Genomic DNA, 72,089 nt, shown 5'->3' with positions numbered 1-72,089 from the left:
GATGATTGATAAATATAAATAGAGCCCTAAACCAAAAGAGAACAAAAGGGAAAGATTGCACCAGGAATTTATTTAACAATGAGATGTCCCTATGTTAGAGTTCATATATGGGGTTGCAATACATCTCTAATTATATCTAATCATGGGTGTGACTCTAAGACACATACTGTACGTAGACATAAAGAACCAAAAAGGAGTATCTAAGTAGAGTAAAAACAAAATAGATAAAGAACGAAATAATTAAAATAGGGTTGTGCCTGTACGCAAATTCCAGTGTGGACCCTAATAAATAGACTCAATATCTTAATTCGGTAATATATCCTGTATCTCAAGAGTCAATAGTTTGTGATGGGCAGACAGAAAGCTTAGGCCTTAGAATAGCATAGTGATCTTATTCTCATGTGTATGAATGTCCTTTAAACCGCCTTTAAAATAGCGTGCTAGTTATATTTCAGCCTTATTACATAATACATTTCAGAGAACTATGGTTAGGCTGTTTTTTACTGATTTTATATGGTAAAAATGTTCCTTCTGGATCTCTTGTGTATTCACTACATAGAGGTAATGTTATCTATTTAGGTAGATAGAGACTCTTTTAAAAGTTATAATAGAAACATCACATCAATTAATGTCTCATATTTTTGGGGGGATTTACAACTCAAGAATAAGCAATGTAAATGTAGTATTCCCGCTAGACCATGGGCAAGGCAGGGCAGAGTGATGAGGGTGTGGGCAGGGAGTCTCCTATAAAGGGGACGTGGCTGGTCGGGGTGGGGATATGTCCTTGTGACACACACCCAATTTATAACACTTGGGGGCATGCCCAACTCTTATGGAGGTACTGGGCTTCCCTCAAGCTCTTCACTCATGGTGAATAGATGCTGTGTTCATGTGCATGCCATCTATACACCCAGCAGAGATGGTCACTGCAACTGTTTCTACCCACAGGACACTGCGGCCCCTGGGTGGTTAAGGCACAGGGGAGGCTGTTTAACCGGGACACCACAAAAGTGCAGGGCGCATTTTGCCCCCTTAAAATCGGGCAAAGTGCTGCGCCCCACTGAAACAGCCTAGCAGGAACACTAGAAATGTTTACAAAATTTATGGGGTTATTTCCTATAAATTGCATATTTGTTTTTAAATATTGCCTATATTCACTACAGTATATAAACATTTTATTACAGTAAAAAAGTTTTATTAGCTTAATGTCCAGGTAATTAGTGGAGGACATTACACCTCCATTAATAGTCCATGATTATTGTCTCTCAAAAATCATATCTCAAATTACCATCAATATTTACCAAAATTGCTGCATATTCTATTATGTACTTATGTTGTGGGATAATTATTCTACTAATAATAAAGTGATCATCTGTAAATAATGTAAATATATGATATGTAGTTTGCAATTACTGTATAAGGGTCTGATTATAATTAGTGCTTAATCAGCACTGATATCAGTGTTGACAGCTGAGTCTAGTATAACAACATTCATAACAATATACTGTTTTATTTATGACAGTTTCCTTCTGCATTAATCAATTTAATGATTGTGTTGATACTGCGTTCATTCTAATTAAATTTGGAGAAGTGGATATTTTGTCCACATAAATAAGCTCAAGTACATAATACATAATGCAGCTAGCCCATTAATTATAATGATCAACAATACATGATTAATAAAAATTGCCAGCATTTTGTAAAATAAATAAAAAAAATTGCATAGTGTGTTTTCCAGTGGCAGCTACTGTGTGCGGTGATATCCCCCCATCATATGCACTCCAAAACAATTCTTGCAAAGGAGACCTGTTTTGTTCCTGATGAGTAGAAAAAATGGCAGTTAAAAAATTCAAATAGTGTGTTTTTCAGCAGCAGCTACTGTGTGCAGTGGTATCCTCATCATCTGCACCCCAAAAATCATAAGTGGAAAAAAAAATTTTTGCTGGTGCCCCAAAAAATCTTGAAAAGGTAAAAACCCTCCTTTCCCTATCTCATTGTATGTTCACCCGGTGTGGTGGCAATTAAGCTTTACTCCTGTCCTGGTGTAAAGTATAAAACCAATCATGGTTCAGGTGACAGAAGAGCAGGAGCAATGCAGTACTAGTGCTGTGGCTGCTGCCAGTCATAGTACTTCTTCAACATTTACTAAAAGAAGTAAAGGGGAAAGAAGGTGTAAAGGGCACCTCAAGTCTAAATAGTATTTTATAATTGTGAAGGAAACATTACCTCTAACTATGAAAGGAAAATTTACTGCCAAAAAATGTAAACTTGCAAACATCCCATACACCACATGCAGTGGCAAGGAAAAGCTTAGACCATAGCCTTCTTTGCAAGTTGTGGTCCTACTACTGCTGTTTTATGCACTGAAAGACCTATTGCAAAACCGGGGTCAAACACAATCAGGCATTTTCTGTAACTTTGCATGCAACACCTTCTTGTCTAGATGTGTCACCTTTAAAACAGACAAATCAGTGCAGAAAAAGAGCAATAAGGCTAAAGAAGAAACTGTGTTTTAAGAAATGGATCCCTGAGGAGAGTCTAAGGGTGTCCACAAGTGCTTTGTGTGAGTCTGACATTTCTGTCACGGTAATCCTAGAGAAGCGTAATCATGATGATTTAAAAATTGAGGATGATACTGTGGAAGTGCACCAGGATGAGAGGAATATTTGTGTATTTGAAGCTATTGAAGATTTTGATGATGAACATGTCATACAAGAATTTGATGATAAAATTCAGGAGGAGGAAATAGTTTTTATCAAAGTAGGTCAGCCACCAATGGTAGCAGTTCTTGCCAGTGATAAGAAGAAGGATATTGTTATTTAAGTAATTAGGCCCAGAAGTAATCATCAGAAATTATATTTCATGAACTTTGTATGTATAAAGCAACTGTATTCTATTGAACTATGTGTGTCCTTTGAAGCCAGCCTGGACCAGGAAGGGGGCAGATAACCATCTATGTCCAGATTGACAGAGATTGTGTTTTGCTTGAAGAGTGTTGTGCAGGGGATCAGATGGGAGATAACCTTTTTATGAGGATTATATCTAAGTGTGTATACAGCCAGAGCATGACTGGATATTTGCAAAAATTGGTGATATTTTGATACAACTGCACCATATCTCCTGTGCAGACAGCTCTAGGGTGCTTCAAGCAGACCCTCTGCAAAAATGTGAAAAACTTGCCTGTATAAAGTCTGACCAAAGAATATGTGTGAGTCACAGAGGATTGACTAACATTTTCACTGGGATAGTTAGCCAAAAAGGTGGGGCTAGGAGGGCTCCTGTGCAGCATAAGAATCCAACTCTTTCTATGCCTGTTCAATCTTTTGGAGAAGTCTGTGCAAACTAGATTAGTCCATTCCTCTTAAGTGGTCTGCATATGGCAGAACTTGCATATTTCTTATAAGTGAGCTGTCCTGTTTTTATTCCTTTTCATTTCTTTAAATTATTTTGCATATTATATTTGTGACCCTTATGTAATTTTTTTTGTATTTGACTCATTGGAGTAATTTTGTACTCTGAATAAAATCCTTAATATTAGCATGCTTTCTGATGTTCTTTCCAGGTACTTATATGCCAGTAGGGTTGTTAAGGTCTATCCATATACATATGTGTAATATTATCATTTGAAAACTAATAATTGTGTGAAAGCAGAATCTAAAGCCTACTCCCAATTAATCCTTGATGGTTGTAGCAGAATCGTGTTATTCACCTTAAGTGCTGACATAACCATTAATCAATGACAGTGGTTTCAGATTGAGGTATCTTGGGACCACTTGATCGTGACAGTCATTCCTGGGCATAAGACCAAAAAAGCTCTCTTTCATCTGGAATTATTTTCTCAAAAATCCTGATAACTTTTGTCAAGCCATCTGTACCATTTGTGAGGACAAAATAAGTAAAAGTTAGAACGTTAGCTAGTTCATGTAAATAATTAATTTAAATCTAAAAAACACTGTTAAATAATAACAAGCAGTCCAGCATCAGCTAAGAGCAGCATGTATAGATACCAGCATATGCAATCTCCACCACCAACACCTTCATCATCAACTTTCTCATTAATGATCAGAAGTAATCCTAATGCATCAAATTTGCAAAGACTAACTGACTCCTCCCCTGTCCAGGATTCCCCAGAAAAATCTTTGCATGCTAGGGATGCTGCTCAAGGTGACTCTTCATCAAAGAAAGGGACCAAGAAGTATATTTACCAAAGTGAGAGTTTTTAGAAGTGGAGATGTTGCCCATAGCAACCAACCAGATTCTAGCTATTATCTTCTAGAAGGTGCTAGTTAAATGTTAAGTAGAATCTGATTGGTTGCTATGTTCACATCTCCACTTCTAAAAACTCTCGCTTTCATAAATATACCCATAGTAGTTTAAAACAACAATTCACTGTGAAATAATAATTTACAAAAGGAATAAAGTATGACAGCCACCATCCTGTTGCACAGCAGATCATTGAAGCCATGATGGCTATGTTAGCAATAGATCTGTGTCCAATATCCACCATCAATTCATTTGGTTTTAGACAGTTGAGGTCATGTGCCACACTACCAAATTCCATCATGATTACATTTTACCAGAACAGCAATTCTTCACATGTACTAGGATGTTAAAAAAAATATGCTATATACCTATGCTGGCTTCTGATCTAGTTCTTGATTAATGAAAACATTCTATAGGATCGTATAGCTTATTAAATTTCGATCCTCTCTGCCACTGCAGTGTCACTGTGTTTTATAGATGTTGCAGCCTTTGCCGATATGCATGAAAACAACATTATGAGCTGTGTGGTATTCTAAAATGACTGGAAATTAATGGTATTGATGTTAATAATACCGTATGAACAAAAAAAATTCTAAATTACATGATTGTCACTGTTTATATCCATTTTAAAGAAAACCAAAATCAAAACAGAATGACAACATCGAGTAGTTTTGACAAAACCAAAACATTTGAAGCTGGTCTTGCCAAAACCAAAACACAGGGGTCCGCACACATCTCTAAAAGAGTCTCTACATACATAAATAGATAACATTAACGCCATGTAGTAAACACACAAGAGATCCAGAAGGAAAACTATTAACCATATAAAATCAGTAATTAATAGCCTAAACATACTGTAGTTCTCCCAAATTTATTGAGCAAAAAGGCTGAAATATAACTAGAACACTACATTATGGGAAAGTTTACAGTATATTCACTATACTATCAGATCACTATACTATTCTAAGGCCTAAGCTATCTGACTGCCCGTTACAAAATATTGACTCTTGAGAAAAGGTATATATTACCGATTTAAGATATTGTGGAGAATTTACGAAGCCGCTGCTTCCCGGCAGGTTGCAGGTACATATTTAAAATGGCACCTGGAGACAGAATAAAGCCCGGCGTGCTTTACACTGACTCCGGCTGCCATTTTAAATATGTACCTATAACCCGCCGGGAAGCAGCGGCTTACAGAAGCCTCTGCTTTGTAAATTCTCCCCATTGAGTCTATTTTTAGGGACTGCACTGATAGGAATTTACGTCAATGCACAGCTTTATATTACTGATTTTTTTTTTCACTTTTTATTTTGCTGAATTTTGAACACAGACCACTAAAGCAGTTATGATTTAAATACTATTATAAAAGTTATGTTTACTTATAAATTTATGAGACTACTGTGCACTCTACTAGATGGAAATAGGTTGCGAAGTATGGATTGCGTCATGCCATGTATGTTATAAGCATATATAGGGGTGTGCACCGGCCACTTTTCGTGTTTTGTGATTTGGTTTTGGATCTGGATCTTTCCTCGTGTTTTGGATCTGGATTGGTTTTGCCAAAACCACCCTTTGGTGTTTTGGGTTCTGGGTTTTGTGTTTTGGATCTGTATTTTTTTTTTTTAAAAAAGCATAAAAACAGCTAAAATCACAGAATGTGTTGATTTTTCTGCTCCTATTCTATTATTAACCTCAAAAACCTTAATTTCCACTCATTTCCAGTCTATTCTGAACACCTCACACCGCACAATAGTGTTTTTATGTCCAAAAGGTTGCACCGAGGTAGATGGATGACTATGCTAAGCGACACGAGTTGGCGGCACAAACACATGGCCCATCTAGGAGTGACACTGCAGTGGCAGACAGGATGGCAGATTGAAAAACTAGGCCCCAAACAGTACATAATGCAAAGAAAAAAAAGAGGTGCAAGATGGAATTGTCCTTGGACCCTCCCACCCACCCTTATGTTGTATAAACAGGACATGCACACTTTAACAAACCAATCATTTCAGCGCCAGGGTCTGCCACATGACTGTGGCTGAAATGATTGGTTCGTTTGGGCCCCCACAAAACAAGTTGGCAATTAATCTGGCCCTGCACAAACTTGCTCTACGGAGGCAAGATGTCGTCCTCATCCTCCTCATTCACCGATTCCTCACCCTCTTCAGTGTTGTGTACATCCTCATCCTCACAGAGTATTAATTCGTCCCCACTGGAATCCACCACCACAGGTCCCTCTGTACGTTCTGGAGGCTGGTCTCCCTGGAAGAGTTGACAAATCATTTTTATGAACATCATCTTCTCCACATTTTGTGGAAGCAACCTCCTACGCCTTTTGCTGACAAGGTTCCTGGCTGCACTAAACACTCTTTCGGAGTGCACACTGGAGGGGGGGCAACTCAGGTAAAATAGAGCCAGTTTGTAAAGGGGCCTCCAAATTGCCTCTTTTTCCTGCCAGTACATGTACGGACTGTCTGACATGCCTACTTGGATGCTGTCACCGATGTAATCCTTTAACAGACAGACGCACGCTTGTCGCTGCTGCTTTGAGGATGCAGGTGTGGCTACAGCCCACACAATTCACAAAGACAGGAAAAAAAAGAATTTGAAATTTTTTGTGGAGCGCACTTTGAGGGTTACACCACCCTTTAACAGACAGACGCACGCTTGTCGCTGCTGCTTTGAGGATGCAGGTGCGGCTACTGCCCACACAATTCACAAAGACAGAAAAAAAAGAAGAATTTTTTTATTGTTTGTGGAGCGCACTTTGAGGGTTACACCACCCTTTAACAGACAGACGCACGCTTGTCGCTGCTGCTATTAGGATGCAGGTGCGGCTACAGCCCACACATTTGACAAAGACAGAAAAAAAAAGAATTTTTTTATTGTTTGTGGAGCGCACTTTGAGGGTTACACCACCCTTTAACAGACAGATGCACGCTTGTCGCTGCTGCTTTGAGGACAGTATCATATGCAGTGACAGTAGACTTGTCAGAAATTGTTGGCACATCCTTCAGTCCGGACCAGATGTCCAAACCGGCCCTTGACTTATGACACAGGCGCACACTTGGCGCTGCTATAGTGTTGATGCACGTACGGCTACATCGCACACAAGTCACAGAAAAAAAGAACATTATTTTATTTTGTTTGGAGCGCACTTTGAGGGTTACACCACCCTTTAACAGACAGACGCACGCTTGTCGCTGCTGCTTTGAGGATGCAGGTGCTGCTACAGCCCACACAATTCACAAAGACAGAAAAAAAAGAAGAATTTTTTTATTGTTTGTGGAGCGCACTTTGAGGGTTACACCATTCTTTAACAGACAGACGCACGCTTGTTGCTGCTGCTTTAAGGATGCAGGTGCGGCTACAGCCCACACATTTGACAAAGACAGAAAAAAAAACAATTTTTTTATTGTTTGTGGAGCGCACTTTGAGGGTTACACCACCCTTTAACAGACAGATGCACGCTTGTTGCTGCTGCTTTGAGGACAGTATCATATGCAGTGACAGTAGACTTGTCAGAAATTGTTGGCACATCCTTCAGTCCGGACCAGATGTCCAAACCGGCCCTTGACTTATGACACAGGCGCACACTTGGCGCTGCTATAGTGTTGATGCATGTGCGGCTACATCGCACACAAGTCACAAACACATGAAAAAAATAGTTTTTTATTTTTTGGAGCACTTTGAGGGTTACACCACCATTTAACAGACAGACGCACGCTTGTCGCTGCTGCTTTGAGGATGCAGGTGCTGCTACAGCCCACACAATTCACAAAGACAGAAAAAAAAGAAGAATTTTTTTATTGTTTGTGGAGCGCACTTTGAGGGTTACACCACCCTTTAACAGACAGACGCACGCTTGTCGCTGCTGCTTTGAGGATGCAGGTGCTGCTACAGCCCACACAATTCACAAAGACAGAAAAAAAAGAAGAATTTTTTTATTGTTTGTGGAGCGCACTTTGAGGGTTACACCACCCTTTAACAGACAGACGCACTCTTGTCGCTGCTGCATTGAGGATGCAGGTGCGGCTACTGTGCATACATTTCACACACAAACACAGAAAAAAAGAAGATTATTTTATTTTGGTTGGAGCGCACTTTGGGGGTTACACCACCCTTTAACAGACAGACGCATGCTTGTCACTGCTGCTTTGAGGATGCAGGTGTGGCTACAGCCCAAACATTTCACAAATGCAGAAAAAAAAGAATTTTTTTTTTGTTTGTGGAGCACACTTTGAGGGTTACACCACCCTTTAACAGACAGACGCACGCTTGTCGCTGATGCTTTGAGGATGCAGGTGGAATCTAGACGGGATTTGGAACCGGGGACACACTACCTTCATAAATTGTCTAAATCCCACTGCACTAATGGCGGATACCGGACGCACGTCTAACACCAACATAGCAGTCAAGGCCTCAGTTATACGTTTTGCTTCAGGATGACTGCTGTCGTACTTCATCCTCCTCGCTAGAGACTGTTGGAGGGTCAATTGTTTAGTAAAAGTATTGGTGTTCCTACTTCCTCTCTGGGATGATGAACAACTCCCAGTAGCAGCAACAGCACTAGGAGGAAGTGGTTCTTGATCTTTCCCTATTTTATTTTCATCGGAGAAAGTTTGGTCCTCCATTTATGTTATATTGATATATACGTGCGACTAAGGCGCATATAAACACAGAAAATATTTTTTTATTTTTGCTGGAGAGTAGTGCACTTTGTGGATTACACCACCCTTTAAGAAATGAGCCAGTCGGCCCTTTACTTATGGGACACAGGTGCACGCTTGGCGCTGCTCCTTTGTTGATGCACGTGCAGCTACAGCCCACACAATTCACAAATGCAGAAAATATTTTTTTATTTTGTTTGGAGTGCCCTTTGGGGGTTACAACACCCTTTAGCGGTCAATCCAGCCAGCCCTTTATTTATGGGACACAGGCGCACGCTTGGCACTACTTTGTTGATGCACGTGCGGCTACTGGGCACACAATTCACAAACACAAAAAAATATATATTTTTATTTTTTTTGTAGTGCACTTTGGGGGTTACAGCACCCTTTAACAGTCAATCCAGCTGGCCCTTTATTTATGGGACACAGGCGCACGCTTGGCACTACTTTGTTGATGCACGTGCGGCTACTGCGCACACAATTCACAAACACAAAAAAATATATTTTTTTATTTTTTTTGGAGTGCCCTTTGGGGGTTACAGCACCCTTTAGCGGTCAATCCAGCTGGCCCTTTATTTATGGGCCACAGGCACACGCTTGGCACTACTTTGTTGATGCACGTGCGGCTACTGCGCACACAATTCACAAACACAAAAAAATATTTTTTTATTTTGTTTGGAGTGCCCTTTGGGGGTTACAGCACCCTTTAGCGGTCAATCCAGCCGGCTCTTTATTTATGGGACACAGGCGCACACTTCTCACTACTTTGTTGATGCACGTGCAGCTACTGCGCACACAATTCACAAACACAAAAAAATATATTTTTTTATTTTGTTTGGAGTGCCCTTTGGTGGTTACAGCACCCTTTAGCGGTCAATCCAGTCGGCCCTTTACTTATGGGACACAGGCGCACGCTTAGCACTACTTTGTTGATGCACGTGCGGCTACTGCACACACAATTCACAAACACACAAAAAAATATTTTTTTATTTTGTTTGGAGTGCCCTTTGGGGGTTACAGCACCCTTTAGTGGTCAATCCAGCCGGCCCTTTATTTATGGGACACAGGCGCACGCTTGGCACTACTTTGTTGATGCACGTGCGGCTACTGCGCACACAATTCACAAACACAAAAAAATATATATTTTTATTTTGTTTGGAGTGCCCTTTGGGGGTTACAGCACCTTTTAGCGGTCAATCCAGCCGGCCCTTTATTTATGGGACACAGGCGCACGCTTGGCACTACTTTGTTGATGCACGTGCGGCTACTGCGCACACAATTCACAAACACAAAAAAATATATTTTTTTATTTTTTTTGGAGTGCCCTTTGGGGGTTACAGCACCCTTTAGCGGTCAATCCAGCTGGCCTTTTACTTATTGGACACAGGCGCACACTTGGCGCTGCTCCTTTGTTGATGCACGTGCAGCCACAGTGCACACAATTCACAAACACAGAAAAAATATTTATTTTTTTTGCACTTGGGGGGAGCACCCCTGACGGACAGAGCACCCCCTGGACAACACTACAGCACCCCTTTAGGACTGGGACACTGCACAGGACTTTGGAGTGGACACAGCCCCTATGGACAACTGACTGCACAACACAGTCCAGCCAGCCCCTATGGACTTTGAAGTCGTGGACACAGCCCCTATGGACAACAGCAGCACAGCGCAGCACAGCACAGCACAACACTATACTGCACTACACTACACTACACTACACAGCCCAGCTAGCCCTAACTCCCACCCTCCCTCTTCACTGTCCACAGCCGAGTGAGAAAATGGCGCCGACGCGGGTACCTTATATAGGATCCAAAACCCACGAGACCCGGAAGGCGGGATGATGACGTTTTGCCTCGATTTCAGATCCGAGTCAAGCGGGAAAAGTCGAGCCTGACTCGGATCGGCCTCGGATCGGGGGGGCTCGGGGGGGTTCGGATTTCAGAAATCACCCCTAAGCATATAGCAACAGTGCTGGTTTAGTATAATAAGCTAATAAGAGATAAGCACTGCTGTTTCTTATCAATATGGGTAAACTACTTATATAATGTGTATGAGGCGCTTAAGAGATATGACATGGGTATCCCAAAACTGTTATTATGCATAGGGGTTTACTAAATATTACTGGCTCTGGGATAACTCCAGAACTCCGTCCCTGTTAAGCCTTAACTGTTTTATTAAATCTTATAAGGACTGATATGATTAAGTTATACAGTGCACAATCATTCCTATACAGACCACCTAGGAAAAATATTATTTTTCAGTGTTCCAAAATAACTGGGAAATATTCCAGTGGCCAGAACAGGACAACCACTTGCTGGAGAATAATTGCACTTTACCTGTTCCAGAAATGAATATTGCATCTCATTCTAGATATAGTAACACCACATTTGTCATCTTGGCATGCCTCCCATGTAGCAGCATTCTTTAGAAAAATATGCCAAATTATTATACATCTACCCCTCTCTGCAAAAGAGGTATGTTTGGAAGAAATGCAGCCTCTCCCACACTGTTCCGTGCTCATCACTTATTGGACAATTGCTTTGGAATGATAGTTAGTATCTCACTGCAAAGGTCACGCTAAACACACATATACATACTTTTCTTCTTTAGATGGTCTTAAAACATATTGTTTTACACTCAGAGATGTGTTCTTTATCATAACCCAAATGTATTGAACTCTAAGCTTGTTTTAGACCGACACCTTTACAATACACCAGCAGAATTCTTCATTTGCGCAAAACAAAATGTGCAAACAGAGACTTGTTAGTACTGTTCTGGCAGAATTAGTTTGTTGCTTTAGCAGAGATTTTCATTCAGTTAGATCTGAGAAACATCTATGGTTAAGGGAAAGTGTTTACTTGCCTGTGTAACTATGGTGTCTTTAATTACAGTTCACCTATTCCAAGCATTCTACAGTAAAATCTACTTATCGGAATGTGGGCAAATTTTCTGTACGTCTTAATGAAGCCATAGGAAGGAGTTTAAAAAAAAACACCAGCAGGGGGCGTTTTTCCGCTTGTTAAGGTATCATATATGCAAATTTCCTTTAGCACGTCATCCCTCTTATCACTTTTTAAACAACAACCTCACAACCTTTTTCATTCTCATTTTGTCTTAAATCTCCTACTCTCTCCTCTGCAGCACTCATCTCCCCGCCCTTAATTGACTGCCAGTCCATGTGGCTCACGCCAAATTCAAAGTGTCACCTGGGACCCTAATAGAAAGGGAGAGCTGTGGTGAGGGGAGGCATGGCACGATGGGCGGGAAGGTGAGTGCTGTGGAGGGGAGAGGTAGGTGCTGCAGTGAGAACAGATGAGGTGAGGTGAGTGCTGCAGTGAGGTGAGTGCTGTGGTAAGGGGAGGAGATTTAGGCAAAATGAGAATGAAAAAGATAGTGAAGATTTTGTTTAAAAAGTGATAAGAGGGATGACATGCTAAAGGAAATTTGAATATCGGATACCAAGCGTAAAAATGCCCCCTGGTGGTGATTTTGTGAAAACGTTTTTCTTGCTGTGAATTTCCTTCCCATGGCCTCATTAAGATGTATTGAAGATTTGGTGACATTCTGATCAGTAGATTTTACTATAGACTGCTTGGAACAGGTGAATTTTCAGTATAGACACCCTGTATACGAATGTCAAATCAATTGATTAAGGCTTTGAATATTTTTGTGGGGGAATTTAGTCTTATTGATTCAATGTGGCCACCAAACAGCTCTCGCAAGACCTTCAAAAAGATGTGGATGTGAGTTTCCTCATATGGTACTCATTACCTTGTAGTGGCTGCTTGAACAGAAGTAAATGTCATTATCTTTTCACCCATGAAGGCACTGGAGAGTTAAGGCTACACAAAAAAATAAATATGGATGTCTTCAGGTAGTGTGCAATAAGGTCTATTGATTGGACAGATGCCATTGTGATTAATTAATAATACCCCTTTTACCCCTGCCTCAATAACCCGGATGTCACGGTTATGATATTCTGTAGATCTGGCCTGGGACCTTTGGGTATGGTGGATGTGCAGAGGAAACGTGGATGTTTAATGATACCTCGGTTCATGGGTACAAACAGGAGTATAGGCACACTAGTGACAATGTAACAACCACAGGCTAGCAATATGCATGGATACCGAACTGGAACTTGTGTGAACAGACCAGGTCTACTGGGCGACACCTCACCTAGTGACCTGTGAACGCCAGCAAGACCAAGGATATGCTCCAGAAACAACGGTGAACTGCAGGACTCAGAACAATATAGTACTGGTAGATAGGAACTCAGAACTAGGAATCAGAGTCTAATGTAGTCAGAGTACAGCTTGAAAAAGCTGCAACTTGGTACTGCTCTGATGTAAGACCTGGAACTGGAACCCAGTGAGGAACTCAGAAACTGAGAGTCAGGATAAGTAATACTGTTTACTGAACACCTTAGTGTACAGACTGTATATAGTGCACACTGAACCCTAGCCCTGGAACTAGCACCATTCTCTGAACCAGCCCAAGACAATAGCACAGAGCACAGGGAAACAAATACAAGTAACCAAGTAACCTGAATAACCATAGAGTATTATAATCTAGGTAACTTGCATGCTCTGTCCCAGCAGAACTGATATAGAGCGGAGTCCACAGAGATGTACTAGGAGCAGGTCTGTATGCAGCTTTGAAGCTGCAGTATAGGCAAATAGAATACAGGTAACAATAGCAAATGGATATGTCTGAATGCAGAGTGGAAGCTGCAACACTGGCAGAAATAGCTGAGGATGGTAACCAGCGAGTTGTCCACGAAATAGCAATGAAAGTCACAGAAGACACGATATCAGAACACCAGGAATCATTCCTGGGAAGGAAACATGTTGTTCAGTCAATGTGCTGACTCAAAGTGCAGATTTAAATTGCAGACAGCCCATTCCCATTGGAGCAGAGGATCAGGTGAGCACTGCTGAGCTGCTCAGGTACATCAGGTATTTGCAATGGAATGTTTCTGCATAGGCCTGGATACAACAATGAAGAAGTGTCTGAGCTTGTTAGAAAGGCTAAGACCCAGATTCGTGACACCGGGTTATTGGCGGGTCTACCTGGGTCGCGGGTGAGTGTAAAGGGGTCCCTGAAAAAAAAATGGGTTGAGTGGGCCAGGACTCCAACCCAGGTAGCTACTAGAGTTGGACCCGGGAAGGACCGGGGTAATGGTATAGTGTAAACCGCACAGCCCAGGTCATGCCTCAAACTAGTAGATTGGTTGGCTTCAGTAGCACTTGGAGATGTCATCATCTCCAAGCATCCACTGTAAAGTGGATGACCCGAAACTGGTGTGAACGGCTGAACCCAGGAAATAACCTGGGTCCAGCTGCCAGTGTGAAAGGGGTTAAACCTGGCTCCGACCCATGTTTTGTGGAAAAGGGGTATAAGTTTCTGCTTTCCAAGTTTCACCCCTATCACACAGATGGGTTGCTGTCACACAGCGTTTGAAGAAGTATTTTTCCAGTGCGTCGTAAAAATGCTTAGTTCAAAAGTAGAGCAACGTGTTTACTTAAAATTTTTAGCTAAAATGAACAAGACACCCACCAAATATTTCCGTAAGCTTACCAAAACTTACGGGACAAATAGTATGTCACTTACACATGTGTTTGAGTGGCACAAAAGATTTAGTGATGGTCGTGATAATGTCAAAGATGATAAATGTCCAGGAGGCCCTTGCACATCAAAAACAAATGAAAATGTGGAAAAAATTTAGAAACCTGTTTGAATTGACCGTCCACTTACCATTCGAATGATAGTAAAATGGTACACATCGGTAAAAAAACTGTTTGCCAAGTTTTGCGTCAAGATCTTAACATGGCAAAAGTTTGTGCTATGGCTGGGTACACACTGGAGCAACAGGCATTCGTTCCGACATCGGTACAAATGTCCATGAACAGTGATCATGCGTCCACACTGGACGACTTTAATGAACGAGGGAACGATCACTGTTATGTCATTCATTAACAATGTACTGGCCACTAGCAATATCGTTAGGGTTGATGCGAACGGTGGAGCGCACAATCATGCATACACACTGCGATGTAGGAGATATGTTGCTACAAAACGGCATATCCGCCCAACATTGCTCCATTGTGTACTCGGCATACGATGGCTCCAAGGCTTTTCACTGCTGAGCAGAAAGAAAATCAAAATAAAATTTCTACAGACATTTTGGAACAAATTCAAGCTGATTCACATTTATTAGATAAAGTTATTACCTGTGATGAAACATGAATCTTCTAGTACGATCTTAAAACAAAACATCAGTCCATGCACTGAAAAACACCATCATCACCAAGAATGAAGAAAGCATGTAAAAGCAAATTCAATTCCATGTTAATTGTTTTCTGTGGTATCAGGTTGTTATTATGGAAGACTGGGTACCAGGTGGCACAACAATAAATCATTACTACAAGAATGTTCTAGCAACTTTGCGGGAAAGAATCAGAGGACAGAGTTGTCGAAAAATGGTTTCATTCTCCATCAGGACAACACAACAGCCCACACAGTTATTACTTTGAAGCAGTTTCTTGGCAGAGAAAAAGATTACAGTGCTAGAACCCCCTCCATTCTCGCCAGACATAGCACCTTGTGACTTCTTTCTTTTCCTAAAAGTCAAATCTGTACTTAAAGGAACCTGTTTTGCATCAGTTACTGAGGTAAAGAAGAAAATGACAAAGCTGTTGAGACAACTGACAGATAACGAGCTTTGACTTATGGAAAATAAGAATGCAGCGGTGTGTGGATGCAGAAGGGGAGTACAAAGGAGGGCAACAGAGTTAAAAATGTACTTAATATAATTAAACATAAATTATAGCATCAGTCTTGTTATTTAATAGCTTCACCTTGTATCTGCCCAAAGAAGAATATTTTCCTCCAAGAGCCCATTTAGTTTGTCTATGGGAAATAAATGGAATGTGTATATTTTTCAGCTACTTCTGCCAGGTAGGTCAATTTGTGACTATAGATATAATGAATATATGATGTGGATAATGGCGCTATTACCGTATTCAGCTGGATTTAAATATTTTAATTAATATAAGAGATGATAATAAAGCTTACACTTAGCTTGAATCATACAATGGTTGTGTCTTATTTCTTAAAACTTAGTAGTTGATGTCCTCAATGTTGTTCAGAAGACATGAAAGTAAATAAATATTATATTGTGTAAGTAAAAGGAAAAAAAAAAGCAGCAAACGGCTATTTCCACATTTCGACAATAACTGGATTCAAGATCCAGTAGTAGACGTAATGGAGCGAACCCCCACTCACTGGTCAAGAGATGGAGGTGCTCCTATAAAGGTATCTTTAAGCAAGGATTTTGCTACTATAGGTGATTTGTTTTCTCATGCCTTTGCAAATATTCCTGTAGGTCATGTATTTTAAATACAGTTGGCGTACCTTATTTACACTATTATCAGGGTAATGAAGCCTATAGCGGTATCTTTACAAAGGCTGCGTACCAATACTCACGGAGTAGAATGTGGATTAAAAACGTATAAAGGTTTCTTTCAAGGAAATAATTTCCGCTTGAAAATGAGTGATATACTCGAAATGCGTTGGATGTGAGGTTTTACTACCTTTACTACCAAGATTTTTGCAAAAATTATTTCCTTGAAAGAAAGCTTTATACGTTTTTAATCCACATTCTACTCCGTGACCGATGGTCAACTCCCAGACAACACTGCCTGGCAGTAGTAAGAACTGTCTTGCTAGTTAGATGCCATGGAACGTACAGATGCGTCCTCATACACCCAGCGTCTATACGCCATATGGTGCAAGATGCCCGGCATGAATGAGACACTCTGAGAAGAGTAGCGCACCATATATTTCATAAAATTTTGCGGCTTGCGAGCTTTCGTCTCTGCTATATGAGGAGTCCCCACTGCAGCGCCATTTCACTCCGGCTGTGGAGAGTGAACAGGGAGGGTGGGTAGTGTCAGGCTGGTGCTGTCTGCTGTGTCCATCTGGGCTGGTTCTGTGTGCTGTGTACATCTGGGCTGGAGCTGTCTGCTGTGTCCATCTGGGCTGGTGCTGTCTGCTGTATCCATCTGGGCTGGTGCTGGTGCTGTCTGCTGTGTCCATCTGGGCTGGTGCTGTCTGCTGTGTCCATCTGGGCTGGTGTTGTCTGCCGTGTCCATCTGGTCTTGTGCTGTCTGCTGTGTCCATCTGGGCTGGTGCTGTCTGCTGTGTCCATCTGGGCTGGTGTTGTCTGTTGTGTCCATCTGGGCTGGTGCTGTCTCCTGTGTCCATCTGGGCTGGTGCTGTCCGCTGTGTTCATCTGGGCTGGTGCTGTCTGCTGTGTCCATCTGGGCGCTGGTGTTGTCTGCTGTGTCCATCTGGGTGCTGGTGCTGTCTGCTGTGTCCATCTGGGCTGCTGTGCTATGTCCATCTGGGCTGGTAGCATTCTGCCTGTATAATTGATCACTGCTGCCTCGGTCAAGGGTGCTCCATGCCCCAAGTTCTGGACCAAAAATAAATAAATAAATAATAAAAGAGTATTTTTTTGTGCATGTGCATTAGCCACACTTATTATCAGACAGCAGCAACCTAGTGCTGCCTGTGTCGTCAATTGCTGCTGCCTCGGTCAGGGGTGCTCCGGGCCCCAAGTTCTGGACCCCCCCAAAAATAATAATACAGTGTATTTTTATTCTGTAAGTGCGTGTGTGCGTATGCGTTAGCCGCACTTATTAGCAGACAGCAGCAAGCTAGTGCTGCCTGTGAGTCAATCGCTGCTGCCTCGGTAGGGGTGCTCCGACACCCAAGTTCTGGACCAAAAAATAAATAAATAAATAAATAATAAAAGTGTTTTTTTTTTCAGTGTGTGCGTGTGCGTTAGCCGCACTTATTATAAGACAGCAGCAACCTAGTGCTGCCTGTGTCATCAATCGCTGCTGCCTTGGTCAGGGGTGCTTCGGGCCCCAAGTTCTGGACAAAAAAGAAATAAAATAAATAATAAAAGTGTATTATTTTTTCTGTGTGTGTGTGTGCATTAGCCACACTTATAATCAGACAACCTAGTGCTGCCTGTCTCATCAATCGCTGCTGCCTCGGTCAGGTTTGCTCCAGGCCCCAAGTTCTGGACAAATATATATATATATATATATATATATATATATATATATAGACAGGATGGCAGTTTGAAAAACTAGGCCCCAAACAGTACATAATGCAAAGAAAAAAAAGAGGTGCAAGATGGAATTGTCCTTGGGCCCTCCCACCCACCCTTATGTTGTATAAACAGGACATGCACACTTTAACAAACCAATCATTTCAGCGCCAGGGTCTGCCACACGACTGTGGCTGAAATGATTGGTTCGTTTGGGCCCCCACAAAACAAGCTGGCAATTAATCTGTCCCTGCACAAACTGGCTCTACGGAGGCAAGATGTCGTCCTCATCCTCCTCATCCACTGATTCCTCACCCTCTTCAGTGTTGTGTACATCCTCATCATCACAGACTATTAACTCGTCCCCGCTGGAATCCACCACCACAGGTCCCTCTGTACATTCTGGAGGCTGATCTCCCTGGAAGAGATGGTAATTCATTTTTATGAACATCATCTTCTCCACATTTTGTGGAAGCAGCCTCCTACACCTTTCGCTGACAAGGTTCCCGGCTGCACTAAACACTCTTTCAGAGTACACACTGGAGGGGGGGCAACTCAGGTAAAATAGAGCCAGTTTGTACAGGGGCCTCCAAATTGCCTCTTTTTCCTGCCAGTACAGGTACGGACTGTCTGACATGCCTACTTGGATGCTGTCACGGATGTAATCCTCCACCATTCTGTCAATGGTGACAGTATCATATGCAGTGACAGTAGACATGTCAGAAATTGTTGCCAGGACCTTCAGTCCGGACCAGATGTCCAAACTTGGTCCTGCCTGCCCTGCATCACCGCCAGCGGGTTGCTTAGGATACCTAAGTTTTTTCCTGGCAGCCCCAGTTGCAGGAGAAAATGAAGAAGGAGCTGTTGACGTGTCACGTTCTGCTTCAGCTGACAGTGTTTTCACCAGCAGGTCTTTGCACCTCTGCAGGCTTGAGTCGGCCAGAAAGAGAGACACCACGTAGACTTTAATCCTAGGATCGAGCACGGTGGCCAAAATGTAGTGGTCTGATTTCAACAGATTGACCACCCTGGAATCCTGGCAAAGCAAATGAAGGGCTTCATCCACAAGTCCCACATGCCGAGCGGAATCGCTCCGTCTTAGCTCCTCCTTCACTTTCTCCAGCTGCTTCTGCAAAAGCCTGATGAGGGGAATGACCTGACTCAAGATGGCAGAGTCTGAACTGACTTCACGTGTGGCAAGTTTGAAGGGTTGGAGAACCTTGCACAACACGGAAATCATTCTCCACTGCGCTTGAGTCAGGTGCATACCCCCTACTTTGCCTATGTCATAGGTGGATGTATAGGCTTGAATGGCCTTTTGCTGCTCCTCCATCCTCTGAAGCATATAGAGGGTAGAGTTCCACCACGTCACAACCTCTTGCTTCAGGTGATGGCGGGGCAGGTTCAAGAGTGTTTGCTGGTGCTCCAGTCTTCGGCACGCAGTCGCTGAATGGCGAAAGTGGCCAGAAATTTTTCGGGCCACCCAAAGCGTCTCCTGCACGTCCCTGTCGCTTTTCAGAAAATTCTGCACCACCAAGTTTATTGTGTGAGCAAAACATGGGACGTGCTGGAATTTGCCCAGATGTAATGCCCGCACAATATTGGTGGCGTTGTCAGATATCACAAATCCCCAGGAGAGTCTAAGTGGGGTAAGCCACTGGGCGATGATTTCCCTCAGTTCCTCTAAGAGGTTGTCGGCGGTGTGCCTCTTACTGAAACCGGTGATACACAGCGTAGCCTGCCTTGGAACGTGCTGGCGTTTCTGAGATGCTGCTACTGGTGACGCTGCTGTTGTTGCTGCGTAAGGTGATACATCTACCCAGTGGGCTGTCACAGTCATATAGTCCTTAGTCTGCCCTGTTCCATTTGTCCACATGTCCGTGGTTAAGTGGACATTGGGTACAACCACATTTTTCATGACACTGAGGAAACTTTTTCTGACGTTTCTGTACAGTCTCGGTATCGCCTGCCTAGTAAAGTGGAATCTAGACAGGATTTGGAACCAGGGACACACTACCTCCATCAATTGTCTAAATCCCACTGCACTAATGGCGGATACCGGACGCACGTCTAACACCAACATAGCAGTCAAGGCCTCAGTTATACGTTTTGCTTCAGGATGACTGCTGTCGTACTTCATCCTCCTCGTTAAGGACTGTTGGAGGGTCAATTGTTTAGTAAAAGTAGTGGTGTTCCTACTTCCTCTCTGGGATGATGAACGACTCCCAGCAGCAGCAACAGCAGCAGCGGCAGCAGTAGGCGTAGCAATGCAGGATCCACCGGAGGAATCCCGGATAGGAGAGTCAGTCATGCCAGAGACATGGCCTGCAGGACTACTTCCGATCCTGACTAAGGAGGAAATTGACGAGGAGGGAGTTGACGGTGTGGTTTGCAGGTGCTTGGATACAACAGGACAACGGGATTTAGGTGTCCCTGGACTGCTTACGGTCTTAGCCAAAGTTTCTGAACTTGACAGTAACTTTTTATGAACGCGCTGCAGGTGCCGTATAAGGGATGATGTTCCTAGGTGGTTAACGTCCCTACCCCTATTTATTTCACCTTTACATATGGTACATATGGCAAGACAGTTGTTGTCCGGATTAGAAATATTGCCAGACCAAAGAGGTGGAATGTTTGGTCTTCTGCCCAGGCATGACCGTGATGGGTTTTTTCATCCCACGGACGACAACTGTCTCCCCCGGAGCCTGATTTAAACAAACCACATCACCATCAGAATCCTCCTCGCCAACTTCCTCCTCAGCGCCAGCTACACCAGTATCCTCATCCTGTTGTACTTCAACAGTGACATCTTCAATTTGCATATCAGCAAGTGGACTGTGGGTGCTCCTTTCAGCACTTGCAGGGGGCGTGCAAATGGTGGAAATAGCCACCTCTTCCCATCCAGTGCTGGGAAGGTCAGGCATCACAACCGCCACCACACTAGGGGATTTGTGATATCTTCTTAGAATGCACAGTTCTTTGCTGTGCTTTTGCCAGCTTAACTCGTTTGATTTTTTTAGCGGGAGGAGGGCTTCCATCGTCATGTGAAGCTGAACCACTAGTCATGAACATAGGGAAAGACCTTAGCCGTTCCTTGCCACTCCGTGTCATAAATGGCATATTAGCAAGTTTACATTTCTCTTCAGATGATTTAAATGTTTTTTTTAAGGTCATTTTCCTGAACTTTGTCATTTGGGATTGTATGTACCCTCTACTATGACATTGGGCATCGGCCTTGGCAGACGACGTTGATGGCATGTTATCGTCTATGTCATGACTAGTGGCAGCAGCTTCAGCACTAGGAGGAAGTGGTTCTTGATCTTTCCCTATTTTATTTTTATCGGAGAAAGTTTGGTCCTCCATTTATGTTATATTGATTTGATATATACGTGCGGCTAAGGCGCACACAAACACAGAAAATATATTTTATTACTGTTGGAGACTAGTGCACTTTGTGGGTTACACCACCCTTTAAGAAATGAGCCAGCTGGCTCTTTACTTATGGGACACAGGTGCATGCTTGGCGCTGCTCCTTTGTTGATGCACGTGCAGCCACAGTGCACACAATTCACAAACACAGAAAATATATATTTTTTTTGTTTGGAGTGTACTTTGGGGGTTACAGCACCCTTTAACGGACAAGCCAGCTGGCCCTTTACTTATGACACAGGTGCACGCTTGAAGCTACTCCTTTGTTGATGCACGTGCAGCCACAGTGCACACAATTCACAAACACAGAAAATATATATTTTTTTGTTTGGAGTGTACTTTGGGGGTTACAGCACCTTTAACTGACAAGCCAGCTGGCCCTTTACTTATGACACAGGCGCACGCTTGGCGCTGCTCCTTTGTTGATGCACGTGCAGCCACAGTGCACACAATTCACAAACACAGAAAATATTTTTTTATTTTGTTTGGAGTGCCCTTTGGGGGTTACAGCACCCTTTAACGGTCAAGCCAGCTGGCCCTTTACTTATGACACAGGCGCACGCTTGACACTACTTTGTTGATGCACGTGCGGCTACAGTGCACACAATTCACCAACACAGAAAATATATTTTTTTTGTTTGGAGTGCACTTTGGGGCTTACAGCACCCTTTAACAGACAAGCCAGCCAGCCCTTTACTTATGGGACACAGGCGCACGCTTGGCGCTGCTCCTTTGTTGATGCACGTGCAGCCACATTGCACACAATTCACAAACACAGAAAATATATATTTTTTTGTTTGGAGTGTACTTTGGGGGTTACAGCACCCTTTAGCGGACAAGCCAGCCGGCCCTTACAAATGGGACACAGGTGCACGCTTGGCGCTGCTCCTTTGTTGATGCACGTGCAGCCATAGTGCACACAATTCACAAACACAGAAAATATTTTTTTATTTTGTTTGGAATGTACTTTGGGGGTTACAGTACCCCTTAACGGACAAGCCAGCTGGCCCTTTACTTATGGGACACAGGCGCACGCTTGGCGCTGCTCCTTTGTTGATGTACGTGCAGCCACAGTGCACACAATTTACAAACACAGAAAAAATATATTTTTTTTGTACTTGGGGGGAGCACCCCTGATGGACAGAGCCAGGGCTGCCATCAGAAATTGTGGGGCCCGGGACTTAGAAAATAGGCAGGGCCCCCCCTTCCCATATATAGCTCAGAAACCGTGAGCGAGAGAGAGAGCGCGAGAGACAGCGAGAGAGAGATAGAAATATCGGACAGCACTCCAGGTCTCACTAATGAAAATCACGACAAACTAAAGTAGTGAAGTCGTGATTTTCATTATTGAGACCTGGGGTGCCGTCTGTTATTTTTTGCTATATACGAGTTCCACTTGGAGGTGCACCCGGGCACGCTGTAGTGCTGCTGTATTGAGTGCTGGTCTACATATGTACATGTATTTTTTTTTTTATTTTTTTTTTACACACACACATTATATATATATATATATATATATATATATATATATATATATATATATATATATATACACACACACATGTATGTATGTATATATATATATATACACACACACACACATATATATATATATATATATATATATACACACACACACACATATATATATATACATATATATATAATGTATATATATATATATATATAGACACACACACACAAGCCTTCAGCCTTCAGCCCTGCCCAGCATTTTCTGACTTACTTACCTTTTTCCTTGAAGAAGGCTCAAAGTTCTTCCTTCTGACTTTTTCTATTTGCATCCCCCGGCAGACTCTGCTCCTCAATCAACATGGCTCTTCCGACCTCTCACCTCAGCGGCGCAGCGTGACGTCATAACGTCACGAACGCTGACTACAGGGACTTCTTTAGTGTACCTAGGGGCCGGCAGGTCTCTGTGTGCCCGGCTGTAGGATGGAGGAGCGGCCCGAGCGGGCGCTCCACCATTTACTTAAAGAGGACCATGTCTGCGGCGGCCGGTATCAGCGGCTGGCTGTGCCCGAGTAGTAGGAGCCGGCGGGCCCCCCCCTCCATTCAGCCAGCATCCGGGCCCGGGACTCAAGTCTCGGCCGTCCCCCCCTGATGGCGGCCCTGGACAGAGCACCCCCTGGACAACACTACAGCACCCCTTTAGGACTGGGACACTGCACAGGACTTTGGAGTGGACACTGCCCCTATGGACAACTGACTGCACAACACAGTCCAGCCAGCCCCTATGGACTTTGGAGGAGTGGACACAGCCCCTATGGACAATAGCAGCACAGAGCAGCACAGCACAGCACAACACTACACTGCACTACACTACACTACACTACACAGCCCAGCCAGCCCTACCTCCAACCTCCCTCTTCACAGTCCACAGCTGAGTGAGAAAATGGCACAGACGCGGGTACCTTATATTGGATCCAAAACCCGCGAGACCCGGAAGGCGGGATGATGACGTTTTGCCTCGATTTCAGATCCGAGCCAGGCGAGAAAAGTCGAGCCTGACTCGGATCGGCCTCGGATCGGGGGGGCTCGAAGGGGTTCGGATTTCAGAAATCCGAACCCGCTCACCCCTAATATATATATATATATATATATATACATATATATATATATATATATATAATAAAAAGTGTATTTTTTTTTCTGTGTGTGCGTGTGCGTTAACCGCACTTATTATCATCAGACAGCAACCTAGTGCTGCCTGTGTCGTCGATCGCTGCTGCCTTGGTCAGGGGTGCTCCAGGCCCCAAGTTCTGGACAAAATATATATATATATATATATATATACAGCATGGAAGAGTGGACGGAACTCAGGGACAAATACCAAAAAAGAATACAGCAAACTGCGCTGGTGTAGACTACACCAGCGCAGTTTGCTGTATTCTTTTTTGGTATTTGTCCCTGAGTTCTGTCCACTCTTCCATGCTGTATTTATGAGTTTTTACTCTGGAGAGGAACCGAGGCATGCTGTATATTACAGTCAGAGTGCCGGACGACCGTTGTGTATTTTTTTTCTGTCTGTGCGTGTGCGTTAACCGCACTTATTATCATCAGACAGCAACCTAGTGCTGCCTGCGTCGTCGATTGCTGCTGCCTCGGTCTGGGGTGCTCCGGGCCCCAAGTTCTGGACAAAAAATATATATATATATAATAAAAAGTGTATATTTTTTTCTGTGTGTGCATGTGCAATAGTCGCACTTATTATCAGAAAGCAACCAAGTGCTGCCTGTGACGTCAATCGCTGCTGCCTCAGTCAGGGGTGCTACGGGCCAAAAGTTCTGGACAAAAAAAAAAATTGGTTTGTTAAACTGTGAATGTCCTGTTTCATATACAACATAAGGGTGGGTGGGATGGCCCAAGGACTATTCCATCTTGCACCTCTTTTCTCTGCATTATGTGCTGTTTGGGGCATTGCTGACTGACATTTTGAATTTGATTGTTTATGAATGTCCAGAAATTGTAATGGCCACACTCAGTATCTCCTGTATGCCCCTTTCATTTTTTCAAAATGGCCACATGTTAGTGCCACCCACTGCAGTCGCTTAGTTTAGTCAGCCAGCTAGCTGGATGCAACATTTTGGACCTAGGCCTAACCTAGATGAAAAAAACAATATTGTGAGCTGTGAGGTGGTCAAAAATGACTGCAAATGACTGGGAATAAATGTTATTAAGGTTAATACTGTAGGAACAAAAACATGCCCAAATTATGTGGTTTTACCTGTTTTTAAAAATTTTTTAAAAAAGATCCAGATCCAAATTCAAAACACGCAAGGGTGGTTTTGCAAAACCAGATACAGATCCAAACACGAAGGAGTCAAGGAGATACAGATCCAAAACTGAAAACAAAACCAAAACACGGGGTCGGCGTACATCTCTATATAATACACATTGTAGTATCAGCAAAAAGCCACACACAGGGCCAAATGTAATAGGGTTAGAGTTTAGAAACGTGAGAGTTTAGCAGTAAACGCTCACATTGGTTGAGTTTTATCTTCAAAATGGGAAAACATCTGAATGAGAGTTTAAATAGTGAGTTTTTGAGTCTAAAAACATGCAAGTTTGTATGTTCTCTGACTCTATTACATTGGCCAAGTTTGAAAAGTGTGAGAGTTTACTGCTAAACTCTTACATTTTAAAAAACTCTCACCCTATTACATTTGACCCACAAAGTACTAGAGAAGCTAGGCTGCGACTTTAATCGCGCAGAAATTGGTTTTGCACACATACAGAATCGCAGATTAAGCACAATGGAAATTGCTGCTATTCACATTAGACCACTTTTTGCACATATTCAGAATCAATCACACATAGATGTACAATTTTGCAAATCACAGTGGTCTGCGTACACTAGCAATACAATTTTGTTCTTCCAGTAGTTTTATTTATGCGTTCTACAGGACATGCATTTTGAGCGAAAAGCCGCCTGGTGAATGAGGCCACATCTGTATGTGTAATTGGCTCCTGTATTTGCACTGTAACTAGAAGCCCAGACACTGACTTTCAATTGCAGTTTCCACAAAAGTAAAAACATACGTTTTAAAAAAAAAGAAAAAAGCAAGAAAATTGACAGAAATAATTTTTTTTTTTTTTTTTTTTTAAATCTGGAAAAAATACTTTATTTTTTTTCCCTATAGACACCACCAGCAAATGCTATGAAGGAATGTTGTTAGCAATTGAAGTTTAGCTACCATCACTTTCAATGATAAATTGGTTTCCCTTTGCTTTCCACGGAAAAGCATCATATGAGGCGTCTGGTGAAGGCTATCACTAGCGATAGCCTTCACCAGCAAGAGAGGCTGTATTAAATTGGTAGAACTTCTAATTTCAGTGCAAATGTCAAGGTTTTTCAAGATTTAGGGATTTTTTGCCTTTAATAAATAAAGCTCAAATTTAAAATTTTCCTATTTATTTACTATTTGGCTTAAACCATACATAAATTTGTACATTTGTAATTTTATTTTTTAAAATGAAAGATAACTGAGTACAGTAGAGTATAAATCATTCCTATTTTACAAACAAAATGCTTAGAAACCTTTCCTGAAGGTCATAAATCTGCATCTCATTTTGATTCAAATATGTTAGTATTCTCTATTATGGTTAGTTGAGTAAGTTATTACACTTGATCACAAAACTACACCTTCCACCCACATATTACTTGCGGTCAGATTCGCTGAGATTTCTGGAAACAGCATGACACATATCAGCGATGTACAGTAAAACAACGAACCTCAGTTATTATTAAAAAGCACATCCCGATGTATTAACATCACAGGGAATGTGAGACAGAGTGTCCACAGATTCCATTAGTGAGCTCATATGGTATTGCAAATTGTAGTTGCCTATAATTTTTTGTGATCTGCCTTAACCAGATCTCATTAGTGACAGCATGTCATTCTGAGACATCTGGAGTTTGGTTACCCAACGTTGCCGGCATAAGCGAAATGCAGTAATGTAATTTTACATAGTAAATAAAATAAAAAAATGTAATAAAAAAACAAGCCAACTCCTATTGCCAACTCCTAGTAAAATATGAGGCATTCGATTTCTCTTGAGCTTTTAGTGGTATGTTAAGGAGAGACAATTACATAAGATTTATCAAAGCTAAACATTCATTTAATATAATTACTAAGTAAGAACACATCTTCGTGATTTTATGTAGTGGGATTAAAATACAGGAGATGACTGAGTGAGAAAATAGCATGAAATAAATTCACTCCATGAACACTTAGGGGTATATTTACTAAAGTGCTGGTTTATAGAAGTGGAGCATAGATGCCGACATTCTGGCTGCCCCTTCCGGGAGGGGGCAGCTAGATCGGCAAAATTTGGGGAGTGGCCAACGAGGGGCGGAGGGGGGGGACACGGTCATACGATCACGTCATTTTGGCCCCGCTACACAATGCCTGAGATTTCCAGCATTGTGCATTCCCTTTAATGCAGTGCGCAGGTGATGTCATGGCATCACCTGCGATGTGAGGAGCCTGCGTGCCTGCTGGATCTAGTTAGATCCAGTCAGCGGCAGTGGAAGCCTTGACAGTGTCCTGACTGGGGGCACTACTTTAGGGGACACTGCATATGGGGCACAACTACAGGGGGCACTGCATAAGGGACACAACTACAGGTGGCAGTACATATGGGGCACAACTACAGGCTCGAGGTTAGGGCTAGACAACACCCCAGAAGGGTTAGGTTTCAGGGTGCGGGGAGGGGGGTTAGGGTTAGGCACCACCAAAGGGAGGTTAGAGTTAGGCACCACTAAGAGAGGGTTAGGGTTAAGGGGGGGAGAGGGGAGGGTTAGGGTACTTACCATCCCCAGTCAGGATCTTCAGTGTTCGGGTTTGCGGCGTCAGGATTTAGTCAGACGGCTTCCCGGCTGTCGGTATTTCATACCCAACCCTTACTAACAATACTGGTGTAAAAAGGTCAGTAAGGAAGCTCACTTCCATTGTGATGACAGTTTCTGATGTCCACTGTACAATTCTACCAGTAATAAGGTCCCAGATAGCAAGCTGTGGGCTCCACACTTCTAAATCTACAAAAAGATAAGCCTTGTTTTGGGGTTCTAATTTTGGTAAACCTGGTGCAGTGATAACCTGATTGGGTGTTTAGCTGCCCTCCCTGGTATGTTGGAAAGTGGTTTCATTACAGAATTTACAGCCTAAGGGTTCTAGCAAGACTTCAGCTGGGTACACACTAAACGATGTGTGTACCCAGCAACGGCAGATGCAATGGCATGATATATCTCTCGGTCCATACACACTGCATGATCTGGTGTGCGAATGCCCTGATATATTGTTCCCCCGCCGCCAGGGGTGTCTTAAGAGAGGATGGGGCACGTGTGCATTCCCCGTGCAGGGCCCCTCCTCTCTCCCTGGTGGCCGGCAGCTGAATGACGCGACTGGCTGGCCACGGCTTCAGCAGTAGACTCTGGGTACTAGATAAATAATTAAATTAACATCTTTTAATTCATCCTATTTTAAACCCAGTATATATTCTTATATTATAACAAGTTCTTTTAAAGGTGCCTCTAAAAGTAATGATGAAACAAAGTTGCTTTTTTTATATCCATAAGCATGCCTCTGCATGGTAGGTGATAGCTGCATGTTTAAGATATCATAGCATGGTTTACTATATCTTTGAGAGCTCTTCTTAGGCACAGTGCCAAAAGTAATCGTAAGGAGGAAGGTGCTTTAAAATAATAAGCAAACAAAATGGATAATGACAGACACACTTGTAAAGGGATGGAATGCTTAGTAACCTTCTCCAATTTGATAATGTTTTTATTGTAAAAGATTTTCTAAGCACTTTTTATTTATCCTAGTCATACCATAGGCTTGTATTCTTTTAATAAAGTGTTACATACACAGGACAGAATTTGCAGCTCATTTATCAGTCCTTAAGAACAATTCGGTTTATAGCAGTTCATCAATAACTATGTTTTTCTTTTGGTAACTGGATTAAAAACTTTGTTAATGATGTGTCAGTTTTAGCCAAAGTTACACCTGATGACCAATTCTGAGCATTCAAAATTCAACACTATATTGGAAAATCATGTATCTTATTCAGGGATACATGAATTAGATACATCAGCTAAAGGGCCCGGACGTGACATCGAGTGAGGGCGTAAGTGCAGTTCCATGCCCTGCCCTGTTATTTTGTCTCAATTGTAGTATCTGGCCACCAATAGCAAAATTTGTACCTCGTGGGCTCGCTTCGCTCACCACACTTCGGGCATGGTGGCTCACCACAGTTTACTATTCCCCCTCTTTTAACTGAAAATGATCTATGTGTGCAGACACACATGTATCATGAGCGGGATTGCGCTCCGTAAATGGTGTGTAAAAGATGATATATGAGAATAAATGAATCTGGAATATTCTCATGAACTGACAAATCCTAATTTATAAAAAATGGTCTTAATCATACAGGTGGTGAATGTGGTTGAGCAGCCCCAATAGGGGGGAGGAACAAGATGATGATGGGAACTGGTTATATGTAAACCTGAGGATGAGCGGAGAATGAGCGGGGGGGGGGGGGAATGGAGTTCAACACCACAGTGAAAGACCAATGTGATTGTATTGCTCGGTAACTTGTGGTGTTGGTACAGTGGGAGGGCGTCCCACACCCCACTGAACCCAAACAGAGATCCAAAAAATGTGAAATACACAGTTTAGGAGTATAGTTAAGTCAAACAAAAGTTAGTTTGTATGCAGTCACAGTCTTAGTGAGGCCTCACCTGATGATAAGCATCTGAAGATTCCCGGTCCTGTTCTGTCCTGCAATGAGACTTCCTGCTCCCCTCTACTGTCGCCGATGGTAGGGCCGTATTCCGGTGCTTGGCGCTGCACGGCTACCGGCTTGGCCCCCACAGAATCCGTATGCCGGATCTCGTGCAGCACCGCGATCTCGCGAGAGGTCGCGGGCCACAGGGGATCACGCGGCTCCGAAATCCTGTGCGCTCTACTCGCCAAAGTTGAGGAGACTTTGGCAGACAGGAAGGGAGGATTAGGTCACAATGTTGGCAGTGTGGTAAAGAGAGATGTAATAATGCTCTGGTGCTCCTACGTGTGTCGGCTAACAGAAATAATATGAAAAGCAATACAGATATAACAATGTTTTTAAATAGTTTTCAAACTACTGTAAATTGTAATTAAGTGCAAAAACAAGAAACATTTGGAGCCATATGTAATAGGGTGACAGTTTAGAAAATATATGAGAGTTTAGCAGTAAGCTCTCACATTGGTCGAGTTGTACTGTATCTTCAAAATGGGAAAACATCTGGATGATCGTCAGAGTTTTTTGAGTCTGAAAAACATTTAAGTTTTCTCTGTTGCTTTGTTCTCGGACTCTATTACATTGGCCGAGTTTAAAAAGTGGGAGAAAACTCACATTTTCTAAACTCTCGCCCTATTACATTTGGCCCTTGGAATGCAATAACAATCCAGAGTTGTTTCAATTCAGAGCACTGAGTGGAACATTTCTCTCCTGTGAAAATAGTGTTCTTTTTTTAACCCACAGTATCAAAGGTTAACTAATGCTTATTCCCGCAAAAGTTTCTGTCTGACCTATGCAGGAGTTACTGACAGCTACATGTTCTTATATGAACTAGCAGCAAATGCGCTTCATTTCTCGGAAGTACTAAATGCAGGGTACAGTGCTTTTGTCTGAGATCGGGTTATGCGGTTTTTTGTTTTAGGAAGACCAGTGGACAGGGAATGAAGATCCAATCAATGAGTTGATGAGTATGAATTTTTTTTTTTTTTAAATAAAGGAATACCGCTTTCTGTGCCAGTGTACTGATGTTTTTAATATTTTATATTATTTTAATATTTTCTTTACAGGTGAACTACAGGTGCCAGCAGGCCTTTAATGTCCAGGCATGCTGGCACTTGTGGTTCTACAAGTGTCAGAATACCGGGGCAATTTTGCTCAGACCAGTAGTAATACAGTATTGCACTCTATTTTTACACCATTAACCCTGTACCCAACCAGTGTCGGATCCAGGGGGGGCAATAAGGGCGATCGCCCCCCCGAACAGAAATCCCGAAGTACTGTTCACTAATTGACATGGTCAGTGTCTGCAAGTGCAGCCGCGCAAGCCTGCAGCGCTAGCGATGGCTCACACATCACTGCTGCCGGCAAATCTGCACTGCTGCTGGGCTGCCGGCCCAGCACAGTGTCCCGCGGGCTCCCCTCCCCGGTCTCCTCCCCACACTTACGTCATCAAGTTGCCAGTTGCCTCCTCTTCCTCCCCTGTACACTGCAACCCCACTTTGCCAGTCACATGCTCTGAGGTCTATTCTGAGCAGCAGAACGTTTTGCAGCATAAGCCGGCCCTGGGGCTGCACGCTGCTTACCAAATGTGCCACAGAGGCATGCGGAGAAGCATGTCCAGCAGGTGAGGGCCTTGTTGATATGCCCTATCTGTTTTAAATGATGTCTCCTTATGATCATGATTATACGAAGAGGTTTTTACTAGAGATGAGCGGGATCGGATCTCAGAGATCCGAACCCACAGGAATTTTGAGATCCGGGGTGAGAACTAAACATGCGTTCGGTTCCACCGCTGGTCCTGGATCTCAAACCAAGGCAAAACCATATAGATGAAATCTCATGGCTCACGAGCTTTCATCTCTATGTATATAAGGAACCACGCGGCAGCTGCCATTTCACTCCGCCTGTGGAGACTGAACAGGGAGGGTGGGTAGTATAGGGCTGGGAGAGGTAGTACTACTTACCTGTGCTGATGCTGTGCTGTCTGCTGTGTCCTGGGCCGGTGCACTGCTGATCCATCTGGTGCTGTCACTACTGTGTTGTCTGCTGTGTCCATCTGGGCTGGTGCTGTTGCTGATCTATCTGGGCTGGTGCTGTGCTGTCTGCTGCATCCATCTGGGCTGGTGCTGATCCATCTGTGTTGGCGCTGTGCTGTCTGCTGCGTCCATCTTGGCCCAAGTTCTGGACCCGAAAAAAATAATATATATATATATATAGTCTTTTTATTTTTTTTCTGTGTGTGCGTGTTAGGCTTAGCCACACAAGATACAGCAATGCAATCTAGTACTGCCCGACTCCAGTTGTTCTGTCTGGTCCCGAAAAAAAAAATAGTGTCTTTTCTCTATTTTTTTTCTGTGTGTGTATGTGTTAGGCTTAGCTGCACAAGATACAGCAACGCAACCTAGTGCTGCCCAACTCCAGTTGTCATCAATCTGTGCTCTGGGCCCAAGTTCTGGACCCGAAAAAAAAAATTAAACAAATAGTGTCTTTTTTTGTCACATTTTTTTCTGTGTGTGTGTGCATGTTAGGCTTAGCCACACAAGATACAGCAATGCAATCTAGTACTGCCCGACTCCAGTTGTTCTGTCTGGTCCCGAAAAAAAAAATAGTGTCTTTTCTCTATTTTTTTTCTGTGTGTGTATGTGTTAGGCTTAGCTGCACAAGATACAGCAACGCAACCTAGTGCTGCCCGACTCCAGTCATCATCAGTCTGTGCTCTGGGCCCAAGTTCTGGACCCGAAAAACAAATAAAAATAAAATAGTGTCTTTGTCTGTTTATTTTCTATGTGTGTGTGTATGTTAGGCTTAGCCACACAAGATACAGCAGCAACGCAAGTTGCAACCTAGTGCTGCCCAACTTCAGTCATCATCAATCTGTGCTCTGGGCCCAAGTTCTGGACCTGAAAAAAAAAAGTGTCTTTTGTATATTTTTTTCTGTGTGCGCACGACTGCATGTGTGTGAATTTTGTAACCACACCTTGGCTACACTATTGGTGCTTGTGACACTGCTTCAAGACCGCAGAAAATATGGAGGGCTGTCACATGACAGGAGAGCAAGGCCAAGAACCACATGTTGTAGCTGCCGCCAGCAGTCATCATGATAATGCAATGCCGTCAACTTCCTTGTTCTCTATGAAGGCCCATGCCCCAGGGCTCAAGTCACGCAATGGATATGGTAAAGCTACTTTTACTGTAGTAAAGAAAAAAAATCAAAAGGCAAGTTGCCTTTAGATAAACAAAAAATTGGCAATATGCCATTCACTACACGAAGTGGCAAGGAAAGGATAAGGCCTTGGCCTTTATTTATGTTGACTGCTGGTTCTGATAGCCCTTCTGCTTGTAGTAGTAGTGGTGGTGGTACCATTAAAAAATTGAAAGTTGTTATGAAGAGTAAGACAGCTCTGGAAAAACCAATTGCGTGCACTGAGAAATCAAAATCACAAATCACTGAGGAGAGTGCAAGTGTGTCCGCGGAGGCCATGTGTGAGCCAGACCTAAATACTAGTGTACTGGAGGATCCTCAAAGTTCCAACATTTGTGTGCCCTCTGTAAATGTGGGGAAGGGCAGTCAACATCTTGCAGACGTAGTCAGTGAGGATGCTTCTGTGGAATTGCACATGGAGGAGGAGGACGATATTTTGGCAGTTGAAGGTGCTAAGGATGATGAGGATGTTGATAATGAAGGTGCTGGTGATGAGGATGTTGATGCCGAGGATGTTCTTTTGTGTAAGCAGCTGTGGAGTCCCACAGCGGTTTTTACTAGAGATGAGCAGGATCGGATCTCAGAGATCCAAACCCACAGGAATTTTGAGATCCGGGGTGAGAACTAAACGTGCGTTCGGTGCCACCACCGGTCCTGGATCTCAAACCAAGGCAAAACCATATAGATGAAATCTCATGGCTCACGAGCTTTCGTCTCTATGTATATAAGGAACCACGTGGCAGCTGCCATTTCACTCCGGCTGTGGAGATTGAATAGGGAGGGTGGGTAGTATAGGGCTGGGAGAGGTAGTACTACTTACCTGTGCTGGTGCTTACCTGTGCTGGTGCTGTGCTGGTGCTGTGCTGGTGCACTGCTGATCCATCTGGTGCTGTCACTACTGTGCTGTCTGCTGTGTCCATTAGGCTGGTGTGTTGCTGATCTATCTGCGCTGGTGCTGTGCTGTCTGCTGCATCCATCTGGGCTGGTGCTGATCCATCTGTGTTGGTGCTGTGATGTCTGCTGCGTCCATCTCGGCCCAAGTTCTGGACCCGAAAAAAAAAAAAAATATATATATATATATATATATATAGTCTTTTTATTTTTTTTCTGTGTGTGCGTGTTAGGCTTAGCCACACAAGATACAGCAATGCAATCTAGTACTGCCCGACTCCAGTTGTTCTGTCTGGTCCCGAAAAAAAAAATAGTGTCTTTTCTCTATTTTTTTTCTGTGTGTGTGTGTGTGTGTGTGTGTGTGTTAGGCTTAGCCGCACAAGATACAACAACGCAACCTAGTGCTGCCCGACTCCAGTTGTCATCAATCTGTGCTCTGGGCCCAAGTTCTGGACCCGAAAATAAAATTAAACAAATAGTGTCTTTTTTAGTCTAATTTTTTTCTGTGTGTGTGTGCGTGTTAGGCTTAGCCGCACAAGAACAAGATACAGCCAGCAACGCAAGTTGCAACCTAGTGCTGCCCGACTCCAGTCATCATCAGTCTGTGCTCTGGGCCCAAGTTCTGGACCCGAAAAACAAATAAAAATAAAATAGTGTCTTTGTCTGTTTATTTTCTATGTGTGTGTGTGTATGTTAGGCTTAGCCACACAAGATACAGCAGCAACGCAAGTTGCAACCTAGTGCTGCCCAACTCCAGTCGTCATCAATCGGTGCTCTGGGCCCAAGTTCTGGACCCGAAAAAAAAAAAGTGTCTTTTGAATATTTTTTTCTGTGTGCGCACGACTGCATGTGTGTGAATTTTGTAACCACACCTTGGCTACACTATTGGTGCTTGTGACACTGCTTCAAGACCGCAGAAAATATGGAGGGCTGTCACATGACAGGAGAGCAAGGCCAAGAACCACATGTTGTAGCTGCCGCCAGCAGTCATCATGATAATGCAATGCCGTCAACTTCCTTGTTCTCTATGAAGGCCCATGCCCCAGGGCTCAAGTCACGCAATGGATATGGTAAAGCTACTTTTACTGTAGTAAAGAAAAAAAATCAAAAGGCAAGTTGCCTTTAGATAAACAAAAAATTGGCAATATGCCATTCACTACACGAAGTGGCAAGGAAAGGATAAGGCCTTGGCCTTTATTTATGTTGACTGCTGGTTCTGATAGCCCTTCTGCTTGTAGTAGTAGTGGTGGTGGTACCATTAAAAAATTGAAAGTTGTTATGAAGAGTAAGACAGCTCTGGAAAAACCAATTGCGTGCACTGAGAAATCAAAATCACAAATCACCAAAGGAGAGTGCAAGTGTGTCCGCGGTGGCCATGTGTGAGCCAGACCTAAATGCTAGTGTACTGGAGGATCCTCAAAGTTCCAACATTTGTGTGCCCTCTGTAAATGTGGGGAAGGGCAGTCAACATCTTGCAGACGTAGTCAGTGAGGATGCTTCTGTGGAATTGCACTTGGAGGAGGAGGATATTTTGGCAGTTGAAGGTGCTAAGGATGATGAGGATGTTGATAATGAAGGTGCTGATGATGAGGATGTTGATGCCGAGGATGTTCTTTTGTGTAAGCAAGGCAACAGCTGTTGCCCATGGATTGAAAAAGCCAAAGACCATTGTTGTCATGCCGGGGCAAAAGACAAAAAAAATCCATTCTCATGTGTGGAATTATTTCCACCCCAATCCGGACAACAGTTGTCAAGCCATATGTAACCATTGCCAAGCAAGAGTGAGTAGAGGGAGGGTCTAAACCACCTAAGAACCTCCTCCTTGTTACATCACTTGGAGCGCATTCATCAAATATTGAAGTGTATGTCGTCAAGTTCCAAAACTCAAATCGTAACAAGTCCAGTGTCATCTACCTGCTCCCTCTCTGTGGGATCCAAGAGCCTTCGATCTCCACCACCAACAACTGCATCATCAACATCCTCATTCATCATCGGGAGTAGTCCTGCTGCATCCAATGTTGTTATTCGAAGCATGATTGACTCCTCTCCTATCCGTGATTCCTCAGAAGTATCCTTGATGACTAGGCCTGTTGCTGATGCTGATACTGTGAGTGGATCTTCATCCCAGAAGGGGACCAGGAGGAAGACTACTTGTAGTGTATCCTCCAAAAAACAATTAACTGTCAAACAATTATTTGCAAGGGCAAACAAGTATGACAGCAATCACCCAGTTGCACAGCGGATTACTGATGCCATAACAGCTATGCTGGTATTAGATGTGAGTCCAGTATCCACCATTATTGCAGTGGGTTTTCAACAGTTAATTGAGGACCTGTGTCCTCGCTACCAGATCCCTTCTAGATTCCACTTAGCTAGAACAGCAATTCCAAGTCTGTATAAGGACATTAAAAAAAAACCTTATTAATGTCCTCAGAAATGCCACTGTACCCACTGGGAAATCATTGCTAAATGGCTTACCCCACTTGGACTTTCCTCGGGATTTGTGATTTCGGACAATGCCACCAATATTGTGAGAGCTTTACATGTGGGCGAATTCTAACACGTCCCATGTTTTGCTCACACAATTAATTTGGTGGTGCAACATTTTTTTAAAAATGACAGGGGCATGCAGGAGATGCTCTCAGTGGCCCACAAAATATCCGGACATTTTAGACATTCAGCAACGCTTGTCGAAGATTGCATGACCAGCAGGCACTGTTAAATTTGCCCTGCCATCAGCTGAAGCCAGAGGTAGTAACTCGGTGGAATTCTACCCTCTATATGCTTCAGCAGATGGAGGAACAGCAAAAGGCCTTCCAGGGCTATATAATGGCCTATGACATAGGCCGAGGAGGGGGAATGCACCTTACTCAAGCGCAGTGGAGAATAATTTCCATGTTGTACAAGTTTTTCAAACCCTTTGAACTTGCCACACGTGAAGTTAGTTCAGACACTGCCAGCTTGAGTCAGGTCATTCCCCTCATCAGACTTTTGCAAAAACAGCTTGAGAAACTGAAGGAGGAACTGAAACGGAGCGATTGCGCAAGGTATGTCAGACTGGTGGATCAAGCCCTTGATTCACTTCACCGGGATCCAAGAGTCGTCAATCTATTGAAATCTGAAAAATATATTTTGGCGACCATTCTTGATCCTAGGTTTAAGTCCTACCTTGTGAGCTTTTTTCCAACAGACTGAAATCTAAAAGTATGCAAAGAGCTGTTGGTAAATAGATTGTCAGCTGCAGCCGCACGTGAAATGCCATCATTTCCTCCTTCAGTTTCTGCAGCTGCCAGGAAAAAACTCAATTTTCCTTACAGAATGCCTGTTAGTCATGCAGATCGTTCACCAAAAAATGACATCTGGTCAGGCCTGAGAGAACTGCCTACTAGTGACATGTCTTCTACCCTGACTATGTGTGATAATGATCTCCATTCACAGAATGGTGGAAGACTATTTCAGATGATAACATCCTAATAGGCATGTCAGACAGTCCCTTTCAGCACTGGCAGGAAAAAGAGGCAATTTGGAGTCCCATGCACAAACTGGCTTTGCATTAATTAAGTTGCCCACCCTCCAGTGTGTACTCCAAAAGAGTTTTCAGTGCAGCTGGCAACCTTGTCAGTGATCGGCATAGGAGGTTACTTCCTCAAAATGTGGAAAAATTGACGTTCATTAAAATGAATTACAAATTCCACAAGGAAGACCTCTACCAACAATTACATCAAAAAATTACAGAGGCGCCTATGGTGGATTGAAGCGGGGACGAATTAATATTGTGTGAATAATAGGATGTATGAACAATGATGAGGACGATGACAACTTGTAATGTAAAGCCAGTTCATGTATGGGATCATTTTCATTTCCATGTCCAATGCACATTGGCAGCTTGTTTTGTGGGGTCCCAGTGCACATTGGCATCTTGTTTTGTGGGGTCCCAAACAAACCAATCATTTCAGCCACAATTGGTAGTCCTTGTCAGTGAAATGATTGCTTTGTTAAACTGTGAATGTCCTGTTTCGTATACAACATAAGGGTGGGTGGGAGGGCCCAAGGACTATTCCATCTTGCACCTTTTTCCTTTCCATTATGTGCTGGTTGGGGCATTGCTCCCTGACATTTTAAATTAATGTTATGGTTGGTTTATGAACCAATGATTTGTTTTTAAATTAATTTATTATCAATTTTACAGCCAGGGGCTGCACCAATTAATTTCTTTTTAATAATTATTCAGCCAGGGGCTGCACCCAATGAATTGTTTTTTTAAATTTTTAAATTAAATTATTATTAATTATTCAGCCTGAAGCTGCACCAATGAATTGTTTTTTAAATTAATTTATTATCAATTGGCGTGGTGCCTCCAGCCCTCCTATACCTGCTGAACCTACCTGTACCTCCGGAGCCTTACCTGATCCCTCCGCTGACCATAGCTGTGTCCAGGGTGGCCAACGGAGACCCCGGCTTCTCCTCCCGTGGCCATGGTGCTAGGGATGCCTGCTTTGCATCCTGTGGCACTGTAGATGTCAGCTGACCGGCTCTTGAAGCCCTTCTGCCTGGACCATCACTGCTGCAGCCCTCCTGGGACCAAGTGGTGAGGTTCCTGTTTCCTCTTTCCCCTGTCATCCTGCTTGGAGGGGGTGAGCTGTTGGGATTCCCTCCTGACATATTTCCCTTCTCACTTGCTTCAACTTGCTGCCACTCATATGTGGATCTTGCTCTCCCCTGTGGCAACCTGCTATAACTACACTACTGTAAAGGTGACACCAAGCTACTCTCCCTGGTCTAACTCAAGTTAACATGTAAAACCAAGGTTGCCAAATCAGGTAGCTCTATGTAGGCACTCTATGCTATACATGTCCCACTCACAGGGGAATGTGAACTCATCCACTCATCTACCTATTATATTATATACCTATGTAGCTCCTTTCTGCGTGTGTTCCTGATGGACAAAAGCAAGAAAGATACACAGAAGAAGGACTTTCGGATGCCAAGGGTCTCTGTCTCTCAACCGAATCTGCGTTCCAACCTCTCTATCTCACATTCTGCAAATTTTCCTGTGACTGTATCTGAGAATATTTCAGCTACTCCACCTGATATGGCCCTCTCTCCTTCGACAGGGGATACCCATACCCAAATGACCCAACTAAGAGGCAAAATCAAGGAAATACTTACACATGTTAGGTAGCTCCCTTCTAAACAAGACATGCAGGCTCTAGAATCACGAATTCAGGACTCTCTCCAGACCCAGATTTCTTTAGTCCAAGCTGATGTCAAACATTTGGGCACCCGTATTATGACTCTAGAAGAAGAAAGAGACTCTGTCAACAATCAGTTATCTCAACTTTATGATTTGGTCTCTCAAAAATCTTCAGATATGAGGGCCATGCAAACCAGATTTGATGACCTAGACAATAGGGGTCGTTGGAACAACATAAGGATCCGGGGGCTACCAGAAGATGTCTCTCCATCTGAGCTGATAAATGCTCTCAATAAAATCTTTGGGGAAATCTTAGATTTAGACCCTAATGACACTATTGAGTTTGACCGTGCACATAGAGCTCTCCACCCAAAGGGCCTGGCAACTGACCATCCAAGGGATGTAATTTGTCGATGCATTATTTCTCACAGAAAGAGGAGATAGTCCGAAAGGTACGCAATTTAGAAGGAGTGGAATTCAATGGAACCAGGTTGCAGATTTTCCAAGACCTCTCCTGGCGAACTCTCCAGCACCAATGATTGCTAACACCCTTGACAGATTCCTCGTGCAAACATGACCTTAAATATAGATGGGGCTTCACGCTCTCTACAGGTCACTCATGCTGGCAAACATCAGTCTCTCCAGTCTTCCACAGACTTACCAGATTTATGAAAAGAACCATCAAATGTGTGGGTGGGATGAAAATCCTAAAACATGTAGGGCCAAAAACAATTCTCAAATTTGTGGTCCCCACATATAGAAATCCGCGTACCCCACTCACAAGAGAGACAGGTTGTAGTGTCCTCAAAAGGTTTCTTTATAACATCACACTCCACCCAATGTGCAGAGAAAGGGTTAGAGAGAATATCCTGCATACCACAACTCATTTAGAGAAAATGCAGAAGAAAATTCATAAAGGTATCTTTTTAACTCCAAAGGAAAGCGTACCCCAACTCACAGGATAGCATGTGGATACATGTACATCAAGGTTTCTTTGAATCGATATGGTAGACACCACTGCTGCTGTTAGTGTAGTTTACATCATACGCTGTCACTTTCAATACATCAAAAAGGAAGATGGTTTTGTAGTATTTTTTCTTTTTAAAAAAAAAAATTTATTCCAAAGCACAATAATCCAAAGAAGGATAAAAAGAAAATGTGCCTTCTGTACACAGTCTAATGACATATACAATGTTGCAACAATCATAAAATTGGGTAAAAGAATCTCTTATGAAAAAAATGACTTATAAAAATGCCCCCTAGAGGTAGTTAAAGATAATGATGGTCCAGCAAAATGTACCTCAAAGAAAGGGAATGTTGAAAGGAAAAGAGTCACAAGTCCTTTGTAGTCGACACGCGTTTCGGCTCACCAAGGAGCCTTTGTCAAGACATAAAGGAGTTGTGACTTAGAAGACATTTATACCACTGAGCTCCAATCACTGCCACATGGGAGGAGCCAGTGGCCACACCCATCACTTAAGCATTGGAAGTGGCCATCCTCTCCATAGCAAATCCACCCAATGGCGTTTGTTTACAACGCCATCCGTAGTCCCCACGTGGCAAGCCATCAGACCAGAAGTAAGGGATCCGGCACCCATGTTGCATCCATATCTCTTACCATCGGAAACACTACCCCGGCAGCTAGCGTCGCATCATATCGGAGATCGTGGGAGGGCTCTAACGCGCCCTCCACAATCCTTCCCCCGGAAATGACGCAACGGGAGCCATGCGTGACCGGAAATGGCAACAGTTGCTCAGGTAGCTCATGCATTCCCGTATGGGATTGCCATGGTAACCAAACACAAAAAACATCCATCAATATATAAAACCATGCAATACATTAAAGATGAACAATAAAACTCATACTGCTATGAATGACCAAAAAATGGCACAACGATAAAGATAATACATACAATGATGCATGAAAATGCCATGACAGCAGGGACCCATATGGTGATATAAAAACAATAAAATACAGAAAAATGGAATTCCAATTTGGTATGACATCAATATAATGAATATCGCATACAGTCCTGATGGTATAAATTCTTCTATATTCTATTAAAGTTTTCTGTTTTTCAATAGCTGGTCTTGAAATCATTTAAAGTAGTCCATTTGTATCCAAAAAATGCTCCAGAATGACATAACTAAAATAAAGCTAAAATAATATTACCAAGCCAACTGATTCAGGGTCATACATCAATAGAACTAGTTGTCACCATGACAACTGGCTAGATGTGATACCTGCAGGTCAGTTGATGAGATTAAAGAGAAACTGTTCTGAACCACAGGAGTTTCTTTCTCAGGCTGGTCAAATGACAAATAGGTTTAGAGCTTGTGGTTATGATGAAGTGAAGATCAATGAAGCTGTGGATGTAGTCAATAATGTAGAACGCAAAGACCTTCTAACCACTAAGCAAAAACCAGTTGAGCAAAAGGACAATAAATTCCAGTGGGCCTTCATCACTGATTATATTGATCAACATAAAGATGTGGAGAGAATTTTAAAAAAACATTGGGGTCTCCTCAAAAAGGATCCTCTTTTAGGAACCCATATTCTTGAAAAACCGATATGTATTTATAGGAAAGCCCCAAATTTAAAATCAAAATTGGTCTCTAGTGCTTGTTTACCATCAAAAGGACCCTCCACAATTATTTTGAGGGGATTTTTTTGATCTGGGGGTTGTCAGGGATGTAGATCGATAAAAAGTAAAGGTAATAATAAAATTGAAAATGTACAGATCAATGGCATCAATTTCAAGTGAAAGATTTTGTGACCTGCCAATGTAAAAACGTGATTTATGCCATTGAATGCCAATGTAACAAGTTTTACATTGGCCGTACTTCAAGACCCCAGAAACTAGAGTGAGCGAGCATCTAAGGAATGTTAAGAAGGGCCTAGAGACGCATGACCTTGCTTTGCATTTTAAAAATGTGCATGGATGCTCTTTGAGTGGCATCATTTTTATGGATTAAAAACCGTTAAAACTAACCTTAGATCAGGGGATATAATGACAGCTTTGGCTAAAGCAGAAATTAATTGTATATATTCCCTTATAATTCTGGCCCCAACAGGGTTAAACAAGGATTTTGAGTTAAAATGGTTTTTATGATATTGTTTTGAATGTGATATGTTTTTTGAATCGGTGGGTAATTTTTGTTATTTTAGTTTTAGTTAAGTTATGTCATTCTAGAGCATTTTTTGGATACAAATGGACTACTTTAAATGATTTCAAGACCAGCTATTGAAAAACAGAAAACTTTAAGAAGAATTTATACCATCAGGACTGTATGCGATATTCATTATATTGATGTCATGCCAAATTGGAATTCCATTTTTCTGTATTTTATTGTTTTTATATCACCATATGGGTCCCTGCTGTCATGGAATTTTCATGCATCCTTGTATGTATTATCTTTATCGTTGTTGCCAGTTTTTGGTCATTCATAGTAGTATGAGTTTTATTGTTCATCTTTAATGTTTTGCATGTTTTTATATATTGATGGATGTTTTTTGTGTTTGGTTACCATGGCAATCCCATACGGGAATGCATGAGCTACCTGAGCAACTGTTGCCATTTCCGGTCACGCATGGCTCCCGTCGCATCATTTCCGGGGGAAGGATTGTGGAGGACGTGTCAGTGCCCTCCCTCGATCTCTGATATGATGCGACGCTAGCTTCTGGGGTAGTGTTTCCGACGGTAAGAGATGTGGATGGAACATGGGTGCCGGATCCCTTACTTCCAGTCTGACGGCTTGCCACGTGGGGACTACGGATGGCGTTGTAAACAAACGCCATTGGGTGGATTTGCTATGGAGAGGATGGCCACTTCCAATGCTTAAGTGTAGGGTGTGGCCACTGGCTCCTCCCATGTGGCAGTGATTGGAGCTCAGTGGTATAAATGTCTTCTAAGTCACAATTCCTTTATGTCTTGACAAAGGCTCCTTGGTGAGCCGAAACGCGTGTCGACTACAAAGGACTTTTGACTCTTTTCCTTTCAACATTCCCCTTCTTTGAGGTACATTTTGATGGACCATCGTTATCTTTAACTACCTCTAGGGGGAATTTTTTATAAGTAATTTTTTTCATAAGAGATTTTTTTACCCAATTTTATGATTGTTGCAACATTGTGTATGTCATTAGACTGTGTACAGAAGGCAAATTTTCTTTTTTTCCTTCTTTGGATTATTGTGCTTTGGAATAAAATTATTTTTTTTTAAAGAAAAAATACTACAAAACCATCTTCCTTTTTGATATATTGAAAGTGACAGCGTATGATATAAACTACACTAACAGCAGTAGTGGTGTCTACCATATCGATTCAAAGAAACCTTGATGTACATGTATCCACATGCTATCCTGTGAGTTGGGGTACGCTTTCCTTTGGAGTTAAAAAGATACCTTTATGAAGTTTCTTCTGCATTTTCTCTAAGTGAGTTATGGTATGCAGGATATTCTCTCTAACCCCTTCTCTGCACATTGGGTGGAGTGTGATGTTATAAAGAAACCTTTTGAGGACACTACAACCTGTCTCTCTTGTGAGTGGGGTACACGAATTTCCATATGTGGGGACCACAAATTTGAGAATTGTTTTTGGCTCTACATGTTTTAGGATTTTCATCCCACTCACACATTTGATGGTTTTTTTTTCACATGTTATTCGCTGCACATGGACGAATTTTGGACATCATTGAGAAAATAGAACAGTGGTTGAGGAGAACAAAAGAAGATTTATGAACACAAGGGATGTACATTTCTTTATAATTACATATTCCTGTTTTGGTGTACTATAAGCGCCCTGTTGTAGCCTTACGTCCCTTTGTTGTAGAGTGAGCGTGTGTAATATTGTGGGTTAGGTGAGATCCACTGGGATTTGGAAGACCTGTTTTGGGCCTGCTCTGTGCAGATTGGTTGACACTCCTGACACATTTTGTTTATATTACCAGATATCTGCTCTGCTTTAGGTCTGGAGAATATTACCCTACCCGACTGGCAGGCCTTCTTGCTTCCATTCGTTGCTCCTCCTGGTTGCCCGAGGAGGGACCAGTGGTATCGAGTACAACACAACAGAAAAAAACCTAGAGGAGATGCCTTTTTATATTTTAACCTAGGAAGGTTATGATAAATGCAGCTAGTCTTTCTTTTCATATATTTTAATTTTCAGATCCATACATGCTTTCTTGTTGTGTTTTTTGTTATCTGTCTATACAGGTATTATATATATATTTACTCTTGATTTAGGAGCTATATGGTACTGATACTATTATTTGAAATGTTATTTGTCTTTTGATGTGCTACTAAAATTTTTGGATGGCGAGATTACTACCCCCCTGTGTGCCCCCACCATTTGACTTTTCCTGTGACACAGGTTCTCTGGTGGTTCCCTTTTTACCCGGTAGCGGTATTCCATTTTTTGTAATGCTGTTTTATTATATTACAGTTTTTTCTTATTTTTTTGTCTTGCCCCCCTCTCCTCTTGTTTTTTCCTTTCCCTTTTTCTTTTTCTTTCTCCCTCTATTTCCTGTTCTCACTTCATCTACTGCTCCTCCAGTTTGGGTGTAAATTGTTCTGTTGCTCTGTCTACTCCTTTTACTTATGGCCACTTCACTCCGCATAGTGTTTATCAATGCTAGAGGGTTGAACGTCCCCGAGAAAAGGGCTCAGGCTCTCTGCTATTTTCATGCTGTTTTGGTGTATATTGTTTTAGTTCAAGAGACCCATTTTTGTCACTCTGCCTCTGCACCACAATTAAGTAACCAATTCTATCCCACCGCTTACTATAGTAATTTTTCCCAATCGAAATCCAAGGGTGTCGCGATTTTATTTGATAAACGTCTGTTTTGAACCCTGAGGTCCACAGTCTGGAGGAGGGGAGATGTCTGCTTATTAAATTTCCATTTTTAACCATCTTTTCACGATTTTTAATATATATGCCCCTAATCAAGGTCAACCGTTTTTTTTAGAGGGCTCTGGACAAAGTTGATCTGCTTCAACAGGGAACCCAGGTAGTAGGTGGGGACATCAACTGGACCTTGGACCACCTCCAGGATGCTTCCTCAGGCTCTTCAATGACTCCTGGTTGCACGTCAAGATGGGTGAGACATTTGCTTCATACTCATCAGCTGTCCGATGTTTGGCGCATATTTCACCCCACGGAGAGAGACTATACCTATTACTCTAGTCCTCATAAGTCATGTTCCAGAATTGACTATATATTTCTAGGACATAGACATCTACACCTAGTCCGGGCATCTTCTATAGGAATAACAACTTGGTCAGACCATGCACCTGTTAGCAGGGCCGAAACTAGGATATCCGTCACCCGGTGCAAGGCAGCAATTTTGTGCCCCCTCCCTTCCTGTACCAGGATTTTGTCCTTGCTCCTACATAAGGCAGTGCACTACTCAGACGTCCCTGGTATAGTGACTTACATTATTCCACACACCATAATACCCATTACGCATTATGCCACACACTGTAATGATTATTACCAAAGTGCCACTTACATATTTGCCCGACACCATATTATGTCCCACAGTAAGGCTTCTAATTACTTTAAAATTACCTGCTCATTGCCAGGGGGTTTATGCTCATTGCCAGGGGTTACATGCTCATTGCCATGGGGTTTCATGCTCGTTGCCCGGTGTGCCATGCTCGTTGCCAGGGGTGCCATGCTCGTTGCCAGGGGGTTACATGCTCATTGCCAGGGGGTTACATGCTCATTGTCAGGGGTTTTCATGCTCATTGCCAGGGGTTTTCATGCTCGTTGCAAGGGGGGTTTATGCTCATTTCCAGGGGTGTTTATGCTCATTTCCAGGGGATTTTACGGGAGAAGATGCAGCTTTCAGCATCTTCTCCCGGCAGCGCCAGCGTTCCCGACACTTCCAGGAACGCTATGTGTGCATTGCGCTCTGCTAACAGACACTAGAGGTCCAGTAGGACCTCTAGCATCTGTCTCTTCCTTGGCGGCGGCCATTTTTGGATGGCCACTTTCAGCAGAGTCTATGCGGATGGCTATTCCGCATAGAATCTGCAGAAAACGGCCATCCAAAAATGGCCACCGCCAAGGAGGAGACAGACACTAGAGGTCCAGTAAGGACCTCTAGCATTTGTCTCCTCTTTGGTGGCAGCCATTTTCGGATGGCCGCCGGATGGCTGAGTCAGCTTTTTTCACCCCTCCCCGCAATCCCCACCCAGTGCACGTGCACCTATAGCCCCCCCACTAGTTGCGGCCCTGCTGTTAGTATAGACCTGTCACTTGGGCCTTCTGATCCTACCTATAGAACATAGCATTTTAATGAGTCCTTATTATGCGACCCTTACTGTAAATCTCACATGGCGGAGGCTCTTGATGTTTACCTAGACTGTAATATTACTCCTGACGTCTCAAGCCTTACTGTTTGGGAAGCTCATAAATGCGTTATAAGGGGCAAATGCATTCAATTGGGCTCTTATTTAAAAAAACAAAGCGTGAGCCAAATAGAGGGGCTACTGCAGCAGATACAGGCTTTGGAGATAGCACACAAATCTTCCCTTTCATCTGCTGTCTATGTTGATCTAGTCAAAACTCTAACGGCACTAAATTAGCTCCTTTTGGACAAAGTTAAATACTCATTTAGGAAGTGCCATAGTCATTACTATAGGTGGGGTAACAAACCCGGCAAAATGCTGGCTAGAGCCCTGAGGACTCAAAGAGCTTGTTCTTTTATCTCCTCTATTAAGGACGAAAGGGGTCGGGTCATCCACGATACTGGTCAGATTGCAGGAGCTTTCTATTCTTATTACTCCTCATTATATAATCTTCCATCCCCCCTGACCTACCCTGACATTAAAGGGAAACAATCGGGGAAAAACCCGGACCCAGATGGTTTTACTATCAATTATTATAAGGCTTTCAGAGACAAAATAGCTCGTATACTTTTGCAGGCCTTCAATACTGTCTCGTCTGAGACCCCTTTTCTCGCCAATCCATAGAGGCTCACATAACAGTTATCCCCAAAGATGACAAGAAACGCTCCCTATGCACCAGCTACCGCCCAATCTCCCTGCTTAACGTAAATGTTAAACTATTTGCCACACTTCTTGTCAATATATTGAAACATTTCCTACCTTCTCTTATTCATAATGACCAAGTAGGATTTGTTCCTGGATGTGAATCTAGGGACAATACCTCCAAAATGATAGCGCTAATTCACCACATCTCAAATACAGATGCCCCAGCTATTTTTTGGTCTACAGATGCTGAGAAGGCATTTGATAGAATAGAATGCAGCTTCATGTCAGGGGTGTTGGGCCATCTGGGACTGGGTCCTGTCTGCTTTCAACACATTCTTGCCCTCTACCACTTCCCCTCTGATCGGGTCAGAGTCAATGACTCCCTTTCTAATTCTTTTTCTATTAATAATGGGACTAGACAGGGCTGTCCTCTTTCTCCCCTAATATTCATTCTCTGTATGGAGGCCCTAGCAAGGTCAATCAGGTTGAATCCAAATATATCAGGTTTTTGACTAAGTAATGGCGAATATAAACTAACTCTTTTTGCCGATGATTTATTGGCCACGATTACGAATCCCGTTATCTCGCTACCAAACTTAGTTGATGAATTCAAGATTTTTGGAGACCTCTCTAATTTTAAGGTCAACTACTCTAGTTGGTTGCCTTGAATATTACAGCACCCCCTCAGATGGTAGAAGGCCTTAAATAAGCGTTTCCATTTGCCTGGCATACTTCTCAATTGAAATATCTGGGTGTCATCATTACTAGGGACCTTTCTCACCTATTTGAGATCAATTTCTCTCCCCTTCTAAATAAAATACGTTCTGATCTACATTCATGGAGGTCCAAGCCCTTCTCGTGGTTCGGGAGGTTCGTGGTTCTAAAAATTAACTCTCTCCCCAGGATTCTGTAACTGTTGCAGACCCTACCTATTAAGCTACCATCTAGTTGGTTTCTAGATGTCCAAACGCTGATTAGCCAATTTGTTTGGGGAGGTAGTAGGCCTTGTTTGAAGAAGACATCCTGTTCCATCATAAAGACAGAGGAGAGATAAGTCTCCCTAATATTTGAGGTTACTACCGGGCCTGTCTTCTCCATAGAATTTTAGAGTGGTCCAGGACAGATTCCAGTAAACAACGGGTGCAAATTGAAAACCAGGCGCTAGGGATTCCTATATCAATAGCTCCATGGCTTCCCTCCCTCCGCAGTTCTTCCCATCCTACTATTGGCCCCACTTTAAATTGCTGGAAAACTCTGAGACGTTCTCCCTCGATTTCATTACCTCATTCTTCATTCAAGTAATTTCTTTTGAATGAACAATTCCCCCTGGGCATTGATGGTAAAGCTTTTCATTTATGATTTGAAGTAGGACTCTTTAGATTCGGAGAGGTGATGAGGGGTGGCAGTTTTATTCCCTTTGATGAAATATAGGAGAAATGGAACCTCCCATTACAGGAACATTGGTGCTATTTTCAGGTGCTCCATTTTATAGGCTCGCTTGCTCCTTTTTCAGTTTTTCGCCTACCTCTTACTGCTTTTGAACGACTTTCTGCTGGCTCAGCCACCCCCCGACACATACTATTTCTCTAATATATAATTTTCTGTCGGCAGACTCTAGTCTGCCCTTACCTAATTTCACAAAAGTCTGGGACCATGAAATTGGAGAAGATCTAGGCGAAGCTATATGGGAAAAAATATTTAAATTAGCCCATGCATATTCTTCCAATGTTAGTGTTGTAGAGACCCAATAAAAGCTTCTTTCCCGTTGGTGCAGATGTCCGGACACTCTCTCTAAAATGGGAATAGGTGTGCCTAATATCTGTTGGAGGTGCTCCAATGATGCGGGCAACCCTCTCCATATTTGGTGGCAATGCCCCACCCTCCAACTTTTTTGGAAGGAAGTTCTTACTCTCTCTGCAAAAATTTTAGGAGAAGCAGTCCCTACAGACCCCTTGTTTTGGTTGTTCCATTTATCGTCCAGACCCCTCTCAAAATATAAGAAATCTCTGCGGTGTCATTTGAATAATGCTGCTAAAGCAGTTATCCCAGTAGGATGGCGTTCCCCTTCTCCTCCAACGGTGATGGATTGGTTCAACAGGATAGATTTCTATATGGATATGGATGACATACTGACGTCTGCTGATGGGGGTTATGAGTCCTTTAGAGACACCTGGTGTCATTAGTTGGATTTTAAGGGTCTGCTACCTTTAAGGCTATTTTTTCCTGCTCTCACTCTAAGATATTACGGATATATTTTTCAGTGTGTCGGACTATGGCCTTTGATAGCTACTGTTTTGGCTGTTCTGTACCTTCACTCTATATCTATTTTAGGTTTAATAGGTTTATGTAAATATGAATTTACACCTTTGAATCGAAAGTGAGTACTTATCCCCCTTCTTTTCTTCCCCTTCCCTTAACTTCCCCTCCTTTCTTCCCTTTGTCCTGATGTATTTTTTGTTTTTATTTTAATAATGTGTTGGAAAGTACTATTGTTTTTGTATTTATGTTTTTTGTGATCTATTATTTATTGATAATAGGTAATATGTTAGATGTTTTTTCCAGTGGTTCTGAAAACGATCTGAGTTTCTCCCCTCTTTTTATTTAGTGATAGATTTGCCACTGTTTTTTGAATGTATGTATTATCTATATGTTGTTGAATTTAATAAAATACAATTTGCACTAATTTATTATAAATTTTACAGCCAGGGGCTGCACCAACTATCAACTATCAATTCTTCAATCCTCAAGGGTATCCCAACCATCATCTATGCACAGTCCTCAACTCTATTAATAATTATATCAGTAAGTTTTGAGCCAGCAAGCTGGATGCAACATTTTGGCCCTTTAACTAGATGAAAAAATCAATATTGTGAGCTGTGAGGTGGTCAAAATTGACTGGAAATAAATGTTATTGAGGTTATTAATACTGTAGGGACAAAAAAAAAGAATAAATCCAGATCCAAAACCAAAACCCGAAAACAAAACACGGAGGTGAGGTTTTGGAAAAACCAATCCAGATCCAAAACCAGGGAGATCCAGATCCAAAACCAAAACCAACCGCACATCCCTAGTTTTTACACCGATTTTTCAGTACCATACCAGACTCACAGGTCCAGGGCTGGTTACGCTTTGAGGTGGGCACACAATTTTTTTAAGATCTTACTGTTCTTTGCAGTGCTTTGGACAAACCCACCGATCACAGGTACAGTCTAATTTTATCCAGATGCAATTTTGGTGCGATTTTAGTTTTTAACAACACAATTTTTAGAAAATCTGTTATTTCTATTATGGTCTATGTAAAGTATACATTGTCTTGAGCGATGGTTTAATGCCATCTATTGCCATCTAAAGTCGTGTTTGACATGTGATTTCTCATTGGTTTTGCCTTTAGTACATCTCGTAATTATCGAATCTCCCAAAATTGAACTTTAGTCAATTTATTCTTTAGCCTCTTTGCATTTGGGACAAACAATAAAGGTGTGATTCCAGGGATCAGAAGTTTATATTAGCCTGGTTCATACTAACTCAATAAATTTATTTTAAGCTGCCCTGTCTCTGTAAATGTCCCAATGTCTGTTTCTGTCTTTGCAGATCAGCAAATTTGTGGTGCACAGATTGTAGCCTTTATCCATAGGAAAGTGATATCATCTAACCATATGGATCTTTGTTACGCATGATATGAAGGAGCGGGGATTGCCTTTTGAGCTGTGCAACCGGATGCAGGATGTTTTCCTCTCTTTGTCACCTCTTGAGGCCGCTGCAGTATGACTGGGCCTTTTGATAGTTTGATAGTGATCTAGCTGCCCCCTTTACCTTGCCAACAATTTTCAAAAGCAATATCTTACAATTAAAACAGCTTGCTTACAGTACCCTTGGTATTGTTGAAAGTGGAGCGCACTACTTTGCAGACTCCAGTATTCCTTGCCGTCCATGGTGGCTTCATACTCTGTTGCAAGAAGGCCATTGAGATCACTACTGAGCACCCAGTGTATACCTGTATAAAGCTGTTCCAGCATCCTGCACCACTACCCATCTGCAGCATACACTCACCAACTGGTGAGCTGTATAGAACCAAACTGCTCTCAAGCTCTGTTCCATTACAAGTGTGCATGTAACAGTGAGTATGGCTAAACCTACTATACTTCTATATACCAGTACCAACACCACTGGTTAAGTACTGTAGCTTTTCTGTTCATAGTTTTAGTCATCCGCTGGTGTGTGTCTACATAATTCTGCAAAATCAACACCCGAGCACACAACATTTCCAATAGGTATCACTTGGTAGTATCAACTAGAACAATAGTACTGTATATACAAGTGTTCTTAATCTAGAACAATTATACTCTCCCAAATAGGTAACAGTAGGAACACATTTAAAGGGTGTTTTAATTGTTTTTATTGTAAGGCATGTATAAACACTGAGAAAAATCTAATTTTACAGTCACATTACTAATATAGAATTTAGAATTGGAACATATATAAATGATCAAAGTACATACATAAAATATTTCTTGATTTGCAGTTGTGGAAAAGTATATAATGTATGTGGAAAAATGTCAGCAAAAAAAAAAATACAGATACTTTGCCATATTAATATTACATAAATTATACTTAAAATTGAATAATAAACCCTAAACCTATTTATTTGAATACTTCAATTCAGACGTGTGATCCAAACTGTTCAAGTTGTGTCAATATAGAAAGTAGTGTTCACTCTAGGTCTGGCGGCAGGCAGGGCGCCAAACCTAGAGCAAGGGCACTTCTGCATGCGCACCCAAATAAGGGGCTTGGCCAATGACAAGGGGGCATGTCTTTATGATGCGTCCCCTTTTCGCCACTCTTGGGGGCGTGCCCAGCACTTACGGACATGCCGGGCTGCCCTCAAGCGCCATGTTCACTGTGAATGGATGCCGGGTGCATGCGCCCCTCATCCATTCACCGGAGGTGACCGCTGCTCTGCCATTTCCCCACTTGTGGGACACTACATCTGGCGGGTGGAGGACAGAACCCACAGGCTGTTTCTGCAAGGCAACACGCTGGTGGGCAGGGTGCTTTCTGCCCTTCAGAAATAGGGCATGGCATGGTGCCCCACTGAAACATCCTAGCGGGAACACTAGTATTAACTAACTTCACAACCTCTGATGAAACCGCCGTGTCATTGAGTGGAGATACGCGTCAGATGACTTGTGGAACGCTGGTGGAATGCAAACCAGAAGCTGTAAACTCCGAAACCGGAAGTGACGTATAGCATGATCCCCAGCGTCTCCTGATACATTGCAGTATCGTGGCTGGCCAAAAGTGCAGTGGATTAGGAGTAGAGGTACCTCTGACTTGGACTGCAGCACCTCCAGACCACACGGTACACACAGTGGAATCACCTTGGTGCCTATGTAAAAGCTTCTGCAGTGCCCCTAATCAGTGTAGAGGTAAGAACTATCTGGGCACAGGTGCTATTTGAATGGAAAAACCTGCTGTATGGTAATTTACCTTACTTGCCATATATGAATATTTGCATTGATCGCACTTCTTTTACATGATACCACTAATTGCCATGCTTTGCTGCTAATAACATCAATAACTCGAACCTGCTTATCTGCGTTAACATCTGGTAAGACCTAATATCATGCTTTGCTGCTAATCTATGCTTATTGAGACTGGTCAATTGTGTTAATACCATGAATATATATTTGTGTGATATTAGTCGAATCCGTGCAATACTGTATCAGTATCGTTGTGGCCATATGCTCTTTATTTTATTTCCATCTGCATACCATGGTATAGTATTATTTTAATGTATTTGACTGATTGTTGAATAAATTGTTTATCACTTTTCAATCCAGCAGCTGAAACAGACTATTAGATTTATAGACAGATATTCTGATTGATTTAATACAAGTTTTCATTCTATCCCAGTCTTAATATAATTTTTAATGCACTGGCATCAGTGACTGAATGCAGAACATCATTGCACAGGTGCCAACAACGTGACTGGCCATTAGTGGAATGTGTGCTGAGTCCTGATTGCAGGGTCTCAACACAAGTAGTTACTGAGTGCCAGGGTGGTAGCAGTGCGTGAACAGATCAGCGGCACTCTGATTTGGGAAGGAGGGGGATGGAAAAGGAGGAAAGAGGAAGGAGGAAGGAGGAGGAGTAAGAAGGAGGTGGATAGATATAGAGGAAGATGGAGAAGATTAGAAGAGAAAAGAGGGGGTTGAAAGAGGAGGATGAAGGAGGAGGATACAGGAGGATGAAGGAGGAGGATAGAGTTGGATGAAAGAGGAGGATAGAGGAGAATGTAGGAGGAGAATAGAGGCAGATGAAGTAGGAAAATGAGAATGATGAAGAAGGAGGAGGATGAAGTTGGAAAAGCAAAGAGGATGAAAGAGGGAGAATATGGGGAAGGAAGAAGAATAGGAAGAGGAAAAAGAAGAACTATTCCATTCTGCTGGGAGCTACAGATTGGCCCATTTTTGTTTCTACCCTCTTAGGTTGACATGCTATGTTTACAGACAATTACAGTACATATAAAAGTATGTGTTTTGTCATTTTTGATACCACCCTGGCCCCCAAGAAGAGGTACAGTAAGCATTAGTTGCAGTCTCTTTTTGGGTGCATGGGCCTGTCCACAACTCTGGCTGGAACTCCTATGTTTTGAGTACAGGTAGAGAGACACAATGTGATTTCTTTTAATCCCGTATACTGCTAGGAACAATTTCATTGTATTTGCTCTACCTATAAAGCAATGCTATGCCTGCTTGTGCGTAAGGTCTGCCTAATGTAACACTGCTACAGATGCACTAATACAGACACACTATCACATCAAAGACAGACAGACTACAACAGTGACAGCTTAAAACACCACCCTGCGGCTAATTAAATTCCCCCCAAAGTGGCTGTATTTGCCAGAAGACAGATTTACTAACTTAGGCTAATGTGATTATCCTTAGGGCTAATGCAAGGATCCATACAGCTGCACCATCCGCAGCCACAACAGTCATCATTAGTATTAGCACTTGCACCCGCCCTATGCTGGGTGCAAGAAATCCATCAGAAATAGACTTCCTTTCACTGTACGTATGACTCAAAAAAGCACAGATGTATAGCTACACTTCTATGACACTCTCATAAGATGGGTCTTATGCATACAACCAAATTGCCCAGAAACACCCATTTCATGCAAAGAGGGGTCTCAGTCAGAATCAGGCAAACATATGCAAAAATGCGTAAATACACTTCTCTGCATGCACAATTTATTAACACTTGCTGTTTGCAGTCTTATAACAAGCTGCTTCTGACTCTGGTCTGAAATGCATATTATGGCCTCACACATTGATTGGCGATCTTGTTCAGGTTCTTTTGGATGAATTGAAAAACACACAATGTATGGGCTCTCTGTGGCCATCCATGGTAATAGTATGCAAAGGTCAATACTGTGGGTGTAGAATAGCTGTCCACAATTTTAGAATGATAAAAAAAGGCTCTTCCTCAGAAGGATGCAGAGTCCCACTCCTAGGGGTCCTATATACCCCTGTAATTGTCAATTAATTCCCTCCTAAAAAACGGAAGTAGTCCAAACCGGAAGTGACGCGGTTTGGACTACTTCCGTTTTTTAGGAGGGAATTAATTGACAATTACAGGGGTATATAAGGCCCCTAGGAGTGGGACTCTGCATCCTTCTGAGGAAGAGCCAGGTGGGCTCGAAACGTGTTAAGGACAGCAGAGCACATCTACTGCAGGGAAGGACTCCAGAACCTCAGTACCGGTAGCCATTGGTGAGACACTGTCAGACTATATCCGGATTGTCAGCAGTGCAAACTCAACGCATACTTTCATCTACTATCTGGTACGCAGGGCAAAGGAGCCTTTTTTCCCTTTTTTTATCATTCTAAAATTGTGGACAACTATTCTACACCCACAGTATTGACCTTTGCATACTATTAACGTGGATGGCCATAGAGAGCCTATACATTGTGTGTTTTTGTGTTTTATATGAATACATGGTACCGTTGGTCCTATGACTCTACGGGGGATCAACAGAGAAAAAGTAACTAAAAACCTCTCTTTATTGGTATAGCGCCACTTGGTGGTCACACACACTACACTATGGGCCTTATTCAGCATATGGCATATCCAGAGTTGCAAAATGTAATCGCAGATCCATTGAGATTGTTGAAATTATTTTTATAATGAGTTGCATACACATATCTTGAGCTGCAACTCGTTCCCCTTACCTGCGACTCCTTCCCCTGTTATACATGGGTGAGATGAGACTGTATTGTGACTAGCGGTATAGTTTTAGGAAGTATTTGCACAATGTTAAAAATTACAGTACACAAAGGAAACACTTTGCAGTTAATGGATGCATAGAACAGATAATAAGAACAGCACCTAAGAACAGGGGTGGCCAGACTTCTGGACTTGGGGACTTACTGTAAAGATCAGAAATATTTGGCCATCTACCAAGTTTGGACATTTGCACATGTCGTAGGCACATGCCCAAAAGGGGACATAGCCTCATGGGAAGGGGCATGGCCTCATAAGAAAGGAGACTGTTCTGCTGAAGTCGGGATGGTTGGGAGGTATGCATTTTGGGGTTCTAAGACAATTAATCAAAAGCTAACAAAACATATAAATTTGAACATAATTAATGGGTGTTATGTAGCTGGATAATTTGCTAAACACCCCCATATACTCCAATACATTTTCGGCAGGTTTGTAGAAATATTGAAAGCACACCACACGTTAGCTAGATAAAGTGCTATACACCCCCAGATACAAGGCACACTGTGTAATGACCAATACAGTTTATTTGCCCAAATCACAGTAACAGACTATAGCTGCACTCTATTTTTTCAGCTGCTGCTCAAATAATCCCTCAGAACCATCACGTAACACTCTGCGTCCATTCTCTACCAGCATTAATGGTGAGCAGTAATGCTGCCTTTCACCTACCACCTGGTGTACTTTATGGTGCTCCGTTACCCTCCCTTCCACGCAAAAATGTTTCCATTGTTCTTCTTATCAAAGAAATAAGCACACATCTTTACACTAAAATGCATGGCACAACTATTTTCTTGGCAGCATTTATTTCTACTAAGGTCTCCATGGGAATATTTAGCAAATCCTTACATGCAATATTTAACTACATATGTTGACATACTCCTAAATATATATTGACTTAAAGCTCAAGAATTTAAATTTTAATAGGACTAAAATGGAAGTATACTTGTGTCAAAATGTCAACGAACGCTGTAAAACCACCAACCTCTACTGTAATATAAATTATACTACAAACTTTAGTGACAGAGCAAAAACAGAGCACTACTGACGTACCATTTAGTGATCTTACAACCCAGCGAGCATTGACAATCTCCAAGAATTAACAAGAATAATCAAATTACACTGTACAACAAATTAATATTTTTAATTTGTTTCCTTTCTAAAAATAGTCATACATTACTAATTTGAGGTCAAGAAAAACTAAAATGATTTCAGAATGTTTTTACTAGCTCTATTTTTTGAGCTACACTACTTGCACTATACTGTATGTACATTAGTAATATAGTCATAGTGAAAAGCGATTTTAAAATAATCTGATATTTTCTTGATAGAAAATAAGTAACAGTTGTTTTAATTCAATCAATCACAAATAAGAACACAAAACAAAACAAACATACAGCATACAAAACAAACATACAGCATTACAAAAGTACTATCTAATATAGTGGCCTATTCATGGGGGTGCTTTCTCTTTGCTTGTCGCTTGTACTCCTCTTCTGGGGCATCTCTTGTCACTGTCCAACAGTAGTGATTCACCTATCCTGATATCTTGGTTCCATTGCTGAAATGTCTTGGTGGAATCGCTCACTATGCTTGTCACTCAGTGCACCACAGTTATCTTGTGTGGGTAATCCCGCGAATCGCATATATTTGAATAGGGGAGGGGACAAATAACTGATTCATTTAATTGGGTCATTAGGCCCCACCCCCTCTGCGCCTAGTGCAGATTGCTGGTTAGATTCTCACCATTCTGCCCACTTCACTAGGAATACCCCTACATCGTCATAAATGGACTATATCTCGGAACTCAGAGCTAACTGAGAGTTTTAAATGTCATATTCATTCTTTGCACGCTGAAATCAATTAGAAGTAACTATTTTCACATCGGAAACATTTTCATTGTTGTGCAGTGTTATGGAAAAATTTCCCATATGTCAACTCACCGTACGCTTTTTTTCTTTAGGAATGTGCTGAAGAGGCTTAGATTGTGGAATTTGGTACTAATTTCAGGCTCCTGACGTACAGCACCAGACAGTTAAAAATAACCATCTCTCACCCATAAACAAAACAAGCAATGATCAATTGCATTCTCTGCCTTTCCACTCACATGTAACCATGGCCGTATGCCAAGTGGGGATCAGGTTTGACGTTTATGCACCTACTAAGGAAGAACATGTGATGAGAGAGGATTTCAGTATAAGCTTTACCTTGTAAAAAAAAATAGCTGCAAGTCAAAAAAGTATCTCAAAGATGTTCATTTTGATAGGACATGACCAGTACTAATTGATGCAAGCAGACTTCCTGCCGGCAGCCATATAAGGATTTAGAAGATTCACTGTGGTCACATGACATTCACCTTTAACACTGTTCAATTCCACAAAGTTAAATCACAAATATATATTTTGTGGAAGCTAATTTGTTAAGATGACAAAAAGGCAATGAAACATCTCAGCGCTGCACTAAAGCTAAATTGTTATAAATTGTTATAAACATGCAGTCCTACAGTAGGTACAAGAAGTTGTAGACAGACAGAAACATACATACATACACTGAATGTAGGCGTATGTTAAAGTTAAAGACAATTTTTGCTGTAGCCGTATCTGTGACTATATGCTAATCCTAGTATCAGCCTAGTGTAATAGCATGCATCTGAATGTGCAAAGCCAGAAATGCCCACTTGGAACGACTTTAGACATTGTGGTGAGTCTTTAGACACAACTATCGGTCGCACCGCAAAGCTTGCACCAACTCTATAATAGGAGCAAATTCTACATCAGAGTGTGTCCTCTAATGTGAGTTTGCAACCAATTATGTGATACGCCCATGACACTCCAATAACACATAACATAAGTCGGACCATTGTGGCAAACCATAACACATAACATAAGTCGGATCTTTGTGCATCTAAATACCCACCTCCCAGTCACCACCCAGGAATGCCTAGCACATTCCAATACATTTCTGATATAGTGTGTCTCAACTGCAAGTGCGTCTCTGTGCGTACTACATACTGTACCATGTGACAAATGCACTGTTCAATTTTTTTTCTCGCACTTGCAGTAGCAAAAAGTTGCTTAATTCCGTGAACATCAGTATTGTGACTCTGGGGGTTAATGTACTGTAATAGGCTGCGGCTTTGAAACATCTGCAAGTCCCATGCGAGACGGCCCAATGTTTTAAAGTAGCAGTCTTTTAATAGCAAAACCAAATTGATTTTGCCTATTAAAAGATTGCTACTTTAAAAAATCGGCCCGTCTCACATGGGACTCGCCGATGTTGAAAAGCCGCAGCCTATTACAATTTACCCCCATGGTGTTTCCAATTACAGTACTAGGAAAGGCTAGTAAACATATTTTAGTTGCCAATATTAAGTATTATAACTTCCATAAAGTATACTATGTACCATTTTTATAGTGAAAATGTATTAAAGTTGTCACTTTATACTAGAGATGAGCGGGTTCGGATCTCAGAGATCCGAACCCACCCGAATTTAGGGGATCCGGGGTGATCCGAGCACAGCTCGGATCTCCCTGCATGCCCCGTCCCTCACCCGAGGCAAAACCTTGCGACCCCGCAGTCAGGTCGCGAGGTTTTGTATTGAGCGGTCTTAACGCTGATTGGCTGAGAGCAATAAGGTTGGCTGCAGACCTAGAAATTCTGTTTGCCACAATCCAGCTTAATTTAAGTTTACAGTTTATGAATCAAGGCAAAATATATTTTTTTAAATTCTCCTTGTAATTTGCCATTCACTTTAAATCAAACAGTCCTATCTCCAGTACAGCTATTTTATTTTTATAAAGTTTGTGGGAGCAGCAACCAGCACAACACTAGAAGTGAATGGTCAACAGAGAGGTTTATTTACAAAGCGTCAGGTTGTAAAACCTGGCGCTTCCAATCATGTTTATGCTTGATATTTAAAAAGGACACTGCTTTTACTAGCAAGACACGGCTAGTAAAAGCATTGCCCTTTTAAATATCGGTCCTCAAGACAATCAGAAATGCAGGGTTTTACATCCAGACAGTTTGTAAATAAACCCTCCAAAGTTGAAATGTTATCTTTCGTTCACGTAAACAGAGTCACACATGCAGCAACTGAGATATGCAGAGTCACAAGGGTAACAGGTCACAAATACAGCAGCTCAGATAAGCAGAGTCACACATTAAGCAGGTTACAATTGCAGAGTCACACATGCAGTGCATCACAGATGTAAAGTCACACATGCAGCACATCACAGATGCATAGTAACACATGCAGTAGCTCACGTATATAAAGAGGGTACAGAACTTAGGGCCTGATTCAGACCCGCTCGCAAGCGCACAGCGCTCTCAAACGGGTCTATGGTCTCCCACTGCGCATGCGCCACCTCCAAAGTGCGCATGCACGAGACCCGTCCAGCGACTGCTGCTCCGTCGCTACGGGTCTCGCTACAAGGCTGTCGATGTTGATAGACAGCTCGCCCCATTTTGTAGGCGTGAAGGGGGGTGGCTGCACAAATGTAGGGGTTCTCTTAAGATCGCCTGGCATTTGTGGACAGCACTACTGACATCACTAGTGATGTCAGTAGTGGACTTCCTGCTCTATTAGAGCAGGGAGTCCACTCAGGCTTGCGAGAGCTGAGACCCTACCACAGGGTCTCCTCGCAAGCCCGATGGTCGCGATAATCATGACAGGCTCCAGGCTGCTCGCAAAAGTGAGCAGCTTGAAAAAAAAATGCCCATCAGACCCTTATTCCCCAGAAAAAGGGTCAGATAGGGTTAAGAATCCTGCTGCTTGCTACATAGGTCTTACACACAACTGCACTACCTGGGTATAACTGATTTGGTGTGTGTGTGAAGGTATAAAGGATTGTGGAATGCTGTGTGCAGGGCTTCCAACACTGACTAGCAGCCAGACGATATAGAGAAGGGCTGATGGGGCATACCTAGTGTAAGGAAACCATCTCAAACTGTATGTATAAATGTGCTGTGACAACATTTGTGAAGAATAAAAATCCATCTGTCTGTGAAAAACCAGTGTCAAGAGTCATTCCTTTGTAAGCAGATTTCTACAAAGTGGCAGAGACCAGGTGCTGCCTTGCAGGGTCAAGAAATGAGGTTAACCGGCCTATAAAAATCGGTTTATTTGCAAAGGGAAAATGTGTCAATTTATGCTTTGTCCTTGGAGAAAAATAAGTGATTACACAGTGTGAATATTTGCAAACGGCTTGTGAATTTCTTGCAGTACAAAAGCAACTGTTTGTGTATTTGTACTAGCAGGGAAAGGGTTAATGGAGAAAGCCAAAGTGTGTTTCAGTTAAAAGAAAAAAAGTGTTTTGTTTTTTTCTATTTTTCCCTGCCTCGTGAATTCTGGGTCTGGTGCAGTCACATGAGCGCAAGACAGCTAAGGAGAAGTTGTTATGTGTGTAGTCTGTTAAACCCAATTAACGGGGAAGTTTATGTTTTGTGTTGTTTGATATTGTTCCTCCCCTAGAGGTATTATGCAGCATCCGCTGGCATCTAATTTTACATGAGTGTCAGAAACATTGGCTTGTCGGTGTATGTTAAGGGAGGACCAATTTTGCTACTCCGTCAGCTCAGATAGCAAGATGGTGGATAAACTCTGAGCCTTAACTAATGTAGCCGCTATGCAGCAGGCTCAGCAGGCGCAGGTGGAGAGCAAGAAATTGTTGCAGACACAGCTCAGTTAGCTCTGATTAGATAAACCGTGATGCAGAAAATGACACCCTCAGACGATGTTGAGGCCTTATCTGTTGAGAGCATGGCAACTTACTTAAATAGATAATAGAGGAGTGGGTAGCAAAATTGGCTCTTTATTTGACAGGTGAAGCAGAGAGGACCTATGTTGATATGCCCGAAGCCCAGGTGGTGAATAATCAGCAACTAAAGGTTGAGATTCTGCTGTGGAAAGGGATGACAAGGCCGTGAAGGCACAACATTTTTATGACTGGCGATTCAGGCCAGGGTCTGCAACACATGCTCAGCTGGCCAAGTAGGCGAAGTTAACAAAGAGCTTGTTAGAACCCGACCGAAATCTGCCTGTCAGAATCTTGAAAAATCTTGCAATCAGCCATTGCATATGGAACCTAAACCAGGAGCTGCAGAGATGGGTTCTACAGAGAGATCCAAAGCAATTTGAAGAGCTGGCGATAGCCATTGACTGTTTATATGCCTTGGGAAATATGGGCCAGAAAACAGGAAAGATTGTCGGGCGGTTATCAGGCTAAAATCAGCACAAGATGTTGCTGTAGCTGAGAGACCAGCTGAGAAAGAATAATAGAAAAGGACTGCTGTATAAAGCAGCAGTGGTACAAGAGAGAATACTTAAACAGCTATTGGTGCCACAGGTACATGTTCTGTTGTATTGGCAGGAGCCCATTTAGAGCATTTGGGAGAGGAGAAAACTCTCAAATGGGTGTTCCAGAAATTTTACTGGCTGGTCATCTGCATAGCAGTCAAGAGGTACTACCAAGCCTGCTGTTACGGTTGTCTGGGGCTCCAGACAACCAGAATACCTTAAGAAGTGAGACACCAGGAGACGTAAGGAGAAAACAACAGAAGTGACTTTATTGTCACAAAAAAAGGCAAGAAAGTATGAAAGAATAGTTCAAACTACAAACAGTGTGGCTAAACAGCGATGGTACGGCTAGGGAGCTGATTGTGCGGCTAAGGAGCTGATGGTGCGGCGAGGTGCCGATGGTGTGGCTGAAGAGCCAGTAGAATGACCAGAGGTCGATGTTGCGGTTTGGGAGCCGATGATGCAGCTTAGGAGCCATTGATGTGGCTGGAGAGCCAGTAGAGTGGCTGGAGGCCAATGTTGCAGCTAGGGAGCCGATGATGTGGCTTAGGAGCCATTGATGTGGCCGGAGAGCCAGTAGAGTGGCCGGAGGCCGATGTTGTGGCTTGGGAGCTGATGATGCAGCTTAGGAGCTGTTGATGTGGCTGGAGAGCCAGTAGAGTGGCCGGAGGCCAATGTTGCAGCTTGGGAGCTGATGATGCAGCTTAGGAGCCATTGATGTGGCCAGAGAGCCAGTAGAGTGGCTTGAGGTCGATGTTGCAGCTTGGGAGCCGATGATGTGGCTTAGGAGCCATTGATGTGGCCGGAGGCCGATGTTGTGGCTTGGGGGCTGATGATGCAGCTTAGGAGCTGTTGATGTGGCTGGAGAGCCAGTAGAGTGGCCAGAGGCCAGTGTTGCAGCTTGGGAGCTGATGATGCAGCTTAGGAGCCATTGATGTGGCCAGAGAGCCAGTAGAGTGGCCAGAGGCCGATGTTGCAGCTAGGGAGCCGATTTTGTGGCTTAGGAGCTGTTGGTGCGGCAAGGTGCCAAGGATGTGGTTGGAGAACCTGTAGTGGCTGGAGGCCAATGTTGCGGCTTGGGAGCTGAGAAACAGTCTGTGCACTGGTGCAGCTTGGAGGCTAAGAAACGGTCTGTGCACTGGTGCGGCTTGGAAGCCAGGAGACAGTCTGTGCAATGGTGCAGCTTGGAAGCTGGGAAACAGTCTATGCAATGGTGCAGCTTGGAAGCTGGGAAACAGTCTGTGCAATGGTGCAGCTTGGAAGCTGGGAAAATCACTCCATAAATAGGAACTGTAAAACTTGGAAAACTGACTAGGACTTCTGAGAACAGACCAACAAACACAGCATGTCAGACGATATAACCGGCAGTGAGTGCAGGGCTGGCTGTATACTTATGAGATGCAGAATCCAATCAGAGACAATTCCTGGAGAGTGATTCCTAATTAAATGCATGTGTGTACCTGCTCTGCAGACAAACAGCTAGTTAATTAATGAGCACAGTACACAGACAGACGGGAATGACAGGCTATGAGCTGTACACAGACAAGACAGGATTAGATGCAGTATCCCAGTCGCAACTATGGCTGGAACCGGACACCAAGATGATCCGCTACCCACGCATGCTAAAACCTGCACAGTCTGCCAATGGATGGTCCCTAAACCTGATTACTGAGGTGCCCAGGTAACTCTACTATTATACCAGGTCCATTAGTGAGACAGCCATTAAAAAAAGCACAGGAGTGGCAAAAGAGGGGTTACAGTACCTGAATCACAGCACAAACCCTTTATTCAGTTGATAAGGTGCTTGTCCAGTACAGCAGTTGAGTAGACAGCAAATAGAGCAAGTCTACCATGTCAACTGGTTAAGCCCACGGTTAAAGGAAGTATTTCCTCAGCAGAGGCTTCCAGCACAAAGGTTCTGTCTCTGGTTACGCAAATCCTTCTGTTTTCAAATCCCACCTCAACACACCACAGAAAGGTCATAGAAAAATCAAAACTGTGCCCGAGATACGGGTTTCGCCAAGTGGGTGAAGCTAAGAGGGGGAGTTGGGAAAAGAGAAATCTTTTACAGGTTAAGAGTTTGCTTTCCAAGTATGGTAAAGCTAAGGGGAAGGGTATGTGGCAAAGAGGGTACTTTGCCACGTTTTGATGTCCAGAACAGAACTCATTCCCCAGGGAAAGGGGCAGATAGGATTAAGGACCTCATTCAGAGTCGGTCGAAGCGGCCGCACGGTCATACGCTACTGATGTTCGCTATACTGCGCATGCGGAAAGTTCGCAATGCGCGTGCGCAAACTAGCCACTACGATCAGAAATTTCTCTCTCCTTGAACACAGCCAGGTCGGTAGTTTGAGTGTCAGATTGAGGCGTTTGTGGGTGGTAACAGGGGAAGGTGCTTGAAAATGGGGGAGTGGAGATCCGAACGCAAGCGTGCCTAATTATGCGAACAGCGTTTTGTGGGAGTGCATATGGTTTATGGGAGTGCATAGTTAACAAAGTAGCGTCATGGCACATGTGACATGGGAGGTTTTTACACTGACATGATCGTAGAGCTTAAGAGAGGGTATGGTCAACCTTAAGCTCTACGACCAGTTCCGATGGTTCCCGATGGTCTCGATTAATCCTTATATGCCTGGAGATGACGTGTAATGCGTACGAGAAGGGGGCATATTTTTTTGTCTTCCGACCGCTTCCTCCCCTTGGTCGGCCAGCTACCGATCCGAACTTAGGGACGCAACTTGCGAGGGAATCATTTGCATATACGGCCCCTTTTCCCGTATGACTGAGCGGCCGCTTCGACCGATTCTGAATGAGGTCCTAAGAATCCTGCTGCTTACTACAATAAAGGTCTTACACACAGCTGCACTATTTGGGAATGACTGATTTGGTGTGTGTGTGAAGATATAAAGGATTGTGAGATCCAGTGGTGGGGCTTCCAATGAAGACTAGCATGTGGACGATAGAGAGAAGAGCTGGTGGGGCATAGCTAGTGTCAGGAAGCCATCTCATATGTGCAAATGTGAGAGCATTTGTGAAGAGTAAAAAGTCATCTGACTGTGAAAAACTGGTGTCCTTTTCCTTCCCTCACTTATACCTCATCTGTTACAACAGCATCAAACCTTTGGTTTCTGCTGCCCTGCTGCTTATTTAGGTATTATGATTATGGCTGCAGCATTGTTTGCAAACCTTGTTCATGTCCTGCAATGTTTTGTACTGTAAGCCTATTGTTTATAATGAAATGTTGTGGTCACACTTTTTCTCGCACCCCATTTTCCCATATGTAAGCCAATTCTTGTCAGCTAATTCCCCAGGTACCCTTTAGTTGTATGCTTGGGGGAAGTTCTCTCTCTTTAAGTCTATGAGTTAGCAGATCTCAACTGATGAAAAAAGCATAATTTGTGCATGAAATATGTGTGATACCTGGTGGCGAACGATGCAGAGAAATTCATATGCTTTTGTGAGTCAGTGTAGGGACTCGACAGAGGGGAAGACTTTAATGTACTCGGCCAGCTTGGCAAATTGCAATACTTTCGAACATACATTTCCTCAATTTAAATGAAATACTGTTTGGAGAGGATCAGTATGAATGACCTATGTCCGGCAGTTCAAGACCCCGGAAGACCGTGAAGATCCCGACAGATATTTAAGGTAAGTATAACTAACCTTCCCCCCCAAACTAACTCTCCCTTAGGGGTGCCTAACCCTAACCTCCCCCATAGTGCCTAACCCTAACCTCCCCCCGTAAGTGCCTAAACCTAACCCCCCATCCCCGCAGCCTAAACCTATCCCTCCTGGGGGATGCCTAACCCTAACTTCCCCCCAGGTGTGCCTAACCTAACCCTAACCCTCCTGGGGGGGTGCCTAACCCTAAGTCCCTGGGAGACCCTAACCTAACCCTTCCCCCCAGCAGCTGTCCGTGCCCTCCACCCGGCTGACCTTCGTTCGGTATGCCGGGTGTCAGGCTCCCGCTGTAGGAATAATGATAGGCCTCGGGATGTCAGTGCCTATTATTAGTCCCCTGTCGGGATAGCACAGTCGGGAAGCCGGCTGTCAACATTTGAACAGTGTTCATGCACAATTCAACTCATCTTTGCATCTGGTCTTCTGCAAGATTTCTGGGTACACACTTGGCACACACACAATGCATTTTCAGTTCCTTTGTCACAATATGCTGCAGCCGTTCGAATGAGATGCCAAGTGAAACCGAAAGTTGCGGAAAGTTAACGTTCTGTCATTTTGCAACCTCTTCACAGTTTTGGCAATGTTGACATCTGTAACTGCAGTAGATGATGTCCCAGAACGCAATTTATCAGTCACTCACGTATTACCCTCTTTGAAGTGCTTCCACCACCGAAATACTGCAGCACAGTTAAATGATTCTCCACCATATGCTTGCTGTAACATTTCATGAGTTTCATTTCCACTTTTTCCAAGTTTAATACAAAATTAAATCACACATCTCTGACGTAATCTCACAGATACTTCTTCCTCATCTGCCATGATGAAACATAAGATGATCTTTCACTTGCTGTGACCAAACAAAGGAGACTACGGCAGTCCAACCGCAGTTTCAGACCCATCGATGTGTGAGCTTCACAATAACCAGCATAGCCTTGCCAAGTCTACCTATGGGACAGAAAAACAGAGACAGTCTCATTACTTTTCAGTCAGCCCTGATACATACAGTATATGCTAGCATGTTCCTTTTTCACTGAGCATGTGTACTGCTTGAAAAAAACATCAGGTATTTGGTGTGTGCTGTTGCTAATGCAATCACATCCCTTACTCTTTGGGACTCCGCGGCGCAACTGTGCATGCACAGTGTACTGACCATGTATGCAAGGGCATTTATTGCCAGGGAAGAATACTACAAATCCCTCTCCTGGTTGTACATGTGAAGAGTAACCTATGTATAGGCCACAATGTCTAACACCATCTAAAGATGGCATTAGCTACCAGGATTGAGCTTTGCATTCTTATGCTTGGTAAATTCTGCAATAACTACGGGGGCTGCTTTTGAGAGCGAAAATGGGAGACTGCCGAAGATATCTCTGAAATTATTATAGATGTGCGCGGATCCCCATGTTTTGGTTTTGGCTTTGGCAAAACCACCCTCAAAGATTTTGGTTTTGGTGTACACAAAACCACTTTCATGTGTTTTGGTTTGGTTTTGGATTTCTTGAAAAATTGAATAAAAACAGCTAAAATTATGTAACTTGGACCTAACATCAAGCACATTAATTTCCAGTCACTTCCAGACAATTATGACCAATTTTGGTACCTGATGTCATGAGGGAGATACTTATATGCAATCAAAAACACAAAAGGACTCAATTCTACTTGGAACCTCAGAAGTGATCAGCGTTCGGGACTCAGGGCCTGATTCAGACCCGCTCGCTAGGATGCTTTCGCTCGTAGCTGGATGATTATCATATTGTGCGCATGCGTACGCATCGCAGTGTGCATGAGTGAACCAGTGCAAAGGATCGGGAAGTGTTCATTTGCTGTGCAGACAGCCCAGCAGAGTGAGTGACAGGAGAAGCCATTTGTGGGTGGTGACAGGGGTTGTCGATTTAAAACGGAGGAGTGGAGGTGCGAACGCAGGCTTGCCTGATCGTCTTAAAGAAATTTCAGAGGCGTGCATAATTAATAGGCAGCATCATAGTACACGTCACCTGGTTGAATTATACACTGAAGTGCTCGCAGAGCTTGCGGTAGGCTATAGTTAACCACAAGCGCTGCGATCGCATCCGATGGTACCCAATGTACCGATGGTTGCATACACTTCCTGGAGATGACGTGCGCAAGTGGGCATCTTAAGACAGGCTAGTGGGTGTCTACATACACAAAGTGATAGCACGCCAAGACATAGTGGGCATGCTAATGCCTTGCCGTGCCATTGCCTGCCTTGCTGTGGGTTGTCCGGATTTGCATACGCTGGGTGCGCGCGTACGCATCTAGCGAGCGGGTCTGAATCAAACCCTCAGTTCGACTTGGCATCCCAAAGTTTGTGTATGTTTGGTTTTCAGCAAAACCGAACCGCTCTTCTCTAGATATTATATTAATTAATTGATAAATAGTTCCCTATAAGTTTTTTCAACTGAACCTACTAATTACTAATTTTACAAAATAGCATATTAATTGTAAGGAAAGTGAATTTATAAGCATAAACCAAGCACATGCATACATGGCATAACAAATTGTCACCAACAAAAAGTGGTCTTCTATTTTCCTTATTTGACCATAAACAGATATGAGAAAGGGGAATTATATTTTAGTTGCCATACATCAGTCACTAACCATCAAAACTTCCTTTAATTTTATATTTGATGCTCTACCCAAATTACTGCCAATTGCTTAGAATTTAGCAAATAGGGAAGACCACAGTGTCATTTTAAGATATAAATATAAATGACAAAACTGTTTTGCCTAATACTTATATCCTGCACATGTCACTTGTTGACAATGAAAGAATATTACTAACGTAATGTCTGCATAGAGAACTATTGACTAAATAACAAAGAGCTTCAAATAATCCACATGTATGTCAGCTGTTATGAATAGGTTTAGATATTGAAATCCCTACTGATGTATGTAGACACTTCACTATTGAATAGGAGGATTGGTATTGTAAAATTATTCTTGGATAAATAATTACTACAAAACAAGTAAATATAGGTACCAATTTACACAAATTATATATATATATATATATAATTTACAGACAGATGAATAGACAAAAATAAATTATCAGAATATAACACAATATTTCAAATTGGTAAGTAAAAACAATATATTAAAGAGATGAGATTGATAAAAAAAAACTCCAACAAATTGCATATGTCAAAATTTCTAACTTATCACTGGGACGTGATCTTACCGGAGTCCATGTCCCAGTGACTCACATGGGTATATTTAAAAAAAATAATCCTTATTGCTGCCATATGCAGCGATAAGATTTAGGGGTAAATTTACTAAAGTGAGAGTTTTTAGAAGTGGGTTTTAGAAGTGATATTGCCCATAGCAACCAATCAGATCCTACTTAACATTTAACTAGCAACTTCTAGAAGTTAATAGCTAGAATCTGATTGGTTGCTATGGGCAACATCACTTTTAAAACTCATTTCTAAAAACTCTCACTTTAGTAAATTTAACCCTTAAGGTGCATACACACGTAAAGATTTTCTGTCCAACCATCCAACTAGTTCATTGGTTGGAATGAAAATCTGGTAAGGTATAAAAGCAAATGACAATCAGCAATTTTCTCCCAAATGCCAGAAAATGGACAAAAACTGTTGTTTGAACAAATTGTTTAGCACAAACATTTAACAAACTTGTCTGAACGACCATTTTCATCTGTTTTCTGGCATTTAGGAGCAAATTGCTGATCATCAGTTACTCCCATAAGTTACCAGATTTTCATTCCAACCAATCAACTAGTTGGATGACTAGACAGAAAATCTTTATGTGTGTATGCAGTATTACACTTTACATCCAAACTCCTCCCAGAGAAAAAGAGACAATAGACCTTTCTATACTGATCATGAAACTCCAAGATGACTCCTAAAGTTTGTAGTAATTTACTGGGGTGGGTTTCGCATGTACAATCACTTTACTTCCTGCTTCAACCCCCCTCCCCCTCCACTGCACCTGTCCTAAGGACATATGCAGAGTGTAACCTATAGGTTACAGCGACTATCACCATCTGAAGATGGAATTAATTACCAGGGCCAAGCTACGGAATGTATTGGTAAATTTGTTAAGTTCTGCAAATGAAAATGGGGTATCGCCGATATCTGCTGTGCTCCCCTGTACATACATTCAGGGGATAATTCATATTTGCATGTACTCACCTCAAAAATGGGTGTTTTGGGAAAATATGCCACAAATATGATTTGATAAATAGGCCCCTAAGGAGTTACAGTATATGACCACTATGGGCTTTTGCTATTATACAGATCATGGAACTGCAAGGTATCTTCTAATATATGTTATACATTTACTATAAGGAAACCACTATTAATGATAATACTGTATTTACAGTACTATAGTATCTGATGTGCCTGGTTTCACCCAGGTAAGATATTTACTTTCCATTTCCTTCATCCCAACTTAACTTAACTTATGTGCTTAGTTAATTTCATGTCTCTAGAGTAAAGGAGCGTACTCCATTTCTGCTCCTTCGAATGACTGAAGCCATGTTATACTTTTTGGGGATACTGGTAATATCAGAGTATATCTTGGCTCTTGGCTGTGAGATCTACTAGGGTCATCACTATTGTGCCTAGGACTGCAGGGATGGTCCCCTTTCCCTCAGACTGGATACTCTCCTTCCCCTATATTCAGTAGCAGTTCGGAGAACTGCCTAGCGGAGACATTACTCCTCAAGTGGACCCTCATGTTCTCCCTGAGAGTTTACAGATGAGAGGCCAAAAATATGATGCCTTTATGTACTTCTTAACTTTGTCAGCTCAAGTTCCCCTTGGTACTATTGGCAGAGTGTATTTATAGAAAAATGACTGTGCTTGGTATTAAGTCGTTCTCAATTTGAGATGTTGTATATTGTGCTTGCTCTCTATTAAGTGTACAAGAGGCTTGTTTGAGTACCACCTATAAAGTAGGCTATTTTGGATATCGGAATATTCCGAATTTTGGAATATTTCTATACCATATTGAAATGTGTTAGGAATGGGACACAATTCTAAACCCTGAATGCATTTATGATTCATATACACCTTATACACATAGCCTGAAGGTAATTTTATACAATACTTTCTAGAATTTTATGGCTCAAACAAAGTTTGTGTACATACATGAAATTAATTTATGTTTCATATACACCTTATACACACAGTCTATAAGTCATTTTATACTTTATTTTTAATAAAAATAAACAAAGTGCCTTAAACAAAGTTTGTCTACATTGAACCATCAAAAATCAAAGATTTCACTATCTTGGTCATGCTAAAAATATTCCGTATTTCGGAATATTTCGTATTTCGGAATATTTGGATATGGGAGACTCAACCTGTAGTGTGTTTATACAATCCGTGAACACTGGCGTCCCAGCTGTTCACCGATGAGCTTGATGGCTCTACCATTTAGAACTTTAATTACCTCAGTATTTTACACCCTGTTGTATAGTGATGATCGGCACCTCAGAGGTATTATAGCCACTCAGAGGTACGTAGTCCGGGCACATAAGCAGCAGAGCTTAAGCAACTAAGTGTTAGGTGCCCTAGTGGGGAGTAAGAAGTAGATGAAAGTAAAGTAGGGAGAAGAACAAGAGAGTGGAGGGCCCTGCTCATGAGAGCTTACATTCTAAAGGGGAATGGCATACAAACAGGTGTGACACAGATGGGGTAGACGGGGAGGAAGGAGCATATAGCAGCAAGTTAGGATGATAGCTGGAAGGCCTTAATGAAGTAGTGGGTCTTGAGAGCCAGTTTGAATGATTGTAGAGAAGTGGAGAGTCTGATGGGGAGAGGGAGAGAGTTCCAAAGGTGTGGAGCTGCACAGGCAAAATCTTGGAGGCGAGAGTGAGAGGAAGCAATCAGTTGGCATGAAAGGTGGCCCATACAGAGGTGTGCAAACCTTGCAGCTAACCTTGTCTCCATGGCCATCCCAAGTGCTTGTAAATTATATACACTATCAAACAAAAAATAATTGTGAGTAAGAATAAACAAAATTACTTCTAACACAAAGTCATGTCGCCCTCTTGATAAATTTATATCCATATCTAAATAGTGCTTTACTGCATTTATTCCTGTTCGATGTGGGATATTTGTATACAGTGCTTGGACATCAAGGGTGAGGAAACCCCATCCTTTGTCCAGCTTATCTCAGAAGTTTTTTGTAATATATAGTTAGTTTGTAGTTGCTCATTTACAAAGACACGTCGCAAATCTGGAATCACATATTAATGATACTGTGATAAATTAAAAGTGAGTGAACCAATACCAGAAATTATAGGGTGCCCAGGGGGTGAAACTAGTGTCTTGTGAATTTTAGGTAAGTGATAAAATATAGAAGTGATGGGGTGTGTGCATATTAAAAATTTATTGGCAGAGTGTGCCAGAAGCCTCCACCTAGCAACACAGTGACACCCCATCACAACTGCCACCCCAAATGCTGCCAAAAATATCACTGGCAGTTGGTGTAACTCCCCTTTTTGAATATTTGACTGCACTGCAACCACACCTCTGGAGCCATCACTTATCCCAGACAAAGAGCTAGCAGTCCCGCAGCACTTGGTTTGTTTATCTTTGTCACGCAATCACCTTGGTCAAGAAGAAGAAACATTGTACATCTTTTCAGCCCCTTAGGGGTCAAATTTAAAAAAATCCCTGCTTAGTGAGTTCTTAGGTCTTGGAAGGAATATACTCCCTTAATTTTATGTATCTAGGTCCAGGGGTTTGGGGTGGGCGTTGATGAGACAGTCAAA

The sequence above is a fragment of the Taudactylus pleione genome, unplaced genomic scaffold (assembly GCF_031769625.1).
Source record: "Taudactylus pleione unplaced genomic scaffold, aTauple2 ptg000172l, whole genome shotgun sequence".
Lineage (NCBI taxonomy): Eukaryota > Metazoa > Chordata > Amphibia > Anura > Myobatrachidae > Taudactylus > Taudactylus pleione.
Note: the sequence above shows the minus strand (reverse complement) of the source record.